Source organism: Amphiura filiformis, chromosome 10 (genome assembly GCF_039555335.1).
Source record: "Amphiura filiformis chromosome 10, Afil_fr2py, whole genome shotgun sequence".
Taxonomy (NCBI): domain Eukaryota; kingdom Metazoa; phylum Echinodermata; class Ophiuroidea; order Amphilepidida; family Amphiuridae; genus Amphiura; species Amphiura filiformis.
The window spans coordinates 62,876,015-62,948,103 of record NC_092637.1 but is presented as its reverse complement, the minus strand read 5'-3'; the positions used below and the strand labels follow the sequence as shown (position 1 = coordinate 62,948,103).

The window sequence follows — 72,089 nt, the reverse complement described above, 5'->3', positions numbered from 1 at the left end:
CGCCTTTTTGTCTTGTTGATAAAGCCGAACCGATATCGTAGCGAAGCAATACCCCATTACAAGACACGGAATAAAGAAATCCCACAAGAAGGTAAAAACACCTAATATTTCTCCTCTACGAAGCGTGATAAGAATGCACGTTTTATTTTCATTGTCGTAGAAAACCTGGGAAAAAACATAGGTCAATAGCATAATAGGTGCAATACACCAGGAGGACACACCCAAAAGGACTTCTTTAGTACGCGTAAAGTTTGAGCGATAGTACAGCGGGTATAAGACCAAGATATATCTTTCGATAGATATGGCGACTAAATTGTATGTCGATAGGGAAAACAGCACAAATACGGTGGCAAAGTAGTGCCACACGATACAGTAAATATAGCCGATGATTGGATGTTGTGGGACTGTTGGCGGGTATAAACCAGTAAATGCATCCGCTATGAAAGCCATAGATGTAAGCATATCGATGAATGCTTGTGAACGGATAAGGAATTTCCCTTTGTGCGTTTGGAGCTTCATGATGATCAGCACCATCATGTTGCCACATATGCCGATAATGCCGATGGTGATTTTGAAGACAGAGAGATACAATACGGCTTTATCAATGCTGCTACTACCGCCAGATGATTCAGAAGTGACCAAATCATCAGATTCAGTAGTGGGGTTGGTTTCTGATGACATGGCGATGATTAAATGTGCAGCTCCGGATGGAAACACGCTAGGACCCCGGTAGATGTTTGTAATGAAACAACTCGAGTGCCAGGTAACTGTGTAGCCTTCAAGAAACAAAATAAGAGACAGCAATATTACTGAAAAGAATATTTATGCGAAATGATAATTAATGAACCACGTAATCCGCAGCCTCATCCCCAAACGTTGTGGGCTGTGCAATAATTATAATATAATTCGTCGGCCGTATCATATACTGACGTATTTGCAAAATACGCATTTCGAGAAAATCGAACTTGAAAATCAGTTGCGCAAAATACGTCAGTATATGAAAAGGACAAAACAGCAATTCTGCCGTGCAATGACAGAGTCGCGCAAAAACGTATCGCGCAAATACGTCAGTATGTGAAACGGCAAATTCGTCAAATTGCAGATACGATATACTGGGCTTGCGCAGTATATGTGATCGGCAAAATACGTCGTTATGTGATGCAGACATTTCAAGGTTTTATAAATACGACATAATTAAATTATATATTTAATATACTGACGTATTTGCAAAATACGCATTTCGAGAAAATCGAACTTGAAAATCAGTTGCGCAAATACGTCAGTATGTGAAAAGGACAAAACAGCAATTCTGCCGTGCAATGACAGAGTCGCGCAAATACGTATCGGGCAAATACGTCAGTATGTGAAACGGCAAAGTCGTCAAATTGCAGATACGATATACTGGGTTTGCGCAGTATAGGTGATCGGCAAATACGTCGTTATGTGATGCAGACATTTCAAGGTTTTATAAATACGACATAATTAAATTAATTAATATCTTACTAATTAAGCCACTTTGAGGCATGGTTTTTGGTGAATATATAGAGTAGAACATAACAAACTAATATACTAATTTTCTCAAAAATGTTTAAAATGTCGAATACGTCAATTACTCGTAACTCACAAGTGCATCTCTTTTCTATCAGAAATTGATTCAAGCAACATTCTTTCTGATACTAACTTCTGATTGATTTTTATAGAGCTGAACTATGACATGTAACTAAAAATCTGCCAAAGTTACCCTAGTATGCCAAAGTATTGGATTGTGCAAATAAACAGTGCAATGATAATAACAAAATAAAAATAAAATAAAATAAAATAAAAAGACACCGAATTAAAAAATATATAAACTGGGCCTTATAAACTTACCAGTAAGAAATTTGTTTCACGTAATGAACCCGTAGCAGTTGGTTACCCACATTCCATGAGGCGATTGATATTCGGGATAGGCAAACCGGTTGATATGTTTCGGTGATCTTAGATAAGCCAGCTTAAGCGTCAAACGTGATCGTCCAATTCGTTATGGAAATGACAAGTCAAAGTAATGCAGTGATATACGTGTTATTCAGATTTACATCATCCGTTCCCATGGAAACCATTTCATTGGTACCTCGTGATTGGATTAAACTTCTCTTTATTCGTATAAATACATAACACGTATTTGCCTACTATCTTCAGAGCTTACATTTTGTTTGTGCTAAACTAAATGATTTAAGGGTGGGCCTATGGGAATAAAAAAAACAAAACAAACATATCCTTGTTCATGCCATTATATTGTAGTCTTTCAACCCTTTCACAACTTCAGCTGTGTAATTTACAAAATTCCCGCTAAAAAGTGGTTCGTTTAATTTTAGAAAATACATTAAAAATCGCTTTGGACTTTTCGTACTGATCGTACTATAAATGATCACCAGACTTTAGACGAATCCGATTTCACGCATTCCTGCACCTCAATGGCAGCTATAGCTGGGTCCCCTTTAGGTTTTGGGATGATAACGTTCTTGTTGCCCCTTAGATTGTATCCAGAATCTCTTATAGAAAATCTATTTGTCAGATAGGAAGGCACATGGTTATTCATTATTTTATATAGAGATATAGCTTTATGTTCAGTGTAAGCAAATAAAATACTATAGCTGGATATCAAAAAATCGTGATGCATTCCTTCTTGTTATGGATGACAAGTATTAATTTTGATATTATTATAACAAAATCCATTCCATTCTCAAATGATTAGGCTTTCTTTTCAAAAAATAAATCACGGGACCTAGAGTCCATGATATAGCCTAAACACATATTCGGAGGGTCCTCGCATTAAACAGACAAAGTTCGCTAAACTGACCCTGCTTTGTTAGCCAACCTTTGAGTTTGAGGTTTCATAGTCATATATTACCGATACCATTTTCACCCCGATGTGGTAATGACGTCAACGCGTTGAAGCAGCTGTTTCGCTCGCGCATTTATGCGGCGTCTTTAAGCGCGTGCGTGTGTACACCAGCGCATTGACCGAACGGTCGCGATTTAAGGCTGCGCTCAATGAGTACAGTCACATCAGGGTGGAAAATGGTATAACATATTGTGATATGCCCTAAGTAATTTAATTTGAATATTTATCTTTGTTTACAATTAAATGCTGTGTCATGATAAATAATAGAAAGGGGAAAACCATGAGTTTGTGTATTACAACATGTTTTAGGGGAAACCCCTTTGGTTACAGTAAACAAGCTCAATCAGAGTTATTATTAATCTCGGAGAGTCCCTACTATTCCAGAAAGTTCAGTGTATTGCATGAAATTGGGAAAACCCCTTAGATTGTGAAATGAATATATGATGACATCACTTTTAAAATCCCCCAAGAAGTGTTGTAATATGACAGAATAGTCTATTAATAGATCATGGGTGTTTGGGAGCATAAAAGATGATGCTTGGAATTTGCACTTTGCAGAATGTCATGAGAGACTGTAAACTCTCTACGTGTTCATGGTGTTGGTATAGTTGTGCTTCAAAAGGAGGTAACCAGTTTACACAATGTGCTATTTTAATACAGCAACGAAGGAGGTTTGAGAGACTTGCTGGAGTCTGGTTTATAAAACAACACATCTGTCAAGTGAAGCAGTGTTAAATAAGTCTGTTTCCTAGAGGAGTTAAGTGTTTGGAGATCTGCGCAAGGAGTTAAGTGTTAGGATAACGGCGCAAGGAGTTAAGTGTTTGGAGATCTGCGCAAGGAGTTAAGTGTTAGGATAACGGCGCAAGGAGTTAAGTGTTTGGAGAACGGCGCAATGAGTTAAGTCTTTGGAGAACTGCGTAAGGAGATAAATATTTGGAGAAAGAAGCAACATTTACGTGTAAGGATTTTATACACAACGATATATAAATGCAAGTGTACTATGGACTTCGCTTATTTTCACAGGACAAGTGAATAAGGACATAACATCAGCCGTCCAGAACATTGCAAGAACTCTATGATCACCTACAAGAAGACTGCTGGTTAAGTACTGAGTAGTTAACATATTATTGTGATTGTGTGATTATGTACACTTGCATTTGTTGTCATATATTAAACCAATCATATTTTACTTTCAATTGAAGACTTAGATTTTGTTAGCTTAATCAAACAGTGTATTTTTGTTGTGCATTGTTGTAAATATGTGTAAAAGGTGAATTTGGCCTTGAGTCAGTATGACTCGTAACAATATCGCAAACCAGCCAAAATTGTTATAGGTTTGTATTTCCGATAGAAAACCGTAAATGAGTATAATGTTGTCGTTTAATGTGATACCGAAGACATCGCCATTTTTGGAATATATTCGAACATTGCGTGGGAAAACATTGTGGCCAAATGTAAGTAAATGATGAAAATTGCGTACTTAATAATACCAACCAGTAACGAACATTGAGTCAAGACTACGTGAGAAGTTTGGGGTAAGTAAAGCATTTGCTTGTTATAAAAAAAAAAGGAAAAAGCAGTCCAAAATTAAACTTTTTATCACTCGATATTTTAAAAAAGTACATTTTGAGAAGGTCTACGCTGGTTCTTTTAATTCTAGTTTAAAATCTGATCATCACCTGCAGTCTGATTTGGTATCTATTGTGGGAAATAATGTGGATGATATTTTGGTTAAAATAACCGATACTGTTGAGAATATCGGTATTTATGAAAGCGACATATCTAGTGTGTAAAATGCATTGAAAACTGCATAAGTGTGCATACATTGAAATCTCGAACAGTAATAGCAACAATAACTATCTACATTCCAAGCGGAAACGCTTTTCAAAAACATACCACCTTTTTTCGAGCAATTGTTGAAACCGAAATATGAAATCCCAGGCATTGTAGAAATTGTAGTTTATTCATGTATTTTTACGTTTTGCAAGCAGGATCTCGGATACAATAATATAACATTTTGAAAAATGTTTGTTGTAGTGTTTTAACTTTTTTTAAATGTGTTCATCGCCTTTACAAGCCGACATTTATTTGTTATCAAAATGTTTCAAGCAAATCCAAAACATGTTAATAACCTGTTTATAACGTTTTATAACATTTTTGTGTTTATTGGGTAAATGTGTATGTATAAATGCATAACCATGATAACTGTATTTGGCTGAAGATGAGTTCTTATTGTATTGGGTCACTTATTCACCAGTATACATGGTATCGATCACTCCCGTAATCAGTCCTGTACAATGATTTTATATAGTCGATAATATATTATCGAGTAGAGCTCATGGAGGCAGCCATTAGCAGACCACCCATTGTCAGATGGCTGGATGATTTTCATCTGCACACACAAATGAATAGGAGAATTTTGAAAATGAATCATCATATCATGACTTTTTGATAAACCGCTTACGGCAAAAATTCTGAGCACTGGGTGAAACTGGGTCTAAATTTCACATACAATGCACAAAACAATATTGGTAAAATCTTTGTCGAGAGATTTAAAAAGTTATTGAGAGAATTTTCTGTAATATTGTTTTAAATTAGCACAAAATACAATTTTCTAAGCAGAAATATGGCCACAGTTCCTATCTTCCCATTGAAAACTACAGGAAGACCACCCACAGAGCTTTAAGCCACATGCCAGACAACCTGGCGCCAACTGCAAATGGCTGCGCCCATGTGATGTAAGTCGATAATATATTATCGATTTTATAAAATCATTGTACAGGACTTGTAATACCAAAGATTTTGTTATATACATTTTTGAGGAGTTGTCAGCCTGGCATAAACAAAGAATTAAAACCAGAGAACCGGGACTCGACCGCCATTTTGGCATGGAGCAAAAATTGGGGGTATTCGGTTTCCCTTGGAATGCGCGAGCTCGAGGCAATCGTTGTCATGCAAGAGCGACATGGATGATGAGCGCACTTGAGAGACGCACTTGATGCGACTATACTCGACTCCAGTGTGTGCACGCTGTGTGTACAGAGGCATTCAAGGTCAATGCACAATGCATACATTACCACACAACACACTAAGCAGGGCTGTACGGAAGAGGGCATGGTTTTTCCTACGGTACGACGGCATTTTGTAACCAATCAGATTCCTTTTTAGAGAGTAGAATCTGGCAAAGTATTTCTAGGAAATATCGTTTGAGCCAAGCCAATCGGACCTTCTATTATCAAGTGAGGGCCGTCTATAGCACGCTACTTTAATGACACGGGGTGCATGTCAGTGTATTTCGCCGTAAATCGAGTGAGATTTTGGGAATACCTTGCGGTGTTTAGTGCTCCTGTACGACGAGGTCTTTCATCAGTTTTACTTAAAAATCGGGGAAAGTAAAATTTAATATATACAGGAGACAATTCAGAGTGAGCCAAAAAATAAAAGACTTTCCCTTTATAATAATTGACGTTGAAAGTGAAAAAAGACAATTTTCTCCCATTGCTTAACTGTGAGACCCCTTTTATTTGAGCAAAAGAGACTACTTTTCCATATCTATCCCAAGACGCTAAAGATGAGACGCAGAATTGTTTTCGTTCGTCTCCGCGCACCGTCGGCAAGGACCCGAATACCCCAATGTTTCTCCCCATAGCTGACGGCGCGATTGTACGTGGCGGTATAGGGAGTCCCGGTTCTCCTTCTTCAATTCTGTGGGCATAAGCCTTGATTATACACATTACGAAAATCAAAACTTTTCAGAACACAAAGACTATTGCATTACACTACATATACAAGTACAACGAAATTAATTGATCAGTTTGGTACATTGCTAAGTATAAGTTCATGGCATATGAACCACAAAGTATAACGTCACAATGATAACGTTAGCACGGAGCGTTGCAATATCAAAACGGTTGTTGTTTCCGTGACGTTGTCTGTTTGGAATCTGTAGTGCAATCCTTGCTGCTCTTCTGCGTGCAACTATTGACATAATTAAATATCCGACTATTATAGTAACGAAGAGTGATAAAAACAGGCTGATGTTAATCAGTAGATGCTCTTCATTTTAATTTTGAAAACCAAAGCAAAAGTTCAATTTACTGAAGTAAACACGGAATACCGATACTTTTGGATGGCCCAACGATTTCTGTGTAATATGCATTTCGCACTTATGATAGCCATTTCTGCCATATTCAGCACGTTGTACCATTTGAATAAATTGATCGGAAACGAAGTAAGTTAACACCAAGAGGTCTGTAAAGAGTCATGTCTGAGGTGGTATCGGAATTAAAGAAGCTAAACCATTTCTGACGCATAAAGAAGACGCCAGAATGTTGAACGACGTATGTAACTCTCTGTAACAGAATCAGTCAATAGACAAAGTCCCAAAGATGAATATTAGGACTTGTGATAAGATACATGATGGTGAAAATTGCGCTTCAGTAATTGATAGCAGGCCCGTACGCAGGATTTTGTTTGGGGGGGGGGGGGTGCAGATTTTTCAATTCTGAAATTTTGGAACTTTTTGTACACTTTGGCAAATTTGGGGGGGGGGGGCCTGATTGATAGCGTGATTGAATGGGTTGAGTTTGCCCGGTTTTGCTCCATTTTGTTCTTATCTTAACTTATGATAAATAATATGAATCCACCTGCCCCAATGAAGTGCGTATATGTTAGTAGAGGTCAACACACGCTCAGTCAAATTAAATTTAAGTTTTATAATTAAAGAATCAACTCTCTTTCTTTGTAACAATCAGCTATTCCATTACCGTATTGAAAGACGAGGTGTCGCTTATGTTAGGAGCCTGGGGATATGCTATATCCTTGAGCCTACAAATCATAAAATGAATTCCGTGAATTAGCACTGATGTCTTCTTGTTAGATTATAATAGGATATAATATTATCATGACGCACAAATCATGACGCACACAAAAACTTTTATTTATCATTAACAGTTACCAAATCGATACTAATGACTCAATCTGATCTGGCCGAACATGCGCAAGCCTCCTTTCCGACCGCTGAATATGCATACTCAAATTACATGGATAACATTTCATTGATTAATAGCCAAATAATAAACTCCTCAACAAAAGTTTGGAAAGTTTTTTCAAGCATCAATATCTCAGATTATTTGTGACATATAGTGTTGCATATCAATGGATAGCTGCTTTATTCCCCTTTACAATGACAGGTGATTTGAAACAATCACCTTTTTACGCTTTGGAAGTACACTTCTTATGAATGTAGTGGGGTCTCAACCCGAATGTGCCAAATGTATCATTATTCTATATATTATTCCATATTATTTTCACAATCTGGGACCTAATGCAATTCTCCAAGATGACAACGCTCGCCCCCCATAGAGTCTACCGACGGCCTTACATGAGCCGCCCCATTGGCTACGCCGCTGCTACAGAATATGGGAGGAGAGAGAATGTAATGGCCTGCCATCTGCCCAGACCTCAACCCGATTGTGTACTTGGGAGACCAGCTTGGTCGTGCTGTACGTGCCAGAGTAGCCAGGGCAACCACATTGAATGACCTGCGACGAATCCTGGTTGAAGAATGGAATGCCATTCTACAGCAACGTGTGACCAGGTTGGTGAGCAGCATGCATGGAAGGAGGTGCCTGGCTGTTATTGCTGTGTATGGTGACTAGTGTTGTTTGAGCACAGAATAATGGTTAATTTGACACATTCTGTTTGAGGCCCCACTACATTCCCAAGACGTGTACTCAACCGTGAAAAAAGGTGATTGTTTTAAATGTGGTTTCATTGTAAAGGGAAATAATGTAGCTATCCATTGATATGAAACACGATATGAACACTTGGCCGCCATATTGGAGACGGAATAAAAACTATAATTGCTAACTGTGTGCGGAGCTTTATCATATTCAGAACTCTCTCAGGTACACGAAATGATTAAGATGCCAAATCACCAAAAACTCAGCATAAATTAACCTGAGACTTTTAACATCGTTAACCGTACATGCCTGACATGGTATTGCGTTTTCGAAGCTGAAAGTTGCAATTGATAAGGCGAATATTTATCAGGACACAACAAATATACTTGCATAACATTTTCAAAATAGCTTTGTGCTGAAAGTTTAGTAATTTTACTGGTTTTCAAAATAGGTTGTTTTGTCAAAACTTATTTGATATCAGAAGGATATTCCACGTATTCAGAATGCAATTTAATGTGTCTGAAATGATCTCAGGTCCCACAAAATATACTGTGCAAACGTCGCAAACATGATTTCTAACAACTTTACTGGAGGTAACGTCGACGCTTTCATATAAATTCAGTGCGTCAAAAAAGAAGGATGGAAGTGTGCAAGTCAAATAACAAATGGCGAGGGATTGGAGGAACACCATTCCACGTACAGTTATCTACCCAGTAAAAACAGAAATGTTTTTTAAAACGGCATAACGTGTTAAAAACGCGTTTTGGTTTTGGTCAGAACTTTTTTTGTCGGGTTATGAAAATATGTTGAACACGTTTTATATTAATAAAATCTACATTTTAAAAATGTTGACAAAATGTTTTCGCAAAACATAGTTTGGCAAAACTTTTTGCACAATATTTGAAGACCTGAGCGCAAGAAGACCGTAAGACCACTTGGCCCCTCAACATGTATACACTAAAGTTACGTATAGTTTCTTAGTGTTTTATAATGTTTAATACATGTTCCAGGGTGAAAACATCATGGAAGGTTGTGAAAGATTTGTTTTGGCCCCTGAACATGTATAAAACATTACCAAACTATAGGCAACTATACGCAACTTTAGTGTATACATGTTGAGGGGCCAAGCGGACTTACGGCCTTCTTGCGCTCAGGTCTTCATTTTGAATAATACTTTAATAATAACATTATGGTAGAACGTATTGCGGCAAATAATAAATAATAAAAGAATGTTTTCTGAATGTTATTAAAACATTTTATGCCATTTGTATAACCCAACATTTAAACGTTTTCTGTACAACGTTTTCTGTTTGCTGGGTAACGCATAGACGATTTCTCTAATTGACACGCTTCAGCTTTAGATGATGAAAAGCGAAACCGAGGTCCAAGAGGATATCACGTGATTATAATAGGGCTAAAGCTAAACATTCAATTTCGGCCATCATCGTAACATACAATTGCCCAGCGAGCTTCAAATATTCAAGAGAGCGTTTCTCACTATTCTCTGGTTGACCTGTCAATCAAACCCAAGAGATATCAGGATGCATTACAACGGCAAATATGGAAAGTGAGACTTTGGCTTTGCGGCAGCATGTGGTCATCTAACATGTCAAAATAAACACAGCCAAATTAAAAAGTCGCCACTAGTTCCATCCCCATTTAATCAGAGTTTGATGAGTTTATGGCAAAATAATTTATATAATAATTTTCTATACACTTTCCTTCGAAGGTTGATACCAAATTTGATATCAAAAGTTTAATCATCGTGAGCATAGGAACCGTTGTTTGGAAATTCGTATCAACCATTGATAATATTTTATTATCATATCATTTTCACGTTGCTCTAGTGTATTTCAATGGAAATACGCTATTCTGGCGGCCATTTTTGACGCCATCTTGAATTGAAAAGATGCGAATGAAACAAAAAGGACACACATTTATTTACCTTGATTAGAAACATAAATTGCATTGATATTTTTCCGTCACTATATCACTAATGTTGATATAGTGTGTTTGAATGGAAAATTCCGATTTGGCGGCCATTTTGGACGCCATATTTAACTATACTTGATCTGAATTTCCTACCCAAATTTTTTTCTGACTGTCTTGGTATATATAGCATGAAAATGCGAAGTAAATTTCTAAAAAAGTCATGTACAAGAAATCTCCCCTCAGAGCCTAGAGTAAAATGGGGAACTGTTTATATCCGAAAAGTAACGGGCAATATATTTGGCCCGATATTTGGATCCACATAAATGACTCGAGTTTATCGTTCTCCTCTTTAACCAGAAAGTTACCCCCAGCAGTATAGGATAGGGCACATGTAAGTACTAGAGATACTTGGCTCACCATGTGCATATCCTGGTACATGTGACGATAATGAAATTAACCCAGTGCAGCCCTAGGAGTGTATTATGCAATACCTATGTTGCATATCTGGCACTCTCCTGGACTAAATGGCAGTTTTCATTCCCGCACCTGTTATTTAAATTCCCTGTCGCAATCAATCTACAACGGGATGTATTCGGATTCGTGGTCGCATTCTCATCAGTAAACGCACATGTTTGCGGCACACTGATGACGTCAAGAGTAAAATAATTGGATCAGCTACAAATGTTATACAAAATAGTGTGCAAATAAATGATACAACGTAATACGTATCATCATTGGTTAATCCAAAATGAAGCAGTAACGTGTACGAAACATATGGCATATGAACCACAAAGTATAAAGTCACAATGATAATGCTAGCACGGAGCGTTACAATATCAAAACGGTTGATGTTTCCCCGACGTTGTCTGTTTGGAATCTGTGGAGTAATCCTTGCTGCTCTTTTACGTGCAACTATTGCAAGAATTAAATACCCGATTATGAGAGTAACGAAGAGTGATAAAAACAGACTGATGTTAATTAGTAGGTGCTCTTGATTTTCATTTCGAAAACAAATGTTCCGTTTACTGAAGTAAACTCGGAATACCGCAAACAAAACGATGATTAATATATTTCCTATTTCCATACAAATGATAGTTTGCTTGCGGATCCCCCGACGTCCTCTGTGTAATACGCATTTCGCTCTTATGACAGCCATTTCTGCCATAATGAGCACGGCGTGCCATTTGAACAGATTGATCAAGAATGAAGTAAGTTGACACCAAGGGGTCTCTAAAGAATCGTGTCTCAAATGGTATCTGGATAAGGCGTTTGCAACAGGCATTGCGATTAAAGAAGCTAGACCGTTTCCGACGCATAAAGCAGACGCCAGAATGTTGAACGACGTATGCAACCGTCTGTAACGCAGAACCGTTGCACAGAACAAGGCATTAGACAAAGTCCCAAAGATAAATATTAGGACTTGTAACGTCATGGTAAGATATACCATACCAAAATGGTATGGATATGGTGAAAATTGTGCTTCAGTTGTTGATAGCGTCGTTGAATGGGTCGAGTTTGTCCGATTTTGTTCCATTTCGTTCTTGTTTAGAATTAGATTCATCCACCTGCTCCGATGAAACCAGTAAATTAATTGGGATTATAAAACCAACTCTTCTTTCTTTGTAGAAATCAGTTATTCCATTACCGTGTTGAAGAGTGAGATACGTCTTGCGGTAGATTGGAGACTCGTGATGTATCTGTGTTTTCATTATTATGCTATTATCTTTAGGCAATCAATTTTTTTAATCTTACATCTCATTCCATTAATTAGCAAAAGTGTCGGCTTAAAAATTTCATTATCATGCTATTAATTTTTTAAATCTTACATCTCAGTCCATTAATTAGGAAAAGTGTCGTCTTATAATGTAATTGGATATATGTATTATCAATATAATATCCTGACGCAGTATTGGACTAATTAGACTAATTAACTAACAAAACGTACATTAAATACGAAGAAAGCAAGGACACTAGTCAGGTAATTATGCTAATTATATTGTTTGATTTCTGACATAATACTATCCATGGTCATTATATACTCATCGATATTCTACAAATCTATGATACAGGGTGTCCCAAAGGTAGCTTAACATTGTAAATTGGCCATTACTTGCGTTGGGTTAATAGTGTTGTTACAAAAAATGCACGTATGTAGATCATTCTTTTAGAAATGTTATGATACCAAACATGCCTATGTAGTCATGACCCTTTGGCATGAAATTAACGGATATCTGCCGTACCGTAAAACCCACTTTTATCAAACCAAAATAAGTCTCGTCATTTGAGACGTGATAACACGATATAACGTGTTATCGTTTTAAAATCTGTTTTGTTTAATTTTGCTATGTTTGTTTGATTGTTTGTTTGTTTTCAATGCGTAATCTTCATTTTCTGTTTTATCTGGATTTTATATGCAAACTGCTTAAAGCCATATTATAACATTTGCTGAGGAGGACGCCCTCACTGAATTTTGTTAATTCTTTTTTTTTTTACATGATTATATTGTACTTTATTAAACCAATATACCCTGCAAAAATCAAGACTCTAGGTGCTGTAGTTTGGTCAAAATCCGAGATTTTGAATAAAACGATGGAACTGGCGTTTTATTATTACGATGGAATTATTACTCGAACGCATACACGATGTTCATAACACACAGTACGTACACGGCGATATACACAACAAAGGGTCGTACCATAACATGACCGAAGGAGTGGTACGTATTGGCGACATGTGCGCTGGTAGTAAATTCCAATTTTCTTTGCTTTGCCGTAGTTGTTCGGCTCAAAAATAAAAGGGATATATCTGACAGTAAAGCTAACATTGTATGCCAAAGAAATGCTTATCTATTTTGTTTGAAAATGTTATAATATGGCTTTAAGATCTTTTCTGAGGATTCGATGAACAGTTGTACGCCATTGAAAGTCGACGTACTGATCGTCTTGGGCTATTTGCCACCGCTCTTTGTATGACATTGATGTCTGTAGCAGATCTTTCTGTTCTTCCACGTCCTGCCCGAGGTAGATCATGAACAGATCCAGTTGATAGGAATTTCTGCACCAGCTGCTGGATTGTATTTCGGCTGGGTGCATAATTTACATTAAAATGTTCCTTATACTTTGCTTGAGTGACTTTGTCCGACTTTGTATCGGCAAAGAACCATACGATCTGAATCCGTTGATCTATAGGAAATTCATCTTCACTTCAACTTCACTTCAACCTAAGTTTTATTTTATTTTATTTCACAATATCTTTAGGGTGAGAATGTTGACCTGTCAAGCCCTTTTCAGATTTCCCATTCGCACACTCATAGAAATTGTTCGTTAGCATTACCATGATTACTCAGTAAGTTGATGTAAGTCGTTGCGTCAACTTTCCGAGTAATGCCAACGCGTACAATTTTGAGTAACGCTGACTCGATATCATTATGTTGGTCGCACTCATTTGCACTTACTTTATTGAGTTGTTACAACTCAGAAAATGAAACCAGGTTAGCATAATTTTCTAGAGGTGTGCTATAGTATACAAAATTTTGCACTGATTACAAAAATAAATATTTGAATACTGCTAATTGTGCAGAAAATGATCAAATTACGTGAATTAAGTAACACAGTACCAAATTGGAATAACTCAAAACAATAAGTACCAGTAACTTAATATGAACGAGTTACATCAACTTACATGTTGAGTTACAATAACTCAACTAATTGGTTCTTTGAACCTTGTTTATTTTTCTAAGTTCCCTGAACTTGAATTCAGAAGTTGGCATTACTTAAAAAGTTGACGCAACGACTTACATCAACTTTTTAAGTAATGCCAACAAAGTTGACACATTATAAGGTCAACCAACTATGTCTTTATAATTCGAACAGCGTGTGACATATTTTCGCCAAGGCCCCCGGGCCAAGGCCAAATCGTCTTTTATAATTGAAGAGATCAGATATGCATAATTTCAGTCTGCAAGAAGACAAGAGGTCAAATTTTCTATGTTAAAAATAGAATCATGGAGGTATATAAATATATGCTAGGCATGTTTGTTCCTTTTTGTTGTTTGTATATTAATTTTCATCATCATCATCATTATCATTATCATCATCATCATCATCATCATCATCATCATCATCATCATCATCATCATCATCATTTATCATCATCATCATCATCGTCGTCGTCGTACTACTAGCCACACCAAAACAGCAACGAAAACGAAAATAAAATCAAACCAATTAATCAATTTTGCTGCAAGTCCTCAGAGAAAATGTATATACAAATATTTAAATTCGTGTTTTACATGTATTTAAACGTATCTAATTGTAATTTAAACACAACCATGACAACTGCTACATTAAGCTGAATTAAAAAAAAGACTATTAAAGTCTATTTCAATTTATTGGATTGGCGCCAATGTCCGTAGCAATGGAGGGTGATAATTCCCCCCCCCCAAGACGCTCCTGGATCCCCCGGCATTGCCACTGAATTTTAGCATGTTATGGTTATTTAAAAGGTGCCCTGTAAAAAAATTGCTTGTGTCCCTTTTCGACCTGCCAAAATTGCTTGCACCATGCTTGCACCCACCCTGTTTTATAAAAATAAATGTCCCCGACGCAAATTTGACCCTCCACCACGCCACGGGGGCGGAGGTGGCCCGACCCTGATGATGTTGAAGGCTGTGTTGGTCGTGTTATTTCGTCAACCACCTCTATAACCTGGGGCGGCGATTTGCCATTCTGCCGGATTATAATGGCACTTCTATTCGAAACTTATTCCTATAGATAAACTGAACTGAACCAGAGATGACGGAACTGATTATCCCGTGGTACTTTCGATCTCTGCGCAAGGTATCTGTAATACGAGCTGCTAGTAGTCTTCCAAGGTGCTTTTAAGAGCTATCACATTGGTGATACCGTCCATCACTAAAATATCAATCTTAAAGTGTAAGAATTCTTAGGCATGTAAAATCTCTAAGATTTCATTGGTCAATAATTGAATACGCCTAAGATGATTGGTTGTTTGGGATTTCTGGCCCTGTGATTCGTTAAGTCTACCGCGAAATTCTTAGACGTCTAAGATTGCATCTTAGACGTCTAAGATTGCATCTTAGACGTCTAAGGTTAGGCGTATTATCTCAGGCGTATTTTGAAGGTTTCCGCCATCTGTAGCACTGCGAGTATTGCGCGGAGTTCTCGCCTGTGCATTATTTATAGGTTAATAAATGCGCAACACTTGTTAAGAGTGAAATTGTACAAAATAATGCACGCGTACTGAGATGGTCACGTAAGATGTTTGTTAGCTTTTCCGACAAACCCTTGACATATGGAAGGAGGACACGGATCTTTCTCAATTAGCCTGCAGCTGCGCCAAGTTTCATATATGTGACCATCCACATCGAAACGCCCGTAAAGTCGGCCCCTAGCCCATAAGCTTTAAAATGATATATCATTTGACTTCAAACAATATCCAGAAACGGGGTTATGGCTTGTTAAACTTTGCTACTTCAGTAAAAAGGTACATTATTTTGGTGTTACAATATATCTCTTTTCTACATTGCTGGTATTAAATATCAAATGGTCATAATTGGCGGTCACTTCAAATCATCCCCAAGTCAACGAGGTTCAGGAATGTCCTCTCATTGTTAATTGTTGGTTAACTCACCACTTAACAGGATTTAGCCAAAGCAAACAAAGACTAAAGCTATTTACTATAAGTATAAGCTTATTATCCTCTTCAACAATAGGATTAAAGATTGGTATTTAACTGGACTGAAATGAGACACTTGTAGGACAATTATTAGGTATATTATGAATACAAGATTTATGCACATTTTGGACTGTAACTCGAAATACAATTTGCCGACTTTACGAGCGGTTTGAGATGGATGGTCACATTTTAAGCATGTAGATCGATATTCTATTATCCCCTATCGAAGTTACATAATAATCGGATTAACTAACATAGCAATAGATGATTAGATCGCCCTGCACTACAAGCAGGCTGAACTCATCACCTGTGTATGTCTGCAATCAAAGATTGATTACAACACCGCTCTTTTCAAAGATGCTAATCTTACAGGTGCGAGATTGAGCAACCACATCAATGATGTAGTAATGAATATCCTCTATTGTTATCGGATTAATTTTTACGACCTTCCATTACATGGGAGTAGCAACGAGCGTGTTTATAGTGAGACAATCTTTCCGTTATTTAGCTAAACTACCGCGTAGTCTAGATTTGCAATGGTTAGTAAAACATAAACAAATATAGACTGCGTGGCAGTCCAGCTAAGTACCGCATAATCTGGCTCACTATAAACACGCTCAACGAGAACACGGTGTTTGATTTCACTCACATAATAGATCACTATTGACCTTCATCCAGCAAGGATCAGCCAAGCACTACAGTGGCCAAGCACGAAAGGTTTCTTGTTATCTCTTCAGGTATTTTTTACCTTAGATCTATAATCATAATGCAGGCCTAAATTCCGGGCCTAAATTAAGTGTACTGTTCGAGTAGGAGGATTTGTTTGATATTATTCTTGATTTTGAATAATATTATAGTACTTGTTTGTTTCCATATATCGGTTATTAAAATTACAATTCACCACATACACATTCCAGTTTGCGAGAGGTTTATAATGAATAAATGAATAGGTGTTATTATTTCGAATTATAATTATTTAGGGAGAGTGTTTTAGGATTTTGTTAGAAAAGGGATGATTGTTGATCATGTTTATTTTATTGTTGTGTGTATTTTCCTGTCATTTCCTGCAAACCTAATAAAGATATTTTGATAATTGAAAATAGTCTGTATCATAAATCGTAGAGGTTGAAAGAGTCAACAAACGTCAGAAATTATAATTTGCCATGGAACTTCGGTCATATTTTATTTGAAATATAACTGGATGTTAGGGTCTGCATGCATGGTATGCATAGTATGATGATATACAGACACTGACCTTTCCCTAAAACTATTAAGCAGCAAGTTGTGTATCACACCCATCATGGGTTCGAACCCCTTTATTGTATTTTATTGTTAAACGTGAATAGCGTGGTTACTTTTGAATGAGCGGCAGCACACATATTTTGTTTGAGGATAGTTGGATCTATCTCCTTTTCCTCACATCTTCTCTGTAGTACAAAACTGTCTTTTTATCTAGTGTTTAGACAATGTTTACTCAACCATTGCTATCAATGGATGTTGCCATTTTTGACGACTTCTAACTTTTGAAATGCCCAAAATTAACCAATAAAACCGTGTATAAGATATTTGCGGGGATATTTGGGCGCGATTACAAAAAATTAGAAAATAAATGGGCACTTCTGGGTTGGGTATCTATAGAGGCGCTAGAGTAATGAACCACGATCGAAATGATCACCACATAAAGTATATGGCACTCGAAGGCATACCAAAGTAGCGTGATCCGGTAACCAAGAGAATTACGTAACCACTTCGATGCTGAATAGAGGCCCTGCATGAAATTATTGATTGGCTCCAAACAAAGAATTTGATCCGGTGTCCTTCACCGTAGTTATGGCGGAGTACAGTCCATTCAACCAAATGTTGTCATCAACCTATTTGATCGTAGTGCAGGGTTATGTGTGTGAGACGAACTGTCACGGTAGATTGCAATCATGCTTTTGTTGAATGCATTTGAGTAGTCTGCCATATTTACGGGATGATACGTCACATGCAATGCTTCTATAGATTCTATAGAATTTAAAGCAGTATACAGACTTTTTATTGTACGTACAATATTGTATGTACAATATGTACGTTATTTAATCTATTGCCATTCTATTTCCAGTAATGTTTAAGTTCTAACGAATGTTTGATGACGTAAAATCGATAATATAATTCTGCTAGATATTGTATGTAACATATTATCGATTTTTCGTCATCAAACATTCGTTAGAACTTAAACATTACTGGAAATAGAATGGCAATAGATTAATAACGTACATATTGTACATACAATATTGTACGTACAATACTCGGAGTCTGAAGCCCGCTTAAGTATGATATATTTTCGATGGTAATATATTTTCACTTTCAAAGTTTGTAGTTTTCATAATTGCAATTTCTGAATATTATATAAAAAGCGGGAATAAGTCTATTAATGTAAGAGTATCGGATCATTTTGAATGTTAATAAATACGAAACGCCGGTGGTAGACACCAGCGATATCAGGGATTGCCGCGATTCTTACAGTAGCTTTTATGAATAGAATACAATAGTGGATACAATAGCGGATACAATAGCGGAACAATAGAGCTCTCTTAGGCTGAGTTCACATAGAAGTATACGGTATACGGTATTCGCTATACGAAATACGCTCATTCGATCAGGCTGAGTTCATATAGGAGTATACTATGTGAACTCAGCCTGGTCGAATGAGCGTATTTCGTATAGCGAATACAATTTACCAATTTTCTTTGTCTAATCAAATGCTTGTAACTTTACTTCTTGAGGTCACATTGCATTCAATGAGGTGTCATAATGTGCAGAATTAGATAGTGCATCTATTACAAAAACATTAATTTACCCACATATGGTTTAGTTTTAAAATTAGGACGGTATACGCTGCACTAAAATCGAGCACGCTCGATTCCCACTATACTATACTATACGCAGGTATACGGCCTTTTCGAATAGTGCCTTATGTGACTCGGTACTATGAAATTACCTGCGGCTCGATTTAATCTATACGCGTGCACCTGCAAAACGTGCACCGTATACCCGAATAGTATACTTCTATGTGATCGTAGCCTTATGTGACCCGGTACTATGGAATTGCCTTGCTCGATTTAAACTATACGCGTGCACCTGCAAAACGTGCACCGTATACCCGAATAGTATACTTCTATGTGAACGCAGCCTTACGGGTAAATAAACCTCGTCGCGTTTTGCTAAATTTCACTTCTTCTTTTTCATGAACTAACCGTTATTTCATTAAGTAATCGTTATTTTTAAAACTTGGCAAAACCTCGACGCGAGGTTTTTAATCATCAATGCGGGAAGTATAAAACCATAGTCGCCACTCGTGCACTTGTTTGAGTCCACGGGTATTCCGAAAACAGCCTTCAACCCTGAAATCAGAGGTTGATTTTTGGTTGTTACATGCAAATACAAACTAATTATATCATGAAAAAACCCACCAAGAGGACTACGATACTTATTCAGAGCTAATCTACATCCTGTTATTTGCAAAAGCCGACGATCAAAGTAAAATTATAAAAGGAGCAAGACCAGATATCAACGTTAAATCACGATAAGCCTAAAATCGCATCGAAAACGCCTAAATGCAGTCACAAAATTTATAATATTACTAAATCACCAAAACGAATTGTAACGTAGGTATGCAGAAAAGAAGCATGTCGCTTTTTAGAAATATCACCAAAAATATCAAATTTTGGAAAAACGCCCCAAAATTTAAAACAAACACGAACCTTCCAAAATAAATATATTAGCACTCGGCGGTCCAGCACTACCTGTCGCTGTGATTTGGGGTAACTCGTTGCCTCCCTTCTCCAGATACCTGTACTTCAAGCTCGCTCATACCCCATGCCTAAGGTACCACAAGTCATATTGATTAAGTTGTTTAGTTGAATATTGAAACAGCAATAGCAATACAAAAATGTCCTGAAGCAATTTTCAATTCCAAATGCCTAACAATAACTTTGTAAATAATTCTGGTAACGGAATTTAATTTTCGATCAAAATCCGCGTCGTAAAATAAAAACTACTGATCAATTTGCCTACAAATATTAGGACAAAATTTCTACAATGGTCACCGAACTGTTTAAAAAAAATTAAGATTTCGGGTAATTCCAAATTTTCCCCTGAAAACCCCAATTATTGACCCCTTCACTGAGAAGAGGGTCAAAGAGGGTGAGGTGGTCGAGTGGTTAAGGCGTTGCGCTGTCGGCCGGCAGAATGCGACCTGCAAGAGTTCGAGCATTGGGCTTGTAATAATTCTCTTTCTTTTTCAAAATGTTCCCATAAGGTCGAAGACCCTACAATTATGTTCAGTTACTTTGTAGAATATAATATGGGATTTTTCCTCACTTCCATACAATGCTTAGTACGTGCAGATATAAGTGTTGTGTGTGCGACGTGTCGTGGTTCGGAAGTCACGTAAAGCAGTTGGTCACATGTACAGGAAGAGTCATCACTGCGCACATTAAATGTCAGACATCTGTATTAAGGTTACACGAAGAAACGTATAAAAACGTATAAAAGACGTATAAAGTTGTTCTCTAAAACCGCGTTTTCTCAGCAATCAAATATCGCAGTGAGTCAAATGTTGGTGCATGGATGTATCTTAACATTATTTTTGTGTGTTTATACAAATTTTTAGAATCCGTTTGAAAATCCTTCGTTTAAATCATTTTTACGCACCATGTTCACAAGATCAAAAACACGTTCCATGCAGTTTTTTTCAAATATTCGCTCCGTATAAAACCACGCCGAGTGATTGTTTTCTCCATTTTTGTATTGTACTACAAATCGACCAAAGAAATAATGTTGCCATGGGGAAGAACCAAATACAGTACCGATTAAATTTTATTAGCCCGTTTTTGGGAACAATTTTCGAGAATCTTGTACCACAAAACACCGTTATGTTACATTATCGATATCTGGATTGTGGAACGTTAATTTTGAATTCTAACTGCCTACATTATTTCTCAAAAGTATGTCAATTCTTATACCATTTGAATTTCACTCCAAATTTAAGCTACTTTTGCAAAAATCGAGGTTTTTCGCCATCGATACCTCCGACATTTACAGCGGTGATGAGATTGTTTACCATAAGAGCCTGGTATGCACTATTCCATAATAGTCAGTTTGAGATCAATCGATTTCACAGGTCACTCAGTAGCTCAATCGGTTAGCGCGCCGAACTCACGTTGATTCGACTATATAATACTATAGTTTTGAGCTGGAAAACTTTGGTACGTGTTCGAGTCCCTATGTGGTCCATTCCATCTATTTTATTTTATTTTTCTCTCACTTTTTTCTTTTTTCTTGTTCGTTTCTTTCTTTCTGACTGCAGCAATTGATTGTTTTTGCCCGGTATTTTTTTCATTATATAATTCAGGAATTTTTAGGCTATACTATAGTCTAATAGGCGCGGCCTATGAATATATTTTTACAAATTAGATTAACAAAATATTGGTTGTTGGTTTTGTTACTGTTGTTGTAGGCCTATATATTGCATAATCAGGGTATAAATAGGCATACTAGGCCTATTATAACCTACAGAAGCATTGATTTATTTCACGACAGATATCATCCAGGATAATCTTAAAAATTGAAAATTTAGAAAATCCAAAGGAAAATTGCCGAAAACGGCTGCCCACAATCACCCCCCATCAGCCCATATGGTCCTATCATGGTCGCCCCTTCCATATCCCTGCAACATATAGGATGACTCACGAGCCGCGGTTTGTCCGTGGCCCTAGTTCAGATTGATACACTATTGTACGCGTGAATTCATTCTTTTCTGCATGGCTGTTTCCATTATTAACTTACGCCCCTCTGGAATCAAGCCTTGAAAATCAATTGTATTTAACCTTAAATCAATCCTAGGTTCAAGGATCGTGAATAGGTAAACTGTGCACATAAAAATTGAGGTACAGCATGTATATAGAAGAAGAAAAAGAAGAGTAGGTCATAATCATTGATCATGTTGACTGAACTAGCAGCTCATGTAAGCTATTCAAAATTGGATAAGAAGGTTTGGCTCACGATTACAAGTCAAGACCGAAAAGGCTAGTGTTTATGGCACATATACAATGCAGGGTTAACTACTCGTAGTGCTCGTAGTGCTGACGGAAACATGAATGCGATGAAGGCGAAATATGTTCTGCTCATTTTTATCGTCTTATTATACGAGACAAAAGGTAATAGCAAGTTCTACTTTTTTATGGTTGATACCAAGGAGGTTATATAAAGAAAGGAGAGGAAATAGATTACGTAACGCCTATTGTTCCTTTGTGAGTTTCCGAAACGCTATTCATCGAGAGGTACCTTTTGTTCGAGACAAAGGGCTTCCGCCATTAAATCGGTAACTGACCTGACAGCGTATTAACGCTATAATAGGCATGCTACTGTCAATAAGTGATGAAACGAAAGTCACGTGAAAGCGCCAACACGAGCGAGAGGTATCCTTTGTTCTAATCCAACCCAAGGGTGTGCTTGAGTTGTCGTATGCACACAAAACATAGGTTCGCCTGCAATACAAACCTATTGCAGCGCCCAAATTGGTTTGGGCGCTCATTTAATTATACTTAGTGAACACGCTTTGCTCTACCATTTCGCTACGGACAGTTCAGCAGCATGGGCAAAGTGTGCGCTCTCCAGACACGAGCCCAATTCTACCTAAAAGCGGGCAGCCTTAATTCTGCTGCGCATTCAAATTGCATTGTATTGCATCGTAATTTCATTTGTGTCCATGCTAATTATGTTTACACAACCTGAACTTGTTTTCAAGCAAATTCGCCGATAATAGGTGATCAAAAGCGATCGGAATGTTACAAAAGTACAGATCGCATTCAGCTTACTTCATATGAGATGATCTTTGGAAAATACGGCATAATTTGTCATGGTGCTTGCGGAATGCCATGCAGTAAAATACTAAAACGTTGCGGCAAGTCATGATTGACAACTAAAAATCGGCGTGTCTTCGTATCCTCCGCTGTCAGTTTCTTATCCACTCACTACGTCCTCACAAATGCTTTGTGTTGATTACGTAATGAGTTATAGCAAATTGCAATAAGTACAATGAAATAATGAGCAGGGCGGGTTCAGGGCGGGTTTCTTCTTCGTCTTACGTAACAGTATTGTTCTCCAAAAAAACCCGGTTTCTCTACCTATGGCGCTCTAGCTGAAATAGAGCAAGATTATGCAAGATAGTAAATGTAAACCTGTATTTTAGCTAGAGTATCTCGAGCTAGCGCTCTCAGATGTGGTAAGTGAATTTTGCGTACATCGCCAAAACCGTTATTACGGTTCTACCAAATTGGTATATGACATGCATGTGCTGCCAAAAAGAAGTTTGGTATTCTTGAAGCAATTCTTTAAGGGATATCTAAAATTGGAAAGTGAGAAATAAAACATAGGTAGTATAATATACTCCATATTAAATCATGTATATTTTGTTCATTTCGCTCCTAGCATTTTTAAGGTCGCGGTCCACATCGTGTTTTATTATGTATAAGCCTACCATATAATAATTTTGCAAGCCAACCGATGCAGCTCGATACGCCCAATGTATGAATAAAAACACCTAACATCAAAAGTCGCCCAATTGAACAGCTGTTGGTGTCGATCGCACGACTTCATGAATATTGATTGGCAACATTTTTCAATATGTCAGCGCTCAGATCGGACACAATAGAACAATATACCCTTCAGTGCGTTGGTTGATACTCGATACCGTACTTTTATAGTGTGGTTGTGATTTTGTAAATATCGTAAGGAGTGGGTTTGAAAGACAATTTCTTGCAGAGTCGGCAATTAAGTCGCCTTTCTATTGTTCTTAACTATAGAACGCGTTTAATTTAATTTTGGTCCCTGTAAAACCTGAAAACGGAACTCTTTTATCACATAACTCTTCGAAGATCGTATGTGCGCAAGCATTATATACATTAACTGGTAGACGTTGGGTAACTTTGAGGCATAGGATCGAAACAAAAAGCTACAGGCCTAACAGAACCAGCAAAAGTTGAACAGGATGGTTCTTCTAATCCTGTTATAGTATGCACGATAATAATAATTGACTTGGTTGTTATGACGTTTCTCTTCTTTTTAATTCAAAAGGCATTACCGGAAATGATGATTAGACGATCTGATGTGGCTGTTATTGTAAGTGCGACTGACGTCGTTTCTGTTTATGGATATTATGGAGGACTCGAATTTTGCGACGGATTTTTCGTTCTCCCAACTACAGCTTTGGGCAAAGAATACGTTGGAGTGGGACATTCGCATTTTACCAATCTTTATTCAGAATTTGAGGTAACTGCTATCGAAGAAAACACAACAGTGGTGATCACGGGAAAATTGTCGGTATCTTTACAGCAATTTGAATCGTACCAATACCGTAATAACAATCTGGATATTACTGGTTTGTTAATTACTGCTGATAAGCCGGTATCAATCATATCTGGACATCAGTGTGCCGGCATTGGTACACGTTTCAGTTGTGACTATGTTATGGAAAATATTCCTCCAGTCAGCACATGGGGCGACCACTACCTACTCACTCCCTTCCTTGGACGGACTTCAGGCTATGTATACCGCATAGTAACCGCGTCAACCGATGTAACTAATGTAACTATATCTGGGAGGAATCGAACTGTCGTCTCTCTGTCGGCTGGGCAGTTTTATGAAGGCAATGTAGCATCTGATGAATTGTTAATTGTAACGGCTGATCAATCTATCATGGTTGCTCAATACGCTAAAGGATACAATACTGATAGTCTTGGTGATCCATTTATGGTGGTGGTTCCACCAACAGGAAGGTTTACTAACAACGTTACATTCCCAGTTGTAACTTTGTCGGAAGACGATCCACAATATTTCATTTCAATAATTTCAGGATGTGATAACATGGACCAATTTTACCTAGATGGAATGCCTTTGGATGATGTCCAAAACGCCAACTTATTACAATCACCTGATGGCGAATTTTGCGTCGTTCGTACTCCAGTCACCCCAGTTGTCCATTCCGTCAATCATCCTACGGCATCGTTCCTAGTTCTCGTCTACGGGTTTGCTAAGTCGCCTTTCAAAAAAGGTTATGGATATGTAGCTGGATACAATGTGTACTCTGAAGTTGCAGTGGTTCCTACCAGTGCTTTGCCTAAATACACGGGTTAGTTTTGTATGTTAATAGCAGTATATGAGACAGATGTCGGCAAATGCAAATTTCTAGCAGTTTATATGTAAACCAGCTACATAACCTAACCGATCACAGGCTTTAAAAGGACGCAAACGAGATAATTTCTTATTATGTCAATCAGTTCTTTCCTGTTTCGGCAACTATATAAATGTTAGCAAATTTATAATGTATTATAATACTAATATAATATTAATATACATTGTTTACTTGAGGTTAAAGACCACCAATAGGCCTGGGAGATACATTGAAATACGACGAGGAACTATTTGTTTTCATGGCATTCTAAAAGACTGCATTAAAATCGCTGAATTTGATCAACTTATATAGCCAAAAAAGTACTTTTTAGAGTTTGATGCTTCAAAATGGTACATTTTCTCTCATTATATGACATTTTTGATGTAATAGTACCAAAATTCATACGCACGGCTTCGGTTTTTAGTAAATAGTCGCCCTATCATATTGTAACTTTCAGCTTCGAGGGCGCACTGTCATTTTAAGGTGTTTACGGTTCAGTGCGTTAAAACAAGAAAAGTCTCAGGTCAACCTATGTTGAATTTTTTGATCATTTGGCATCTAAATCATATAGTTTCACCTGATATTGGTGACATTGAACTGTGAGAGTTCTGAATATGAGAAAATTCCACCCGAAATTAGGCATTTTCCCATTGAAACACGTGTAATACATAATTAGTGGTATTTAACCTATAGTTTGCAAGTTGATCACTTCTTGCCGTATCTGTTGCTGTTGTTGCTGGCGCTGAAACGAAAACCACAAAATAATTATATCGAAGTGCCTGCTCTTGTAAAGAAACATCTTCAATGGGCTATTTGTGGAGGAGGGGAGGCTAAAACCAAAGTGTAATCATAAAGTTCCTGGAGCACTAAACCCTAAACCTAACCCTTGTGTGATTGACGAGTCTCATGTGTTCTGTTAAATGGGATTACCTGTGATCCCATTTGAAATTCACACACCATGTTTAGAAGATTACATCCATGTCTTCTATAGGAACTGTATGGATTTAAACGTCAACTTGCAAACTCAAGTAAACAACGTATATTTATATTTTATGAGTATTATAATCAATTATAAATTATTTATTATTATAAACATTTATATAGTTGCTGAAACCGGAAAGAATTGATTGACATAATAAGAAATTATCTCGTTTGCGACCTTGTAAAGCCTGTGATCGGTTAGGTTACATATAGCTTGTTTACATATATTAAAATTATTCTTAGGTTTACTTATTGTCAAGTTATTGGACCGCCGAGCCCCAGTAAACCCTTTGGAATCTTTACAGGATATGAACTTTACATACTAACACTGAAATTGGCTAGCCCTTGTTCACGTGGGAACCAAAGGAGAACAGTGCAGTGCATTGACTGGTCACTCCAGGTTAAATAAGAACATCAATAAGTACATCATATAAAACGAAGTTCTATTCGTAGGTTCTTTTGATACTTTTATATCTTTAAGCCCACTTAAAATCATTTTCCCTTCTACTGGGACAAATACATATTGCATTCACCTTAATCTCTTGAAGTATATTTGACCTTATTTAACTAGACCTTCCTACAACGCAATCACCTAATACCACACCAGTCAAGCAAAAGTTAACTTCATCACCAAGCACCAACGTGGCCAATGAATCGGTATTAGACATCGTAAAGATAATAGCCATTGCAGTCGGTGGTCTAATAGCTATTCTCATCGTTGTAGTGGTGATTGCGATAACGTTGAAAAAGAAAAGAGGACACAATGGTGATCACGAGGACACACAGATTCCAACATCAACGATTTTGCGTGGTAAGTCCATATTAAACATGTACCAAAAAGTAATTACCTCCCCTTAATGAATGGCTATTATTCACAAACGGTTAATTGTATGCCAAATTTATTTCTGCGCAATATGACACCTCCTTTGTTGCAATATTGATGTCGCATCGTACATTTGTCAGCGTAAATGTGAATACATAGCAAAATTACGCGTTAATTGCATTCTGGGCAGGCAAACAACAACATGTACCGTCGGATTGAACCAGGACTTGGCGTTTAATACCAGAGCACACTTATCCACTGCACCAAGGAAACAACTGTGAATATATCGGGAATTTAAAAAAAAATATATAATACCATCTTGGAGCCGAGTCTCTTCGACATTTAATATGATTCGCTCTTTCCACACACACAATGTTTGTGTGAATGACGCGAAACCGAACTAGCTGTAAAGAAGACTGCATGATTTATAGCGATTCCATTCATAAATGCCTGCCGGTGATATTTTTTGTGTCAACGAACAGAAAATCAAAAGGAGCAAGAAGTTGAACCAGTTTTTGCTAACCTCGAAATGGATCGTTCCATGTTGAAGATAGAAGATGAGTTAGGTGTTGGTCAGTTTGGGGTCGTATACAAAGGATTTGCTCTCGGTGTTGGTGACAACAAGATGGAATACGTACCAGTTGCTGTAAAAGGATTGAAGAGTAAGTTATATTGGCTTAACATGTTTAAAAGAAATCCTCAAATTTCAATTCAGTGATCTTGTTTCTCAAATGGGTACGTAAATGGATTCGTGTAATAACATTTGTTAATTATTATAAAGAAATGTGAATCAATTATATTGTTTTACGGTGGTACTACACCCTCTGATAAATGTTGTGACTAATTTTGCATTTTTCTTAAAATAATTACACACTGGTAACAAAGGTTATGCATATTATAGGGGACAAGCAATTCAATTACTTCACTGAAATTTCAAGACCTACCGTTTGTCTTGAGTCACTAAAATTCCAATATAGTAACTGGATTCCTTGCCCCTATAATATATATAACTTTTGTTACCAGTGTGCTATTATTTGTTGAGAAAAATGCAAAAATAGTCACAAATTTATCGAGGAGGGTAGTACCACCTTATGTGAGGTGTCGCCAAACTGGAAACTGTTTTTGTTGCAACGGAAACACGCATGTAAAAACGTCACGCTCCCCTTATGCTTTATATACCTCCATAATTGTGGTGGATAAGGCAATAAAAACAAATTTCTTCGATCTTTCGATCGACTGTCGATGCTTGGTAATAGTAACAAATTATTTGTACCTGTAGTAATATTGGCCAATATAAATTTAGCGTTAATTCTGATTAATTAGTTGATAGTTCATTAATAACAAGCATCGAAGCAGCATTGACGGTCAATCCAATGATCGAACAAATTTGTTTCTGGTGCCTTCATGTCTCATTTTACTTGTAAAGAAAACGCTAACCGGTCAATGAAAGAAGACTTCCTGGATGAAATCAAGCTGATAATTGAAATAGGATCTCATCCTAACATCTTGTCAATATTTGGCTGCATTACTGTAAACGAACCGTATTACTTAGTGACAGAATTTATGGAATATGGAGATCTGCAGCACTTTTTATGGAGATGTAAAGAGGTAGGTAGGGAAAAACATTATTGTGTAGGCCAAGATTCCAAATCTTATTTGTCTTCGTCATATCATTATACCTCTATTAAAATACTTGACCATCCTTAGAAGCGAATTCGAAGGAAAGAAATCTTGGGGAAACTTTAAATTAATATTATAATTTAATATTGTCCATGTAGTAAAGTTATTTTTTTCGATGTCTAATGATATATGGTTGATTTCTAGGAGAAATACATCTTAGAGGATCCTATTTATGCCATAACAGATGTTACTAAGCTTCAGATTGCACATCAAATAGCACGCGGAATGGTACGTAAGTTCAGATGACGCGACATATGTCTTATGATATAACTTGAAATATTAGGGATATTGATAGTTCGTATAAGCCGCCGGTCCTGTGTAGACGTTAAGCCGCCGTGTAAACGTTATGCCGCCGGTCCCGTGTACATGGGGTATATAGAGAATCATATAATGCCTATTACATGTATATCACAGTCAGTTTCAAAAGAGTCGGGTGAAAGCCCTAACTCCCCCACCCTAACCCGATTACATCAAAAAGATGGCCATCAAGCAATGCTTTAACAATGGCTACATTCTATAAATATACACCTACCAAAAAGTAATACCCCCTTAATGAGTAACCATTATTACATAACGGTTGATCGTATGCCAAATGTGGGTCATATGAAAAAGTTTGACTACAAAAACGATTTTAAATGCACACACGCACAGTTTCCACCTCGATATAATCGAGCACACAGATATTTCCAAGCACAGCTAATCTAGTCTTTACGCAGTCTATGTTTATACTACACGGTTGAGTGCATAGCATCATAAGAGTTGTGAAAGATTTAGTGTAAAATAGATATGTGATTGGTTTTTGTGAAAATCCTCAAGTGTATCAACAGATAACGCAATTCAATGTTAATAGCAAGGCGAATGCGGTAAATCTGTTGAATACTACCTATCCCAGCACAATTTTTGACCAATATGTATAATTTAAAAGTCTGCTATAAATGTAAATTTGGTATACAATCAATCGTTTTGGAATAATGGTCATTCGATAAGGAGGAGGGGGTAATTACGTTTTGATATGTGTTTATGTCATAATGGCTACCCTCTATAAAGACGTTGCCACTCCTGTACGTCTGATCGTTATTGCTTTAAAAAATCAGTCGACGCACTTTGACAATTTCAAGTAAATTCATAACTAAAACAAAACGGAATTAAACAAGAAACACGGTAGTCGTAGACTATGAACACAGTCGTGCTGACCCCAAATCTGTGAACACCCCACAGTCAATGCATAATGCGCAAGTGGCGTAAATCTGCTATGTTATTTATAGGAGAACATATATGTTTAAGATATATGTTACCAGAACTACTTTATGAGCTTTGACCCCAAATCAGTGACAACCCTATATACACTCTGCAATAACAATGTACGTGTGCAAGTGGTGTCACTCTTCATGACCTTTCACCTCAAATATGTGAACACCTAAAATACTGGATAATAACACACGGTGTCTCTCCGCTATGTTATTTGTGGCACAAAGGTTGTTTTGAAGGTATTTGGAGTCAGACCGGAAGTGACCTTTTAATAACCTATCACGCATATATATGTGAACACCTCATAAATACTGGATAATAACAATGCATTGTACATGTGGCGTCACTCTGCTATGTTATTTGTGGCAGAAATGGTATTTGGTTTCAGGCCAACTGCGACCCCTTAATGACCTTTGATCCAAATATGTGAACACCCCACAGATAATAACAATGCATGTGTGCAAGTGGCGTCACTGACCTACGTAATTTGTAGGTGAAAACTAAAGACATTTTGAGCTGAAATGTAACGTTTTGACCTTATGACCCATACGTGACCTTATTGGCTCTAACATGCTTTGACCAGCTGAAGAAAATGTATGCTATTTTTTTACTTAGGAGTATTTATCACAAACACGGTACTATCATGGCGATTTGGCTGCAAGGAATATTCTAGTCGGTAAAGAGTTAGTTGTGAAGATGTCTGATTTCGGTATGGCAGAGGACATCTACATGAGAGAGTATAAACGAATGGCACCGGAGAGAAAGAGACCCGTGAAATGGGTTAGTCTGGAGACTAATACTACCGGACGATGCTCCATTAAAAGTGATGTGTAAGTGTGAAAAAAAACCCCAACAGATTTATGACAGCGAACAGGTGGTTCAACTTAAAAATCCTTCCATTGATAATGCAGCCTGCTCTTTCTAATATTCAGTCAATATCGAACTAAATATGCGACATAAATAGCATCCTCTGTTGTTATTCATTTACTTAAGTATGTATTTTAAACTTTTGTGAATAAATCTTTAACACCATAAAATATAAATAATATGGGACACAGTATCAACAAAAAACATCAAGGCCGCATGGCAGGCGACTCATATATGCCAATTAAACACTCCAAGTGGACCCCAATATAAGGGCCCCGCAGGACAAGAAACCAAGAGTAACCTTAAGGATGACGGGCTGCCTGTACTTTTCAATAGCTCATAGGTAGAGACAGTCCGTCGCCCATTTCTTTCTTTTTTCTTTCTTTCCTTCCTTCTTTCTTTCTTTCTTTCTTTCTTTCTTTCTTTCTTTTTCTTTCTTTAAAGATACAGTTTAATAGTTTGAATCTTATACTTTAATTAATGGAATCGGGCCACTGAGAGATAACAGTGGAGGGGTATCGACTCCGTTGCTAGTAGCATATCCTTCAAAAATGTTTTGATCGGAAACGTATTTTGTCCTTCACGTACGCCACTATGTGTTGCGTTATAATTGTAAAAGGCCCATTCAGTGCAGGGGCTATTTTAACGTGCCTCCTGGCACGTTTGTGCAGTGAGATTAAAATTCCGTGCAGTGAGAATTAAAAATCCGTGCTTAAAATATTTTGATGCAATTCGACAAACTCAATAGGGATGCTTTAAATATAGCACCTACCGTATGGTCACTTTCAGGTAAAGTTTCAAAATTTTCGCGCTGCGCGGACTTAACACTTCATCACCCCTTTCCTTATGTTTCTTGAAAATTCCAATTTTCAAAGAGCCTTATGAATATCATACGCATAGCTGGCGTACCGCTACTTAGTATCATCAACTCCCCCACGCTTTGCTCACAATCTAAACAAGGTCTGGCAGCTTTCCATTTGCTAACGTGCGTGCTATATGGGGTGGGGTGCGGCAACGCTTGGAGATCGCAACAAAAATACACAGGCCTAGATACCGGGGGTGATCCACCATTTTTTTTAAATGGGGGATGGTCCATGCAATCATCCTCCCCATGTTGACGCCCGTATGTGAGTTTCTCACAAAATTAACCTCATATTTGGTCATTTTATCATACCTGAAATATACGCCCATGCAAAACAGGAGAGTGAGATTAACCCAATTTTAGCTCATTTTAGCATTAAAATGCTAATTTTTTTTCGCGCTTCGCGCAGGTCAGCGGACCGGCTTCGTAATTTGTATCCCTTTGAAAATTTATTTTTTCATCTCGAACTTCTTCAAAAAGCAGAGATTATAGTTCCATCCTTTCTAAATTATATAAATCATCAATATGAGTGCTGGGGAAGCTCTACGGTCCGATGCCTTGAAAAGGCCTAAATGTAAAAACTAGTGAGCTTGGGGCGCTACACCCTGGGCCCCCGCCAGAGGGCCAGGGGCTTTAATACACGACTCCACCAGGGGATCTAAGGACCCACCAACCCGTTTGAGCTCGCAACATTGATAACCTGCCAATAAACAATAGTCCTATAATCCCTACAAGTGAGCAAAGTGTTGGGCTGCAGAAATTCCCCCCCCCTAAAATCATTTTGTTGGGCCTTCAGCCAAGTTGCTTTAAAAAAAAATTCAATGTTAGGGTGATTTTTTTGTGAAAGTGAAAGAGTATTTTGTACTCATTTCGTGGATGTTCTTTCTGTTTTCAAAAAGTAACAAAATAAGAGCAAACAAGATTATTTTGCAGGTTTGTTTGTAGATATGGCTTAACGTTGCTTTATAACTCAAGCGTGGCAAGTGTCCAATCTGGTAACTAATACGGTCAAAAATGAGTCGCTTAAATGAGTGATGCTGTAAAAATCTCCAAAACTCGAAGGAGGAAACTCTCCTATATCCAGGGGCGTAGCCAGGTTTTATTTTTGGAGGTTGATTTTGAAAATGGGACCTTTTTGGACCCTTTCTCAAATTTTGGATTTTTTTGACCAAGAAAGTATAAAGAACCTGAATTTTTCAATCGATACGCTCGCAAATGGGCAAATTTGGATCTTGTTTGACAGAAAAAGCATAAAAAACATGTTTTTTTGCTAGCTACGCTCGCAAATTGGACCTTTTGGTCTTTGGTGATTTTTTTTTTCGGGGGGCTATCTCTGTCAACACTCCTGCTACGCTCGCAAATTCGACCTTTTGCCCTTTGGTGATTTTTTTTTTTGGGGGGCTATCCTGCCAACACTCCTGCCTCCAATACCCCCTCCCCGCAAGCCCCCTCTTGCCGCTGGTTGATCACCAAGACTTTACATCGCCAACGTGCAGTGACTTTTTTCATCTAAAATAGCCCCTGATTCAGTGATCCCAGCGAAAGTGTGAAAAAAGTAAAATTGTGTATACGTGTATACGTGTATACAGGCAAGTCCAATATTTTTAGTAGCTGTTCCCACTATATAATCGTTCCCCATTGTGTTTATATATTTCTTGTACAGGATGCGTAGCCCAGTTAGCTACTTAACTTGTATAATGCTGGGGAAACGATTAAGCTTCAGTAATGATATCCTGTACTTGTGTACTTGCGTAATATTTGTTTGTATGTATTGTATACCACGACTGCCTGCATTTGTACCAAGTTCCAACCACAGTTTTTTAGTAGGAGCTGGTAGCCTAATGATAGGACATCCTTCTAAAGATGGGAATGTCGTGGGTTCGAATCCCATGCCGGCACATTCACTTGCTTTTTTCAAGTTGGGCGTGTGCCGGTGGGAATTTTTGTTTATTTGTTGCCTTGTTTAATAACAATTTGGGTTGGTAAAATGTCCTTTCTTTCCATTAGGCGGAGGCGCCGTATTTAGCGTTAGGTTTGGATATTTAATCATTTTCTTTTTTCCACCCGGCTTAATGCTCTTTAACCCTAGAACTATGAAGGGTGTGGGGGGATTGCTGACCTTTTACTTGTTAGTTAGGTTGGAATAGTATTTTTCTTTTATATTGAGGAGAAAATTTGGTGAAAATCGCATTTTTGTAGAATTTTCAAACGAAAATCAATTTTGCCTATACTTTTGTACATAGCCAGAATTCCCCAAATTTGCATGGGCGCCCTCACATTATGGCGTCATAGCAACATTATGTGGTAAATGTTAGTACTTATTTTGGTATCACTGGATAGAGGAGACCAATAGCTATGCATTAGTACAACATATAACGTTTACACTCGAAAATTGGCAACCCCTCCCCTCCGTAGTCCGTGTTACAAAATATGGCTCAGTACATCTAGGGTTAAATGTTAGTCAATTTTGTTTGTTTTGTTTCGCAGATGGTCCTTTGGAATTGTGCTCTATGAAATTTACACCCTTGGCGGAGTCCCATATCCTACCATGGATGCTAAAACAGTCTTAGACAAGTTACTAACAGGGTATCGCATGGAAAAACCGACAAACTGCCCCAATGATGTGTAAGATACTTTGATTTTTCTCAAAATGAGCAGCCAATTTCAGGCCTATCGCTAGACAGACTTTTACGATGGGTATTCATACTTATCCGACGTCGACCCTGTAAACAAAACCCCGTCAATCAGGACTTTTTACAATTAAGATGGCCTTCACCGGTCATACAGTTAATTTTCTTTCGGTGGTTGAATGTTGGCATCTGACAGCATTACCACTGAGATTTATTCGGGACAGTTGAATGATAAATATCAGTTTATTTGATGTAAGAATGTATACAAGTTTGTTTTGCTAATATTTAAAATAATACAGTGTATTTCTGTGTGGAAATACATTGATCTGATAGGAAATGAGTCAAGGAAGCCATTTATATTTCTATATGTATGGCAGTTATTACGTTATCAAAAATAATAGGTTAAACAAAGATTTGTCCTATTTTATCTTTGCCTCTCCCTATGATTGTGGGGTTTATTTTTATTTTTCTCAATATTAGAGCACAAACACTGCTATCTCATGCACCGCTCACATCCACCTTTAGAGTCTTAAATAAACATCTCAAAAAAGTAACTAACCCCTCTTGAAAAATGGCCATTATTCAAATCTGTCAAATGCGTTGGAAGCAGAATTTATTTCTGCGCATTCTGACACCTCATTTGATACGATAAAACAATAAAACACCGGTCAATGTAATGTAGTGAGGTCCAGATTTGAAAGTTGCTCTTACATACAATTATTAACAATAGAAAAACACTCAGATATTCATAACCTCATTAATATACTCAGCAAGTGCGACCCAATCACAGGTAATAAGTTTTAAATACGCGGACGCAAATGCAGGTCATTGAAAAAGCATAATGACCACGTCTCGTGACGTAGCTAAAAGTACGATCTACAATGACCGCGTTACGTGACGTGTTACGCGTTCGAACAATTTACGTGGACGCTGGCCGCTGTATTTGGACATCGCATGATTGCGTGCTAGTGTGATTGGTCGCTAGCGGTATTTCCTTAATGGGCTATTCGATTTTTTACAGGAAAAACTTTGCATCAGTTATTTTTCGGGTATTGTGAAATATCTAAACATTGTGCGTTGGACCTCGGAATATCCTCGGTTCCATAGCACAATGTTTAGATATTTCACAATACTCTCAAAACAACTGATGCGCAGTCATTAAACTCTAATCATTACACAGATTTCCTTCCATTATACTGAATACAAAATCAATACAATTTACTGCAACTTTCAAATCTTGGATTACATTGATTTAAACGTGTGACGTCAATATTTAGTCAATTGTTACAAATGAGGTGTCAAAATGTGCGGAAATAAATTCTGCTTCCAACGCATTTTACAGAATTGTAATACAATGGTTTTTGAAAAATGGTCATTATTTAAGGGGTTAGTTACTTATTTTGAGATGTTTATATAAATCCTTCTCTATTAACGTGCACTTTGAAAATATAGACGAATCCAACGAGCCAAGTGATGGTCAGAATTTAGTCGGCCATGACTGAGTCCTCGTCGCACCAAACTGGTGTTGTGACCGCCCAATTGGGTGGATAAAAGCCGCTTAAAAATCGATGTTATGTTGTATTGTATTGTAAACTTTCATCATTCTATTGTCTACGTGTAACATGGGGATGGAATGCAGTTTAAAATCCCCACCAATGACGCATCATTTCATATTTTAGGTGGGATATACCCGACGGGGACCCAGCTATGGCTGCCATTGAGGTGTAGGAATGCGTGAAATTGGATTCGTCTATAGAATCCTGTTCAATAAACATCGATATCGATATCTATTAGCGTGTTTATAGTGAATGTACCGCATTTTGAGTATACCGTATACGATAATCCTTGTATATGTACCAATACTCTTGCTGTTTATAGTGAGACACAGTTACCGCACAAATTATATACCAACTAACATTATCGTACATTTCCAATGACCCGATGTCACACGGGGAATGTCTAAATATTGTGGCGCGAGCTATAAACACCCCATTCAACAATTATGATCATGGCGGCAAACACGTAGCTTCTGTTTTGATAACTCTTGGGAGTGGGAATCGTTCCGAATGTCCTGCGCGCATTCTAGGCATCATGAAGAAGCTCATATTTCCGGTAATACCGCACACAATTTATACTAGTGTGTTTATAGTGCAAATATCTCGCGACAATATCTTTCGGTTGAGAAGGGTATCGATGTACCGTACACACATATACTGCTAGTGTTTATAGTAAGCAAGTATCCGGATAATTTCTGACCGGATAGAAATTATACAGCAATGTACCGCACATCTGCACCCACTATAAACAGGGCTTATGATAGGTACCTTCCATTCATTTAAGGGTTGACGAGGTATTGTTGGTCGAAGCAATCAAAAAATTGATTTTTATTATATAGATCAATATATTATTGAAATTAACACCTTGATGTTTTGCAAAAGTTCAGTTTACAAATCGTATACTTTGCAAACTTGCTTAATTTATTGCTGTTAATGAGTTATGTACGTTTTACAAAAGTGTTGTTGTTTCAGCCCTCTTCACAACGTAACTCAAGAACCGCAGCACCTATAAAAGTATATCTGTGATATTTTAACTCTCCTACACGCTCGCTATGAATTGAGCAATGCAGTTTTTGCCAAAGCTCACTACCATTCGTAAGATACTGTGAACTACCAAATCACAACAGTTTAAAATATTGAATAACCTTAAATACAGATTGCACATCAGTTTTTAAGATCTATACACTCTACACTCGACTACTATTTTATTCAACTTATTTCGATTTACTTGAATTATTATTATGATTTAACATTGCGATTTAGTAAATTTACACTAAAAAAAATCTTAAAATCTATCTCCTATATCATTCTCTTTTAGATATGACGTCATGCTCAAGTGCTGGTCAGAGAAACCAGACGATCGACCACTTTTCCGTGAGTTATACCTTACGTTTGACAAGATGCTTGCGAGTCACTCAGATTACATGGGCGGGTTTGATGTTATGGATGATATCTTCGACGAGACGACTCCTGACGATGGATATGAGAAGCCTAATGTTGTGATAACTTCACATGCATACGCGAATCAGATCACCAATATGGAAGACTATCCTAAATCTCGTATGAATTCATATATTGATATGAAACCAAAGGTATGTATAAATTGTTTGGATGCGGTCTTATTAAAGGAGGTCTCCGGCAATCACAAAATTATGCCTATGTTAAAAAATAATTACCAAGCACGAATAACATGGTTTTATTTAAAAGTAACTCATATTGATCATACAAACTAATAAAAACAACCGTTTCTAAACACGTGATATATTCATAATTACCGGGCGCCAATTGTCAGGAGAAATGACGTCATGGTTATGGCAAGGGGGATATGGGCTGGGAGAGAGAGAAACAGATGAGAGAGAGCATTGGAAGTGAAAGAGAAGGAGGAGGAGAGCTCGAGATGAAGATATCAAATGTAGGGGGAGGGGTAATTTAGGAAAGAGGTGGTTATATAGGGAGGGGAGCCCCTCTTAAAGAGGGTTGTGCTTCCCGGGGATAATAAACTAATTCATTAAACTGCATTCCATCACCCGTTTTATACCTTAATACATAATAATCGAATTAACTACACTACACACGGCGCGCGGTATCTATGCATTGATGTACTTGCGAACAAAAGGACTATGTATGAATAGATGCGATGGGATTACCTGCGGAATTATCTCTATTATATATATTATTCTATTAACCCTCCTCGTCCTTGCATCTTCTCTAGGTGTTAGGCGGCTTTTATTTGCACAATTGGACGCTCAAAACACCAGATTGGTCCGACCGAATCCTGACCATGACTTGGCTCGTTGGATTCGTCTATACTGCACAGTGTCAACACCCCCCCCCCCATGTACAAACATAACTAATTTGTATTTATTTATTTATTTTGCTCAGAGCGCAAATTATTTACAGATTTTGGTGATTTTTTGGGTTATTTCAACAAAACAAAACCTGTCCGACCGGCCCTACTTGAAAAGGTCCGTCCGCCCGTAGAACAGGGTTTCTTTTTTTCTTAGCCTTACTTATATTATAAATATTATTTTTTTTCCCTTTCGGCTAGGCAAAACCATCCCTCCCCCTTTTTTTTAACACTCATAAATTTACTTGTTTTTTGCTAAGTTTCCCCTTCCGTGTAAAGTAAAACTTTATAAGCCGTTTGAACCAAACTGAACAAAATTGACGTATACAATTACAATATATTATACCATGACAATAATGTGTATGACGACCGTACTACAATAATGATGGCGCTATGCTGAGACAAATAATCTAAAGGTAATAGGAAGCACCCATTGATTCACCTTGGGTGCATCGAACCAGAGAAGATTATCTTCTTTCATCGAACTACTTTCCTCGGTATTGATATGCAAATACGACTGGATGTATCTATAATGCTCTAAGCATTCAGTCCAGATTAGCGATATTTGAGTTTTGCGGGCTATTGGAAAATGAGTATAGGCCTATGTTCACACGTGTATGCTATTTGTCTAAATAATCTAGGCAGAGTTTGGTGTTGGATGCCTAGGAAGTCTTGGTGTATATTATTCGAATAACAAGAAACAAACTCCATTATCATATAAATAATAACCTGTTTACTTTCAAAAGCAAAATGAAAACAGATACTCTAATATGCCTAGTTCTACCCAGCAAACACAAATATATTACAGAAAATGTTAAATGTCGGGTTAAAGGTTATGTGAGGGTCAAGGACATTAAAAGTTTTAATAAAATTCAAAAAACCTTTTGTTCAAAACTTGCCAAATGATATTTTACTATAGCATTTCGAATTTTGGCTTAAAATGTTGTTGTATTATTTTTTCAGTATAACACGAGTTTTCATGATTAAACATACATCGATATGTTGTCAAAATGTTTTAACTAAAACCAAAAACACATGCATTATCATGTTTTAAAAACATTGTGGAGTTTGCTGAATAGTATCCATAAGCAAAACACTTTGATAACTGTTTAATGTACAACGAAAAAGCAAGGCGAAAAATAGCGTTGCACGAACTTCTGCTCCCCGTCCCAAACAGACAATTATACCGCATTTATGCCGTAACACGCCTCTTCGCAAGTTAATTTTTGGACGGCATTTTCCACACTCAAATGAATAGGCAATCTACCTGTTCGAATTCGCGTCGATAAAAATCGAAATTTGTTCACTTCTTCTTGTCTATACGAGATCAAATTTTAACCCCCAAAATGGATTTTATAACATGTCGGACTCTACTTGTTCTATTAGGATACTTTGATTAGCTTCATAACATGATAAACATAACATTTTTTGCATTTTATAATGCGTTTTTTTGTCATTTTGGAACGTCATTTTTTGCTACCAACCGCAACGTAATCGCCTTACGGTAATTCCACGATTGACCAATTCACAATAGATTTCACCCTCTAGAGGGCATAATAACCGATTTTCGATTAATGTAGCTTGCCGTTGGCGTTCCCGTGTCACGTTTCACGTAAATTTCGCAATCTCTCTATTAAACCATGCATAACATCCGTCATTGTACGTCAAATTTTCATATAACGTATGAGCGTGATGTATAGTATACGAGTCTTCCTCAACATCTTCCAGCCGGGATGATTAGATCATGTACACTCATCTACGTGTTTATACTCTAAATTGTACGTCAAAGGGTGTACAGGTCACCGATTTAGCATGGAGGACACAAAAAGGTGCTTAAAAACACGTTTTGAATTTCTGTAGAGATTCATCAGGTTTGTTATTGTTCAAATGATTACAGATTGTTTTTACAAAAACCAATAGATTGTGGTGAATAGATGTTAATAACTCACCAGCTGACGTTTCATCCGTCTTGTTCAGTCGGATTTCTTCAGAGTTGTGATGAAGCTCTGCTACTGTACGACCTGGTGTTGCCAGTTCTTGAGTCGCTTTGTAGCAGAGGGTTGTAGAGATTGCTCAGGTTGTATGTGCCCTCGTCTCGGTTCATGGTGTTGCTCATTCCTCTCCTCCTGATCCATATGGATTCCTTTATCCATCGCTTTATACGTACCTCCTCCTTATCAATAACTCTCGACTCCTCCCAGTTAATTAAATGATTGCTTCTTGCTGCATGGTCAGCAACAGCTGACTTATTTTGTTCGCTCTCAGAAACTTTGCGTTCTGATCTGGTGTATTTTCTAGAACAAGCTCTGTCCACGTCCTTTTTATGTTCAGACAGTCTAATGCCAAATTGTCTACCTGTTTCACCTATATAAGTTGACTTACAGCCACTACAAGGAATTTCGTACACACAATTGGCTGTATCCACAACTTCCCTTTTATCTTTTGGGTGTACCAATAGACGTCTCAGAGTTGTGTGTGGTTTCATGGCCGTGGTAATGTCATATTTCTTGTAGATTCTTTGAATTCTTTCTGACAGACCCTGCACGTATGGTATGACTGCAAGGTTTCTTTTCTTTGGAGTGTCGGTGTTGTTGTGTTTCTTAGTTGGTTTCTTGTTGGTTGGTTTCTTTTCCATCTGAACCGAGACGAGGGCACATACAACCTGAGCAATCTCTACAACCCTCTGCTACAAAGCGACTCAAGAACTGGCAACACCAGGTCGTACAGTAGCAGAGCTTCATCACAACTCTGAAGAAATCCGACTGAACAAGACGGATGAAACGTCAGCTGGTGAGTTATTAACATCTATTCACCACAATCTATTGGTTTTTGTAAAACAATCTGTAAACGTTTTGAATTTTTTTTTTTTCTCCAAAATTTTTTTGTACTTAATTGAATGTGAGCGAGCGAATGAGTAAGTTGAGGTTGAGGAGGTCGGGCGGGGACATCTAGCCTATTAAGTTCGAGAGGGTCATTATTCCGAAAAGGGCTAAAGTTATAATTTTGTCAATTTACGTTAAAATTAGAGTTAAAATTAGGGTCAGGGTTATGTTCAGTGGCGGCACTACGGGGGGGGGGGTGGAAATACTTATCTTGACTCCCAAATAATTAAATCCATGACCCATTCCTCCCGAAAGAATCACAGCCCCCTAAGTTCCCTATCATCACGTGCAAAAATTATCAAATAACATCATCGGCAGCTACTCAGTTCTGACCTTAATGCCAGTAACAATCACATTTCGTCATCAATATGGCCAATTGCCACGCCCATTTAGCACGGAAATACTGAAATACAAGTTATTAAATCAGCTATATCTAGCCTTTCCGTCATTAATTGTTTTTGTCCGTAATGGAAAATCCAAATAAAGAGTGTATGTTTTGGGTGAAATTATTTTGCCCTTTGCAATCAATGCCACTATTTTGCAAAAGCAATTTTCCTTGTAACCTGTCATTTTCGCCTATACTTTTGCGTGTGGAATTTGTATACATTCGGGTACCTTACATCGTTGAACGACTTATGGTGACTTGTAGATGTCACGTGCGCATTTATAAAAGCGCATTTATATATATACCCGAAGTCCACTGGTTGAGAGACGGCATTTTTGTGTTCGTTTTTATGGTCAGTATCAGTTTGTTTTAAATAAAACCATGTGATTCGTGCTTGGTAAATATTTTTCATACATATAAGGCATAATGTTGTGATTGCCGGAGACTTCCTTTAACCTTAACAGCCCAAGGGCGGTTTAGTCAGATGTACCCTATTTACCCGCCCACCCCTCTGAAGTGGAGGCACGCAGGCAGTATTTGTTTGTAGTACTATAGTAATTGCAATTTGAAAAAATGCAAATATGAATTGTTTAGCCTTCACTTTTAAACTTTTCCTAAGAAATTCAAAATATTCCATAATATTCTATGCTATTGACTACACTTGTTTGATTATCTTTTCTGGATTCCAGGAGCAACCTCCGATGAGTGGACACACTTCGTTAGATGGGGATAACAAGACCTTTGGGGAAGGCGAGGTGTCAACCATGGATACTTCCGTGTAACAAAAACCATGCGATAAAGATTAATATTTGACATTAATACTCTGATTTAACATGTTTAAACCCGAAATGGGAGGTTATTTCAGAAATTACTATATACCGTAAAACCCCGTCTACAAGCATATAGTGTGCTTCTGATGAAAGCTACATTAATCCAGTCGCCATTATGGAGTTTAAGCAAATAAATTATGGATCAAAGCATATACAAACAAGTATTATTTTAAGACCGATCTATTGTATTGGTATATTAACGCTTGCTTTGAATTAATTATGCTTTTATAAAAAAAACAGTATATATGCTTGTAGACGGGGTTTTACGGTATGTTGTTAATATAATCATGAAGCTCTGTATTGTGATACCAAAAAACGTATAGATTTTGGTGCTCGGTTAGGCGCGCTGTGAACTGTACTTTTCGACGAGCTCATACCCTACACAACAATGCAAAATTGTGATTTCGTCAGCGAATAAGCGCATGACTTTCGGTTACGGTTAGGGGTGCTAAATTTAGAGTTATATCTTATGTTCCATGAGCTGCTATGTGTTAATGATAACACAATATTGCAAGTTACAGCGGGCCTGAAATTTCTGAAAAGATTTTATAGATTGAGATTGCTAAATTCCAAATAATTCTAAAAATTATTAACTGCCCGATCTGAAAACACTATTAATATATAGTCAAGTGGAATTGAATACATGAATACAAAAGCCACCTAAGTCCATGCGAAGTTATTTTGAGAGAAAAACCCGTGTATCATTTTAATTCCTTCAGTTAGATTTACCTGGTCAATATGGTAAGTTTTACGTGCAAATGAGTGGATTAACCTGTATTAGGTATGACGATTAGCATTTCAGGGACTTCGTGGGGTTCATTTTAAATTTTGGACTTTTTGAATCATATACAAAGACAACAATGTTAGAATGAGATTACCACTAGTAAGATAATACAAAATAAAGCACACAGGTATGTATAATGTTGATAAGCATTCTGCCATGTAATATAAACCACACACTTTCCTTTATTAAACCCATTTTTTGTTCAAAAGTCATTCTCTAGCAATGAATGTGTTACAAGTGGACTTTTATACATACTGGATTTCAATCAATGTGTTACAAGACTCAAATCATGGAATTGGGTGATTCTTTCATACATGCTATTTTTCACATGCCCAATAGACACAGAGAATGAATTTGAGTTGTTCTTTCATGCATATGACAGGCCTATGTATAGCAACAATTTTTTCATGCTTAACTCAATTTGGCCAAAGTATGGACTTAGGTGGCTTTTGTATTCATATATTCAATTACTAATACGATCTGAGCAAAATAATTAAAGCAATTTTGTTAGTAGTTTGCATGGAGTTTATACATAGATAATCCTATGTAAAACGTATTGGTATCAAAGAGTAAAATAAATTCCAGGCATTGCGCTATTCCAGGAAATAGATGCACACCCCCATACAGGAGTTCGTCCAGATTGTCCAGTCATGATTGATGGAAATCCAAACTTTTAAAGGCGAAACAATCCAGCTGAAAAATAGTTTATTTATTTGCATTTCCAAGCTTTTTCCATAAACATTGAAAACTGGAATTCTACTCCTTTTAAGAAAGTAAACTTGGAAATCCAGACTTTATTTAATTGAAAATTTACTCCTCTATAGGGGGCGTGCAATAGCTCATTATGTGGCCCAGTTAGAGAGCTATTACCAGAATAATGTTTGTTATGGTACGTTTTATAAATTTTAGACGCATTTGCTTGCGGTTATTACCCTATGTAAGAATGATAACCGTAGATTGGACATATATGGTACAGGGGCGTAGCCAGCTTTTTTTTGGTCGGGGGGCAAAATAAAATTTCGGGGCACAGACGAAAAATATTACAGTTGCATCATACAATAAATAGAGACAAAAGGCTTTATTGGGACGATGTGCGCGCGTAGCGCGCAAAAATTGGTATTTTACACTATTTATTATAATAATAATAATAATAATAATAATGTACACTTAATAAAGCGCCGGTATCCGTCGAGAGACGCTCATGGCGCTTTGCAATAAACAACCAATGTACAATGATACAAACATATTATAACAATTAATAACAAAAACAGTTCATCATTGTTGTATAGTTCATGATATGCAAAGAGTCAATTAAAAGCATTTTGGAACAAATGTGTTTTCAAATTTGTTTTGAAACTACACAAGCTCTTGGCAGAGCGAACCGAAAATGGCAGATTGTTCCAAATGTTTGCAGCTGAAACATGAAATGATCTGCTGCCCCACTGGTTTCTGGCAACTGTTTCTTGAAGAAGTCCTTTTGTAGTAGAACGGAGGTTACGAGTTGGTGAATACATTTCTACAAGTTCATTTAAATATGCTGGAGCTGATATATACAAGATCTTGTAGACAAACAAGGCTATTTTAAATGTGATTCTTTGTTCAACTGGTAGCCAATGCAAGTCATGTAAAACAGGTGTAATGTGCTCACGTGGTTTTGTGTATGTTATAAGTCTGGCAGCAATGTTTTGAATTCTCTGTAGTCTGTGCAGTTGGGTCTTTGTGATGCCATGCAACAGAGAGTTGCCAATGTCTATCTTGGATGTTATGAAGGCATGTACCATCATTTCGGCAGTCTCCTGTTTACATGTCTACGAATACGACCTATGTTTCTAATGGACGCATATGCGGCTCTACACACTGTTGTGATATGGTATTCCATAGAAAGGGATGAGTCAAAAATAACACCCAGGTTTCGAACCTCTGATGATGGGATAACATTAGCATTTCCTACCCTGATATGTGCAACATGGACTTTTGCAGTTTGATATTTTGAACCAATAACCATGAACTCTGTTTTGTCATCATTCAGTTTCAAGTAGTTATGGGACATCCACAATTTTACCTCATCAATACATGTTTCCAAGCGATTGATAGCAGCATCAACGCTACATTGGTCAGGGTCTACAGAAATATATATCTGGGTATAGGAGGGAACGGGCTTTATCTTTACAATGTGCGCGCGTAGTGCGCAAAATTTTTGTATTTTCGGGCTGAATTTTGTTAGAAAAGGGCTCCTTGCCCTTTTTCTTTTCCTTTGCCCTCCTGATTTTCTCTTTTATTTTTTGTCAGAGGGGCACTTTTTTCTTTCATTTTTTGTCAGGGGGGCACTCTGCCCCCCCTGCCCCCCGCTGGCTACGCTACTGATATGGTAGGATTAAGGTACGATAGTAAAGAATACAATGTAATAATGTAACAATCCCTCATTTCAAATATTTAGTTTTGGTTTCTCTTTTGTTCAGAAACCAAAAATCAAGGGATTAAAAAGTAGAGCTGATCTGGTCTGCAATCATAACACTATTCTGCTGGGAGGACACAGTATAGGGTATATAACCAGAAGTATACAATAGCCTATTGTGCTAACATAATTATTATCATGATTGATATCGGAAATCTATCCTGCGGACGACAGTTGATGCTCTCTGTCGAAGGTAGGTGGCATATTACACTCACGAGTTCTAGGCCTAGAAATCATATACATGCGCGTATATTGAAGGATGGGGCGGGGTGGGGGATTTGTTTGTTTGTATGAAACATAAACGATGCATGGAGATGATCTGATTATGAATTAGTTTATTATCCCCGGTAAGCACAACTCATACCTCTTTAAGAGGGGGCTCCCCCCCCTATATAACCACCTCTTCCCTAAATTACCCCTTTCCCCTCCTCCTCCCCTACATTCGATATCTTCATCTCGAGCTCTCCTCCCCTTCTCTTTCACTTTCAATGCTCTCTCTCATCTGTTTCTCTCTCTCCCGGCCCATATCCCCTTGCCCTCCAACCACCCCCCCACACACCCCCACACAATCTCTTTTCCCTCTATCTTCTACTTTTGCAGTAAAATTGCTTCAGTAAAAGTCATTAGGTTATTAGAGGTCATATAATGGCCTTCCATCGATTCTGGTACATGGGATTAAGGACATGAATCGATTTTGTTTATAGCACCTATACAATTACAATAGTGGCCCCTTTGTAATGTCGAATGCAAATATTTCGATGGTCTATATTTTTCACAGGTGAATTAGCCTAGGCTTATTCGGTTTTGTAAACCACGTCTTTCAATGTAGATTACCATGCTCGATTTCTCTCCTCGTGAATATTGCACTGCGAAATTTAAACATTTCTTTTGTATACTAATTAGAGTAGGTAACTTCAAATCAAATAATTTTACGATTCACACCACTTATAAGAAACTGAAACCAAAACCGAAACTGACTGACACAAATGTTCGGTTTTAAACAAAAGGTAGAAACAATGAGTTCGATATCTTATGATTCAAGTGGTTAGGCAGGACAATAGGAAACCACGTGACCAAAACCAAAACCAAAACTAAAACTAAATATTTGAAATGAGGCACTGTAATAAGTTTAGGTAACTTAAGCAGGTTTACTAGATAAAACTGATCAAAGCCTCATTGTAATACAGTATTTTAAAAATAGATATTATTTCCTTTCCATAAAATGTTAGCTTTTAATGTCATGTCAGATATGTCCCCTTTTAATTTTGAGCCGAACAACTGAGGTCAAGCAAAGAAAATTGGAATTTACTACGCCACTGCGTGTTACTCCGTCGGTCGTGTGTGTAAATGATCGTCCCGCATGGTACGTACCGGAGTACGTACTGTGTTATGAACATCGCATATCTGTTCGACTAACATTTCCATCGTAATAATAAACCGTTTTATTAAGACGGTTTATTCAAAATCTCGAATTTTGACAAAAATACAGCAGCTAAAGTATTGATTTTTGCAGGGTATCTTAGTTTACTGAAGTGTATTATAATCGCGTAAAAACAGAATAATGAGTCAAAATATATCAGCAAATGTAACAATATGGCTTTAATCAATATCCATAGTCTGTAGAGGCAAATTCTTTTTGGACTGTGTGCTTCTAAAATTAACACAACCTGTGTGCACAAAATCAAACTAAGCCAGATAATTATATCCATGAATATTAAATAACCATATAAATTGGTATAGTGCAGGAAAGTGATAGCTAAAGATGAAGGGCATTTATTTGCAACACCACTCAACAGTACGTGCATTATCACAAGAAAGATCCGTGAAAATTTAGGATTTTATAAGCATACACAATATATACAGCGGTACCACAAACATTTCTATAAGCATGATAATGTTATCCACATTGACAAATATTATGCTTATTCGACGTAGAAGTAGTGTTGTATCCGAATTATTTTTTGAATATATTGCCCTGCACTATAAATAGGCTGCACTCACCCCCTGTTTTTGAATACAATAACGCTCCTTTCGAAGGCACTAATCGTACAGGTATGAATAATAATCAATGGTGCGATGCAGAGTTACAGCGTACCTCTAGTGCAGAGCAATATTTTCAAAATTGTTTTCACCAATCGCTATGGTGATTAACTACGTCACTACCTCTACAGCGAATACCATGACCAAAGATGAGTCAAACTTGCTCAAATTTCATGCTTTCTCTTTTCATTATATTGGTTCATCTTATCGAAATATTGAATGCTTGGAGCACAAAGATGGTATGTGTAATAATTTGTCCAATGTACTATTTCAAATTTGGGAGACTATTTCAGAATTAAGAACTATACTTACAACATGTACAATGCCGATTAAATACTGTTTCACCCGAGTCTGTCTTTTTCAAGGTTTCAGACTGTTGTTGTACTCTGAACATTTGAAAATATACGCCTATTAATGACAACAACATGTTTATTGGTCATAGAATACACCATTTAATGAGAAGAGCGGGTGGGATTGGATACTTGGGAAATGTCATACACCCTTTAATGAAATCAACGGGTAGAATTGCTAACGTACAAGGGCGACATATCCTGGGCAAGTAGGGAGTAAACCATAAACACCCAATAGGTGTAATAAACTTCTTGATCACATGACACATCACATGACATATTACAGTAGACGTTAGCTAGAATCAGCGCACGAATTTAGGAGAACGTAGCAAAAAGGATACGTTGTCAAATATATACATTCATAGCTTCATTGACAGCAAACTTTAGATAACCCTCACACGTCTGTAAGTATGATAGGGATTTCAAGTTTGCTCCTTCTGGTACTGATGACTGGATATGTTGAAGCTGGTAAGTAATGGACGAACCATTTGATTTTCAGGGGGAGCATGAGAATTTGAGTCAGACGGATATTTTTTTAGGTTAGTGATTTTTTACAATTATTGACAGATCGGTTCTTGAAATATAAGATTTTTACGAAACTACCTCATTTTTAAGTATCAAATATCAATCAATAGAAAGTTTGTGAAATGACGTTTGAACATTTACTTGAACTTCAATAGTAACTTTCCATATCGATTGGATTTCTTGCCCAGTTTTATTTAAACGCGAACGTCTGATTGGTTACTGCACCAATAACTAGATACATATTTATCAATGGTCGATCAAAAGAAGGGCATGTACACGACAAAATAAAGTGGTTTTCGTTACCATCCCCATAAACACACACGCACATCACTAATTTATTTCCAATTTATAGCCAATGGCTGTGCTTCTTCTCCTTGTCAAAATGGCGGGAAATGTAAAGCTGAAGTCAATGGATACACGTGTGCCTGTGTGGATGGATATGAAGGTGTCAACTGTGAAATAGGTAAGATCAAATTAGCTTCAATACCGTGGCTTAAATTAATTAATATTGAAGCGACACCGTATATTCAGTGATATTCTGTTCTCAGCCAACGGTTAACAAATTACAATCCACTCAGAAAAAATGGTTAGGTTTATTGGGCCCTGGTTACATACTGGTAAAGAAGAACCTTTATTTAAAGTATTTAACTTTCTGAAGATAACGGAGCATCTCAGTTTCTAATAATTCTGTCATACACAATATTTCTACATGAATATACTGGTTATAGTGCCCTATAACCCTATGAGAACTACCTGCGGATTGGCCAAAAAGAAGTTTTCATTATCAATTGGAAAAATCAGCAATATTGTCAGAATAATTTCACCACGCAAAAAAAATTGGAGTGAATTTTTGCAAAGATCCATTCTGATTGGTGATTAAAGTGAAGATATAATGTAATTGACCAATCAGAGGCAATGTTAGATCGGCAGGGAGTGATTTTGTTAAATTCAGTGCAATACATGACTGGAATATGCTTTCCATTAGAATTAAAAGTTCAACGAGCTCAAAATTTTGTTGATGTTTTTTGTGTTACATGTAGGTTTGTGTGTGGGAAGAGTGACCAGTGGCGTATTAGGTTTTCAGTTGTTAGAGAGTCAAAGACACAAACCCTGTGTGAATCATTATCGTCCGGTATGTTCACTGGCGTGTACGTTTGGGTAACATTTTAAAAGTGAGATGCGCCATTGATGATAGAGAAATGCTCGTACTTTTCTTGACATCAGGTCATATCACAATATCAAGAGTGACATCGCTTTATATGATATCACAACATAATGATACTTATGACCAAGAATAACCCAGGTGAATAATGGGTCTAAAGATGGTTATATTATTATTATGAATTTTACGGTAAACTTGAAATAAAATACATTTCACGATCATCTCTGTTTGTTTACAGATACATCTCCAGTTACTACTACGGGCACCGAGTTCATCTTTACCTTTCCGACATCTTACAGAAACGATCTTATTTCTCTCTCCGTGGCCATATCAACACAGTCAGTCAGTCCAGTACAAGTAACCGTCAGTGTTCCAGGAATAGGATTCAACACTGTAAGAACGACAACTCGCGATGAATTCACACAAATTGCATTGCCAAGGTCAACGTATCTTGAAGGTACAGGATTACAAGACAAAACAGTAATTGTGCGCTCCAACGAAGACGTGTCCGTTTACGGATTGTATGATGACACTTATAATGACGGCTTAAGGGAAGGATTTCAGGCGATTCCAGTCAATGGATTAGGAAAAGAATATTACATAGCGTCCTACCCCTCTTTGAGTATTGGTTCTGGCCTATCTGTTGGTTGGCTTTCAGAGTTTGCTGTGTCAGCTGGTCATCAAGAAACAACAATTCAAATAATCACGTCCACAGGACAGGAATCTATTACGCTTCCCCCATACCAATCATATCAAATGCAAAGCGCCTCTGACCTAACTGGCACTCGTATAGTTGCTGATAATCCAGTAGCGGTAATGTCCGGACATGCAGGAACACATATCGGTTCGCCTACTTCTCTTGGTATGCTGATGGAGCAGCTACCTCCAGTCAAAAGTTACGGTCGCAACTTCATTGTTGGTCCTTTTAAAGATTTCAATAATGGATATTTGTGCAGAATAATCTCACCCACAGACAACCAACTTAATATATCTGGTATTGGTAACAACATCAGATTGGGCGCAGGCGACTTTTATGAGCTTGATGTAATGATAGACACGGTGACGTCAATTATTGCTGACCAGCCTGTTTTTGTCATACAATATGCCAAGGGAGAAGAAACATCACCCGGCAATTACCTGTCTGGCTGTGCGATGGTCATTATACCACCCATAGCATTGTATGCTGGAAACGTTACCTTCCCCGTGATTGATAACTATCTTGCCGTAAAAACGTATATTAATATACAATGCGAATGCTCTCAAACACAAGGGCTTGTTTACGACAACTCCCCGGTGTCAGATTGGCAGATTTTATCTATAGGTGACATGTGTGTTTTACGGAGTCCGGAAATTATAGATGGAACTACACATTTTGTTGGACATTCTGATGCTGAGGCAACATTCTTTGTTTTCATCTACGGTATTTTCAGGAGCATTAGCTTTGTATATCCAATAGGATTTCAACTCAGTTCAGGTAAGAAAAGAAACGAAAGATTCATCAACTAGGTTAGAATTATATTAAAGGGTTTGTGCTATAATTGTATGTCCTTGTGAACTATACATGTGTCGAAAGAAAAATACCGCTTGCTCCCCGTGATGAAAATCAAAATAGATAAAATTCAATGTCAATATCACTTATTACATTGCTACCAACATGTCTATTACAAATTAAGAAGTTTGGTGGATTTGTGAGGCAACGATCTACATTATTTTGGGAAAAGGAATTTTGCGATGCGAAGAATAGGGTTGTCCGCAAAAACATCAAATTTTATTTTTGTTTACGTTAACTTAATTAGTTCCAGAGCACTGAAAGCACCCTGCGGACTAATTGACCACCTATTGGGTTGCTGTTTAACATAACACTCACAGATCCTCTGATTTGTCTGATATTGGGCCGGATATGGGGTTGCTCACGTTTCTGACCGTATGTCTCCGAGAGGGAGAACGTTGACAGAGGGAGAACGGTGACTGAAAAAATCAGAAATATCTGCCAATTGTACACAAATGAATATAAATTGGAGGCCTTATTATGTGTAAATGTATGCGCAATGGCAAGTGGACTAATATAGTGATGAGCATGATGATGACATAGGTGAAAAAATATGTTTGATTGCCCTCCACCGACCGACCCAAAATTGGCCAAATACAAGGTCGGCCCTTAAAAAAAATATTGGTTTTTAGTTTATAATTTTAATGGTTTTTATTACTTTTTCTGTGTCTAAATTTCATTTCAAAGCTAAATTTGACCAACAACATTTTTCTAAATAAGAAAATCATTACTGTAAACTCATTATAACATTTATAACTGTCCATTCCTGCATCAATGGTTCTAATAAACCTGGGGTCTTGAAATTGTTCTAATTGAAGCCATTTTCTGGTGTATCTTGCGTATTGATGGTCGGATGGGAAATATTGATGTATCTTTTACATGACCAATGTTCATTGCCTACAGGCCTATACAGTAGTGGGTCATCATTAGGAAAAAATTCCGTACCGACCGACCCACCTCAAAAATTATTATCATTATTACCAAAATTTAAAATTTATTTATTTATTATTATAGGTGGCGTATGTGCATTTAATCCTTGTGAGAATGGAGGCCGATGTACAGCAGAAGTCAGTGGATACACGTGTGTCTGTGTGGATGGATATGAAGGTGTCAACTGTACAATAGGTACATTTTCCTGAATACTGTGACTTTTAAAATTATAGAAATGGGACCGGGGGACGCTCAACTTTTGAAGTGACGGGTATGTCCATTTTTCTGGAGTCGAATATACCCGATGACCCACCCTTTTTAAAGTCCTAACCCTTGACCCTTTTAAATTTCGACAGCAAAATATTATCCTCCTTTTGTTCTATACTTTCATCGTCAAAATCCGATAGAAAATAATACAAAAACTTTCACATTTTCTTATTGCAGCAAATTTGTATCGTAAATTTGGCAAATTTGCCAAAATATAGGATTTTGCTATTTTTTATCAATTCTTTTCTCCCTATGACCCTTTTTTCAAATTTTTATACGAAATGCAAAAGATTCTCTTTTACAAAATTGTATACCGAAAGTCTCCGTTGTTTAACACTTCTTCCCGAAGCCAATAGGCACATACCAGTCACTTCTTCTAAAGTTGAGTGCCCCTCCATCGGACCAGGTGAATTTTAGTTTGGCATATCCCAGTGTTACGATATCCCTTTCAAGTAAAAAAAAAAGTCAAAAAATAATTAAGATAGTAATATTCTTGGATATACTGTGTAGAGAATGCATGGATTTAAAAATGAAATGTGATTTTCAAATTGTTATAATTCATGAACAAGGCTGTCAATTGTCAACATTCTGAACATAAAGTATGCACAAAAAGTAACGCAGCTGTTATAAATACACCTATAGCTTCAGAACTAATAATTGTTTTCACAATATTTTAACATAAGAAGAAGGATGATCTATTTACGCTTATTTTGATACCAATTTGTCCAATTTTCAATATTATCAATACAGCATTATTGTGAAAGAAAAATACCCGAATTTACAAGTTGTAGCTATTTGTATTGATTTGAAGTAAGCGGGAAGATAATGGAGGGGCGTTACGTGCTACAGTGCTGGCATAATAATTTTAAATTCGGGTATTTTTGTTTCAAAGCACTACTGTGTTGTTAATATTGAACGACGTTTGACAAATAGGGTATCAAAATGCGCGTAAATAAATCATCCTTATCTCTATGCAGAAATATTGTGGAAACAATTATTAGTGCTGAAGCTAAAGGCGTATTTATAACAGCTGCGTTACTCTTTGTGCAGACTATGTTAAAGCTGTTGTATTCCTCAACAACATCAGTTGTTTAGTTTTGTTTTGGTACAGGCATTAAAGTATACCCACAAAAAGTTTCCGATAGCTTCCGATGGTACAGTTCCTTTAGTGTCTCATTTTCAGGTATTCGCATTTTGATAGTTACTATAATTATCTTGAATTTATACTTTTCTATCTCAATGATTCACAATATTCAACACTATTCAATGAATTTATACAAGTAAAATAATAGTTATAAGCTAGCATTAAAGGAGCGTATTAAAGGAACGTATAGGATGGGATTTAAACCTTTTCTTAGAGCTAAAATTGGTCACTTACGGGGCTTTTGATACCCCGACTCTGCAAGACAATTTTAATTAATTGATTAAAATCCATATTTATTTTTCTGTTGTTTGTAGTACCACCTGATCAGTCGTGGTCGGGTGATAACATTCGTAAGTATGGGTAACATTAGACATTTTAAAACTATGCATACACATCTACGAACACCCCACCACACGCCACACGCACTCACCCCAACACATGCACTCAATTCAAATTTATCACTAATTTATATCTTTTCACCTTGTGTAGCCAATGGCTGTGCTTATGACCCTTGTCAAAATGCAGGAAGATGTGCAGCTGAAGTCAATGGATACAGGTGTGGCTGTGTGGATGGATATGAAGGTATCAACTGTACAATAGGTAAGATCAAGATTTTCAAGTAATCTATCTATCTATCTTGCGGACGCATCCGAGAAAGAGTTTACAATTCTTTTCCAGGAATCTCTATCAGCCATCAGATTTGGGAGGTCATTAATTTCTTGATTGACGTCCCTTGCCGCACAGTCAATGTAGTTGAATGGTCTTCTTCCTCTACATGTTCGTGGAAGCCTCATACAGATGACATCTGAAATTATTTGGTCTTTTGCTCGGTAGCAGTGGCCTGTAAATCTAAGCTTTCAACGGTACAGTTCTTTCAGGGACACTCCGTGTTTTTTTTATCAATATGTGTCACAGACCGCATGCTCGTTTTCAGGTATTCGCATTTTCCATAATGATAACTACTATATCGTAATGTACACCACAAAGTAAATTAGATCACTATCTACAGGGGTGATTCACGATATTCACAAATATATGAATTTACACAAGTCAAGTAATAGTTATAAACTAACGGGAAAACGTATTGGATATGATTGAAACATTTTCTTGCAGCTAAAATCAAGATCACTTACGTGGCTCTCGATACGACGACCCTGTAATGGAATTACTGGCCATTATGGTCATGGTCTTGGCAACGTCAAAAACAATTTTAAAATCGGCATTTTTTTTTCTGTCGTTTGCAGTACCACCTGATTAGTCGTGGTCGCCGGTCGGGTGATAATATTCATATATTAAAGTATATGGGCAACACTAGGCATTTTAAAACCATACTATAAAAATTGCACTTTATAGGGATTCAATCATATTTCACCGTTGTTCATCACCGTCAAACAAAGGTGCGCGCACGTTGTCTGCGGGATTTGCTTCGCGAAGGCAGCTTTAACTGCTCGAGCAACGTATAGATGAGTTGACCGCAATGTTTATCAACAAAGGCAAGGGACTGGAATATCGATATGCTTGGGAACGCGGAAGGCGTTTAGTTGTCTTTGCAAGTCGGCTTTATCCTGACTACAGCACTGCTATGTCTGGAATCAAAGCAATATATATACGGTATCTTCTTTAGTGACAAGGTTGCATTCACTTTACGACGAAAATAAGTTTTACTATACTCTTTAGATCGGCCAAAATGCTTTCTTTCTTTCTTTGACACCAATAGACTGCGAATCAGCTCAATCAGTCTGGTCTTGTTCTCGATGTTGGCAATAAAACACACACACACACACACACACACACACACACACACACTCCCACCCGCACCCCCACACACCCCACGTACACCCCCACAACACACCCACTTCACACATACGCACATAATATATCACGTATTATAATGCATCACTAATTCATTGTCATCTTGTAGCCAATGACTGTGTGTCTGCCCCTTGTCAAAATGGCGGGAAATGTACAGCTGAAGTCAATGGATACACGTGTGCCTGTGTAGATGGATATGGAGGTGTCAACTGTAAAATAGGTAAGGTCAAAGTTAGCTTCACGCTGTTTTTTTAAAATCGACGTCGTACATTTAATTTTTTGTAACGGGCGACGAAGGCATTTGCTGCTCTTTAAAGTGCTAACTCGTAGATGAAGTCTTTGTACCCCAATGCTAATTGTTTTAATCAACATTGTCAGCAACTTAACGTTTCAATGTTACCTTATGTCACTTCGATTAATACCTGTTACTCATGGAATCCTGTTCTCAGCCAACGGATAAAAAACAAATTACAAATCACTCAAGTTTATTTCGAATCTTGGATCTGGTTACACATTGGTAAAGAAGAACTGGCAAGATTTATCTTTCTACGTGTCTAAACATGTGTCATTTACATTTGATAATGAATCTAGTGCCCTTATTCAAGGGTTTAGTTCAAAAAAATTGAAATCCACAATTAGAGTATTAGAGGTCGCCTTTTCAATTTTAATGTACCAAAAATCAAGCGTTCTACTGCTACAACTTTATTTTGTTATTTCAGTGCAATACATGACATTGGTTCAAAAATTTGTCAATCAATCTGAGAGTAGAAATAAGTAAATGAAGCTACTGACTTTTTGTATGGTGCGTGTGTAGGTGTGGCGTGATGGCGTATACATTTGGGCAACATTTGAAATTGTGCCATGAATGATACAGAACTGCTGGTACTTATCTTGACATCAGCTAGGTGATCACCATCTCAAGAGTATTATCGCCTAAAATATATGATGTCACCCACTTATGACCAAGAATAACCTCAGTGAATATTTTGATTTGATATTATGGCTGTTTTATTATTATCTATTCCCCAGTAAAATTGACATAAAACACATTTCCTCATCTTCGTTTGTTTACCAGATACATCTCCAGTAACAACCACGGGCACCGAGTTCATTTTCTCCTTTCCGACATCTTACAGAAATGATCTTATTTCTCTCTCCGTGGCCATATCAACACAATCAGTCAATCCAGCACTAGTAACCGTCAGTGTTCCAGGAACAGGATTCAACACTGTAAGAACGACAACTCGCAATGAGTTCACACAAATTGCATTGCCAAGGTCAACGTATCTTGAAGGTACAGGATTACAAGACAAAACAGTAATAGTACGCTCCGACGAAGGTGTATTCGTTTACGGATTGTATGATGACACAAATAACAACGCATTAGAGGAAGGATTTCAGGCGATTCCAATAAATGGATTGGGAAAAGAATATTACGTAGCATCCTACAATTCCGCGTATGTTGATGGGTCTGGCGCATCTGTTGACTGGCTTTCACTGTTTTCTGTGTCCGCTGGTCATGATGAAACAATAATTCAAATAATCACATCTACAGGACAGGAAAATATTACACTGTCCCCATATCAATCGTATCAAATGAGAAGTGTCTCCGACTTAACGGGAACTCGTATAGTTGCAGATAATCCTGTGACGGTAATGTCAGGACATGCAGGAACACATATCGCATCGCCAACTAGTGTTAGTATGCTGATTGAGCAGCTTCCTCCAGTCAAAAGTTACGGTCGCAACTTCATTGTTGGTCCATTGAAAGATTTCAATAATGGATATTTGTGCAGAATAATCTCACCCGCAGACAACCAACTTAATATATCTGGTATTGGTAACAACATCAGATTGGGCGCAGGCGACTTTTATGAGCTTGACGTTGTGGATGACACAGTGAAGTCAATCTCGTCTGAGCACCCGGTTTTTGTCATACAATATGCCAAGGGAGAAGAACTTCCATCTGGCACACGAAGATACCTGTCTGGTTGTACAATGGTCATTATACCACCCATAGGATTGTATGCTGGAAATGTTACCTTCCCTGTCATTGATAACGCTCTTGCCATGAAAACGTACATCAATATACAATGCAAATGCTCTCAAACACTAGGGCTCACTTACGATAACTCCCCGGTGTCAGATTGGCAGATTTTATCCGTAGGTGACATGTGTGTTTTACGGAGTCCGGAAGTGGTAGATGGAACTACGCATTTTGTTGGACATGCCGATCATGAAGCGAAATTCTATGCTATTATCTACGGTAATTACTACGGCACCAGCTTTGCATATCCAATTGGATTTCAACTCAATTCAGGTATGAAAAGAAACAGTCAAGAAAAAGTCATCAACTAACTTACAGTTTAAATTAATAATGGGGCTGAGCTATAATTGTATGTCATTGGGGAGTGTACATGTGTCCAAAATACTTTGTCAAAATATCGCTTGCTCCCTGCGCACCTCTTGTAATATATTAAACGCGACGTAGGGCAGTGTTTCAGAGGAAATATGCCCCCTCAGATTATTGAGAAACTTGTGCAAAATGAAGACATAATTATTGAAGCCATATAGTGGACCATTTTGGCACTCTTATTGTGTACAATTTTAGTTTGAAAAGCCAAACGTGTGTAAAATGACTGCACAAATGAAGCCCTCCGTTGTTTTCCTATTATTGTAGGCCTATAAACTGTGCTAAACATAAAGTACCGGGTGTCAAAAGTAAATTAAAGGCGAAATGTTTATCCATACACAGTGTGGGTGGGGTCTAAGGGAGATCTTCCCCTTCAGAAGTTGGACAATTGTGCAAAACGGAGGTCAATTGAAGCTATATATTTGGTGCATCATTTTAAGACTATCTATATCATTGCTTTAAACAAAAAAATCAGGGCCCCTAGTAGCCAGGAGCCGGGATCAATTTCGCGCTGGGATCAATTCCATGCGCAAATGATTGCTGCTACCGTATACCGTTCATGTCATGGACTGAATAAACATGATCGAATAACAAATTAAATAACTTGTTTGTGACATTCCCTATTCTTGATTCATTTTAAAATATCTGATTTTTAAAAATATCGTCTTGTAGTAATCAAAAAATTAATAAAAAAACCGCCGATTTCATCAAATCCAGCCCATAAAAGGTTTTCATATATTTAGCGCATTGCGGTAATACATTTCTCCCGGTACATTCTTTCCACACAATCCCCGACACAATCACGATTGAAAGAAACAGATACTTTATTATAAGATAAATACAATTTAGGCTTAGTAGACCGTTATTTGATGGAATTCTGAAATCTGAATAAAATTAAAATATTGTCACTTGTGTCACGATTCTTTTAATGATACTACAATCAGTGTACTGAAAAAGTGAAACATTCATGTTTTATGGATTACCGAACACGATGCGTAAATTGCTGCTTTTATGCTGAAGAAATTACAGGCAGCCGCGCCGATCAAGGTGGGCAAACACAGCGACTCGCTTCGTCTCTCCAAATCACCCCGGCCAGCACTTTTCCCATTTTTTAATCCACACACTTTATTCAGGAACTTCATTCTTGATTTGATCATGATGTTTCCTTCATGTTATTCTTATTTTATTGAAGATATTTTTCATGTAAAGTAAGTTGACAATGACTGAGTTCGTGCATTGGCCCGATGCATGCCACAGTAATGCATGGACATTGTGTTTACAATCAAACCCGGAAGTAACTGTGTGTCCCCGTGCTGACGTCATCATCATCGAAGCGCCCAATTTGAACGATTTCGTTTTGTAATTTAGGGGGGTGCCAATATCCAATCTTTGCATGGAGATTATGTCTATCCTGGTGCGTTAGGCAAATAAAAAATATTCTTTTCTGCTTCCTGGCATCATAAGCTTTCCATTGATATATAACTTTATTTTCAATGAGGTTCACCTTTAATCAAAATGCTTTACTTTCGTTCGAATAACTCTCCTTAAAATTACCTTCGTATTGTTATTATTATTATTAGGCGGCGTATGTGAGTCTCATCCTTGTGCGAATGGAGGGAGTTGTAAAGCTGAAGAGAGAGGATACACGTGTGGCTGTGTGGATGGATATGAAGGTGTCAACTGTGAAATAGGTATGAATTTTTCCTAAATACTGAGGCTTTATATTTGTGGCTTATTTATTTAAGCTCAGGTAAGAGATCTTACATCTCTATTTTTGTACTGGTGAACTCTACATCTATACAATAACGAAGAAATGTATAAATAAAAACAAAATGAATAATATTAGTCGAGGGAAATAGCCGTATGACCGTGAATTCTCGTACTAATGCAATATTTTTGCTACAAGTAACAACTAGGGTTCTGTAGATTCAGAATGAGCCGATCAAAGGTCATTTAATGGGATTAAATTATAAAATATCACAAGTTCTTCCTCGTGTCCAAACGAGTATAGAAGTCAATTGTTACATCCCTCTAGAATGCCTAATTATTGAGATATAGGTCAAAATAGGTCACTCCTCGATTAATATTGGCATTAGTACGCAGCTTCACGGTCATACTGGGTCGTTGATAATCTCTATCCTCGACTATAATGGCATATGGATATAACACAAGAATTTTGTTCTGTTTATACAGATTTTGTTATCTATTTTTTTCTTCATGTTTTATAAAAACCTACCCGGATTCGGATTCTTCTCTCCTATTATTTAGATCCTGTTCAAATCCGTCTTGTTGGTGGCCAGAATACAAACGAAGGCAGAGTGGAAATATTTTACAGTGACACATGGGGTACAGTGTGTGATGACTTATGGGATGATAATGATGCATTTGTAGTCTGTCGTCAACTAGGATTGCCATCTGGTGGCGCACAAGCTATTAGCAGTTCTCAGTTTGGACAAGGTACTGGACCAGTATGGGTTGACGATGTAAGCTGTTCAGGATCAGAAAACAGATTAGATGAATGCAGACATAATGGATGGGGAATCAACAACTGTGACCATCAAGAAGACGCAGGCGTCATTTGCAACAATGGTATGTATGGTACGACCAATAACAAAAGTGCGTATCACAATCTGTGCAAATATGGTAGCGCGCATTCCAAATACCTTGGCAAACGCGGGTGCAGTTTGTTCGATGCACAATACGGCGCGCGTGGAGGTTACTAATACATGGAACAATTACGCATTTTGTGGTCAATTGTGAGATATTAATGACCTCGATTGGCATTCGGGTTATTACAAGTTCCTCTGACTAATGCGTTTAGCTCCCTCTAGGGGGTTGTGTAGCCCCAATTAGCGTAGTAAGTAACGCGGGTATATCTCCGTTTGCAGCCTATCCAGTTGATCCAGTATAGGGACAGAAATGTATCCCCCGTTTTACGCACGCACCCCCACCTCACGTACCACCACAAAACACCCCACCTCACACATACACACAATATATCACATTATTTTAATCTATCACTAAATTCATTGTCATCTTGTAGCCAATGAATGTGCTTCTGCCCCTTGTCAACACGGAGGGAGATGCATAGCTGAAGTCAGTGGATACACGTGTGCCTGTCTAGATGGATATAAAGGTGTTAACTGTGAAATAGGTAAGCTTGAATACTATGGCTTATTTCAAATTAATTGAAATATTTAATATCTTTGTACAGAGCGACGAATTAGAGAATAAACGATAGAATTTTATTTTGCCTATCCTCTACCGTGTGATAGACGACAGGCAGGTCCAATATTTTGAGTAGTGGATGCCGGCGCAGCCGGTATCCACTACGATAAAAATATTGGACCTGCCTGTCGTCTATCATAGGTAGAGGATAGGCAAAATAAAAATTCCTATCGTTTATTCTCATTCTTAGTCAGTTCAATATTATTTTAATAACTGTAAACAATTTTTTTAAGCAAAAACTAAGTTACCGTCATAAAAACTCCCCTCATTATAAAATGAACGAAACTTGTTTACAACTTCGCGTATTCTGTTGCGCGTATTGCTAGCGCGTTCGCGTATTCCGCACTAGTCTACGCATCCAACGCGATACATACGCGCACCTCTACACGCGTGTTACACATTATCGAGACGCATGATGACGTGGGGTCGTCTACGGCCTGATAAACGGCACCCGAAATCATGCGATTGTCCAATCAGAAATGTGTCTACGAACTAGACCACTCCCACTGACTAAGAATGTGTATTCAGCTCTATAAAAGGCCAACTCCAAGCAACAGCAATGGTAGTTGTCTATGCCAATAATATAACACTGTTGTTTGCTCCACTCAAACTAATTTTCAGTAATTTATGTTTATCTTATAGCCAATGGCTGTGCTTTTGCCCCTTGCCAAAATGGAGGGAGATGCATAGTTGAAGTTCATGGATACACATGTACCTGTGTGGGTGGATATGATGGTGTCAACTGCGAAATAGGTAGGATTGAAAATATCTTGAATGCTTTGTTTTTTTGGTTAAAAATAATTAATATTGAAGCGACGTCGTACATATGATATTTTCGTACTGGGCGACGAGTGTGTTTCTAGATCTGTAAAAGGCCAATGGTAGTTGTCATAACCAACATTGTCGGAAAGTTTTCTAGTCGTATCCTAGGTCGTAACGACTGAGTACCAGGAGGGTGAAAGTGCATAGGAACAATGCCTGAAACTACGTCACGCTATTGTTCGACCTGGGGTACATATTTTTTTAACGCATGCGTGTTCGTCAATACAGTCTCCTCCACCTTCGCAACACGGTACGTGGAGTGTCTGGAATCACACTGACGGCGGAGGAGAATACTAGCTGGTCAGACAGTTTAATTCTATCAAGCATATAATACCTGAACAATCACCGTCTTTTGATCGATTTACTACAGAATATATTGTATATTCAAAATATAATTTTAATATTGTAAACCTGTTAACTTATATATTTGTGTACTAAAGTATAAGGATACGTGAATAAAATCATGTCGAAGACAAAATGGCCGCTAATCCGCCTATTGTCTAGACCTAGGATACATATTCCGAATGAGGGCAGCAGTCTAGGATGCTTAATATCCCTTCATTTACCCAATCTAAATACAACATATTGGGAGAACCGAAGTCTGGATTGTTCCCAAGTCAATACCACATCAAGTCGATTGAATCCCATGATTTACCACGCTCTCCTCAAAATCGTGATTACCAGTAGGGGATGCGAACGTTTTTGTACGATTATCTTTTTCTCTGATATTGAAAAGTGCCGTTAAATAATGTGACATAAAGTATTGCTTGGTTTGCCCTCTTGACTCGCCAAAATTAATAAACCCCATCTTTTAGTCCACCTAAAATAAAAATTGCTTCCCCTTCTGATGGGGTAAATACGTATTACATTCACCGTAATCTTTCTAAGTGATTTGACTTTATTTTAACTAGACCCTCCTACAACGCAACCAACACCCATCAAGCAGAAGCCATCTTCAGCATCAAGCACCAACGTGGCCAATGAATCCGTATTAGCCATCGGAGAGATAATAGCAATTGGAGCCTGTGGTCTAATAGCTATTATCGTCGCTGTAGTGGTGATTGTGATAGTTTTGACTAAGAAAAGGGGACAAAAAAAAAAAAGAAAAGAAAAGGGGACATAACAGAAATCATGACGACGCAATGATTCCGTTATCAACGCTCTTTCATGGTAAGTCCATAGCTAATAGTACTAGTGTCCAGCACGTGTGGCCCTGTTTATCCCGCATAAAGAACCGGGTCACGATTAAATCACGCGCTGGTTACAGATTGTTAACGAATGATTTGTCGACGTTTCATAGCTTTTCATGACGTATTCAATCAGCTAATCAAAACCCCACTTACTTGTTTACGCACTGAAAAGGTAATAAACAAATGTATTATAACATGCGTCGTGTGCATCCTCTTCAAAAGCTTCTTTATAAAGTTGATACTTTCAACGAAATGTAATTAAATTTGACTTTCTAACATTTAACATTAAGACTAATGACCAAGATCATGATGTAATGATCAGTGGCAATCCTTATTTGAAAACGGAAGAAGCCTTTGTCATGTTTGTGAAGTAAGATTTTTCTTGACCTGAGTTGTTATAAAACACTATAAGTTCCTTATGCTTACATGTGTAATGCAGTCTCTTCTATTCAGCTTAAATTTAGTGTTTGTTTGGCTGCTGTAATTGCTATGTTTTACAGAACAAAGGAAAGGAGTGTCCTCATCCACATATTATGATGCTTCTTCTAAAACACAATTTGAATAAGCCAAATCGGCATTGGAAGTTTGCAATGCATTGTAGGACAGTTTTTACAGTTTTGGGACACTTTGTCCTTTGACCTTTCAGAAAATTCAGAAATATTGGGTTTTTGTACGTACAAAATATAATCTAAAATATAAAAAATATTAGTATGTTCTAAATTAATTATTTAGTATTTTTAATGATCAACATTATGACAATAATAAGGAAATTAATAATAATTACGTCAATTTTCCCGATATGTCAGAGGTCAAAGTGTCCCAAAACTGCTCTCAAAAACTGGAAGTTAGAATGGCGATTGGGCTTATTCACTGATTGATATTTTTGTGTCAACAAATAGAAGAGGAAAAGGAGGAAAAGGTTGAACCCGTTTTTGCCCAACTCGAAATGGATCGTTCCATGTTGACTATAGAAGATGAGTTAGGGAGTGGTCAGTTTGGGGTCGTATACAAAGGATTTGCTCTCGGTGTTGGTGGCAACAAGACGAAATACATACCAGTTGCTGTAAAAGGATTGAAGAGTAAGTTATATATCGTTAAAAGCCCTCAAAGTTCAATTTTGTGATCTTGTGTCAAACTTACGTTCCTGCAGCTAAGTTAAGATTGAGATTAAGTAATAGAGGCCGTCAGGCTTTTCCGCGGGATCCGCCATCTTGTGGGTACTGCCGTTCTGCATGTCATGCGTTAGATCACGCCCCCGATTACGCGGAAGTCGCAGCACGTGACGCACCTCTTCAGCCAAGCGTCAAACGCGGTGATCTTAGCAACAAGATGGCGGCGTTGACGTCACAATGAATAACCCCTATACAATTGATATGAATTTGTGAAGAACATTTTGAGCTACGATATGATACCGGCAATTGAATAGAATATGATGTGATTCAAAACGGTGTAAAATATCATGCATAATGCTCTCCAAATTCAATAGACTGCCGTCATAGATGGCGTCACTCACTTCTGGATAATGTTAGTTACCCCCTGTTTGTTCTCACGAAGTACGGGAAAATATCTACGGTCTGGTACCGTATTCCATGAAGCCGAAGGTGTTAGGACAACGCTTGTGATACGGGAAATATTACTTGCCTGTTTATTAATGAGAGGTACGCGCAGGTAATACAGATTTTTATCCAAGTGGTGTTTGACAATGCGATTGTAAAATTCTTACCAACTAAAGGATAACAAACAGTATTACCTGCGTACCTCCTAACACCCGCGGGTATGCGTAACATAACTCGCGCGATATCCTAAGCCTCACACACTTCATACTTCACACACGGCATCAAACTAAATTCCTTCAATAAGTCGGAAGATTAATAAAATTTATGTTCATTAAAGCATAACATCGCTACCCCCTGTTTGTTCTCACGAAATACGTGCAAATATCTATGGTCTGGTGCTGTATTTCATACAACCTTCGGCATCATTTTATACGGCACCAGACCGTAGATGTTTACCCGTATTTCGTGAACAAACGGGGTGAGAGGGGGGGGCTTGGTAACTTATAATATTCCTCAATTGTGTCTCATTTTTACTTGTAAAGAAAACGCTAACCAGTCAATTAAGGAAGACTTCCTGGATGAAATCAAGCTGATAATTGAAATAGGATCTCATCCTAACATCTTGTCAATATTTGGCTGCATTACTGTAGACGAACCGTATTACTTAGTGACAGAGTTTATGGAATATGGAGATCTGCTGCACTTTTTATGGAGATGTAGAGAGGTAGGTAGGGACAGAATATTTTTTGCCCAACATTTAAAATCTTATTTACATTCTTCGAATATTCGAGGAAATGAATAATTTTGGATCATATCATTTAACCTCTTAATACTTGTCCATCCTTAATAAATATTATCGTCGCTTTTATCTATGAGATATTTAGATATAATTGTATTGAGAGGCTATCATTTTCTTCGGAAGGGGGTGGGGTCCCAAGTCGGCGTTAATAAAATTGCGATCACCCCTATTTCGGCAACAAAACGTTTTTGCTCCCCACCACCACCGATACACATAAACAGGCTAAAATTGTATTGAAATCAAGCTTTTTGAATAAAATAAACACACTAAATGTGGTCATTTTGTGACTCCCTACATTCATTAAAACGTTTATGACCCCCTATTTTTCTTTACAAAAATATATGGCCCCCAATATAGTTGGACCCCCCTACCAAAGAAAAAATTATGATAGCCCCTAATATTGTATGCCAGTTCAAGGGCGGCGGTTCAGTCCGGCTGGAGCCGGTTTCTATAGTTCTAAACAATGGAACGTGGTTCAACCGTCGGCAACCGCCTGTCAAACGGCGGTCGAGTTTTAATTTCATCCCTTAATATTTTAAGTTAATATTGTCTATAATGATTTATGGTTGATTTCTAGGAGGAGTATATGTCAGCGGATCCTATTTATAACATGACTGATGTTGCCAAGCTTCAGATTGCACATCAAATAACACGCGGAATGGTAAGTCCAGATGTTGCTCCATGTGGTATTATATTTCTCCCAAAATTCAACTTGATATATCAGGGATATTCATAGTACCAGGAAGCCCAAATTTCTCCATGGTACATGAGGTAGAGATCGAATCATACCTATAACATGTATCACAGTCAGTTTTAAAAAGAGTCGGGTGTAAACCCCTGACTGTCCACGGTTGTTTGATATGATCATTTATTAGTTTTTCAAACAAAACATCATGTATAACCAAATTTTAGGCTTAAACAGCTAAAAGTGATATCGTGCTAATGTATACAGATGCTTTTGAGTCGTTCTCAACTTTAATTTCCCCTCTTTTACAAAATTATTCACTTTTATATGAAATGAAATGCATAATGTGCATGCGGCCGGTGTCGCTCTGCTGTATTATTTCTGACAGAATAATTTATAACAAGCTGAAGAAAATATATGCGATTTTTTTTACTTAGGAGTATTTATCACAAACACGGTACTATCATGGCGATTTGGCTGCAAGGAATATACTAGTCGGTAAAGATTTGGTTGTGAAGATTTCAGATTTTGGTATGGCAGAGGACATCTACATGAGAGAGTATAAACGAATGGCACCGGAGAGAAAGAGAGCAGTGAAATGGGTCAGTCTGGAGACGAATACTACCGGAAGATGCACCATTAAAAGTGATGTGTAAGTGAGGAAAAGGAAAGGGATATGGCAGTAAACTTGAAACACGTGGTGTTCATCAATGATCACGTGGTTCAACTTAAAAAATCATTCCATTGCTTATTACACGAACGATTTTACCCAACTGTATTGAACAATGTTGTTATCAAGCTGAAATATGACAATTAAGTTGGATGCGCGCCAACAAAAAAATGCTTTTATGAGCTCAGAAATATATGTATTTGCATATGCATATGCATTTGCATATATCGTCGAATAGTGGGAGGTGATTGTCGCTTTTTAGGTGCTCTTAAAAGTAACACGTATTAGACCAAAAAAAAAAAAAAAAAAGTATGTCTCAGACACATTTGTTAAAAAAAGCTAAGTGCTATGCGATTTTTTATTTTTTTAAAGAAAATGAGCTATGCGATATGCGATATTTATTTATTTATTTATTTATTTTGTTAAAGTTAAGGCACAATATTTATGTACTTTTTGATATTCAAATACAGAAACATAGTAATATAAATTACATACACAATGAATAGTTTTCTTTATCTCTTTTACAATCATGGCGAAATGTGAACAAAAACAACAACCAAACTGCAAAAAAGACAAAATTGAATCGCTATACGATACTGAAAAATATCAAAAATGAACATATGGGGAACAAATTACGGCCAACGCGTAGCGCTAAGCGCTAAATTGGATTCCACATAGCAATGCGCGCAGATGTCTGAGACCATGGAAATAGTAGATGAGAAGGAATCACAGCGAAATCGATCGCATGTCTAATACCACTTATCTATTCTTCATTACAAAGGATGAGGACTCAACAAATTCCCTTTTGAGGACACTCATATTGCCGCCATTAGCGTGATTTGGTAGCATAACTGGAAATTCATAGCGATAAATCTTTGCGAACAAACACATTTTGAACCGGTTGTTGTGACCTTGGTTGATAAAGCGCACTTTTAACGTTCATTTAGACTGGATTCTATAAACATTTGCAGCAAGTCAAAACGATACAAATATTGGGAAATTTAATCAAAATACATTGTATTTTCGACTAAAGGCACTTTAAAAAAGTTTTACATTTTGTAAGGATAATCGTATTTTCGCTGACCCCAAATTTAATTAAAATGTAAAGGTATAAAACAAGTTGTTCCGGTTGTTTCCGATCTGTCCCATAATGCATTCATATTTCCCGCCCTTTCCTGCTCACAAGGCCGCATTTAGTTCATAAGCAATACGCTGGCGAAGTTATGTAATATTCGGATTAACTACCATAGCAATAGGTGAAAACAATTTTTGAATATACCGCGCTGCACTGGTACGTTCACGTGGTACCTCTGCATAGAACCATGTCATGCTGAAACTCGCACCTTGTAAGATTAGTATCTTTGAAAAGACCGGTATTGTATTCATTCTACGATTGCAGACATCCACAGGTGATGAGTTCAACCTGCTTGTAGTGCAGCGCGATATATTCAAAATTGTTTTCACCTATTGCTATGGTAGTTAATCCGATTTATTACGTAGCTTCGCCAAGCGCACTGAATGGTCTATTGTTCTATTGTGTCCGATTTGAGTACATTTGTGTACATATTGGAAAATGTTGCCAATCAATATTCATGAGAGTGTACATTCAACGTCCAATTTTCGAAATTGGGTGACTTGTGCTTGGCAGGTGTAAAATACATCTGACTGGGCGTTTTAAATACGTAACGCATAAAGGCATTGACATCTTCGAATGGCTGCCTATAGTGCTGTTAGTGTTAGGCTTATGGGGGGGGGGGGGGGCTGTGTTTAGTTTCTATAATAATTATTATAAGGCCTACATTTAGTTGTTATTCCTTTCTTTTCCTTTCTCTGTACTTATTCTTTCCTTGCTAAAGTATCACTCCCTCTTCTTATCTCCCTTCCTTCTCCATCCCCTCATACTTTTTGTCCCCTCTCATTCCTATCATTTTCCTTACCTTTCTATTCATTTACTTCTACTTACTTATTTCTCTTCATTTCTTCCTCTTTCTCCCTTCCTCCAGCCCCCTCTCATTCTTCATGTCCCCTCCTCCACCTCTTCCTCCCTCATCCCCCCTAAGACCTCTCACAAAAGAGCTGCCCCCCTTCAGTACGCCACTGTTTATGACATTCTCCTTCTTAAAATAAAATAAAATGTCAATTTGTGAAACAACTTTTATATAGGCCTATACCGGTATACTTATTATATGTTACATGTATACATACGTAGCTATTACCATTATACAGTACTAGACATGCAGACATGGCAGCTATTCAGCAAGCGCATTCAATTTATTTAAATGAAGCACCTACAGTCAGTGGGGTGACAACGAACTGCATCAGCGGCTAATGTGTGCCTTTTGTGCTTACTGCTACTCAATCACACCCTTGGGTGGTATGACAACAAAGGGTACTTTTCATTCTAGTAAGCGCTTTCACGCGACTTTCGTTTGATCGGTTATTGACAGTAGCCTGCTAGGTAAAGCGTTAATACACTGTCTGGTCAGCTTACCGATTTAATTGCGGAAGCCCTTTGTCCCAAACAAAAGGTACCTTTCGATGAATATAACTTGTCAGATTTCAAATCGGCACAAGTAAACAATGCGTTACATAATCTATTGCCTCTCCATCTTTAATAGCTCCATGGCTTCGCCAGCGTATGGTCGCTTGATTGCAGCCTTAGAATTGAAAATGTCATGTCATATATAGAAATGTTACGTCACCGATGACCATCGTGTTGGGATATAATCCCGTGGATTATGATATAACAATAGCGGTTGAAGTGTGTAGAAACGTGAATGTACATGTCGGCAATGTGTTTGGAACTTTGATGATGGTTCGTTGTGGTTCCGTCTCATCTACTATTTCCATGCTGAGACATACATTCTTTTTTGTTTCTTGGCCTTATAATGGTAAAAGGTCCATTTAGTGATTCCAGAGAAGGTGTAAAAAGTAAAATTGTGTATAAACTGCTTAACAGTGTAGGATAAGTCATTGTCAGGTGTTTTTAAAATTAATAAAAAAGAGAAAAACAGCAGTATTGACAGAGTTGGAGCCCCATTCAAATACATGTAGCTAATACCTCTACTTATAAGTAGAGATATGACTACTAGCAGGATATGTTAGCACATTTAAAATATTTTTATGACTTTTACGATTTTCCTAATAAGGAAATCGCTGAATTGACCTTATGTTTGTATTTTCGCAGATGGTCTTTTGGAATTGTTCTGTTTGAAATTTACACCCTCGGCGGAGTTCCATATCCTACCATGGATGCTCAAACAGTCTTAGACAAGTTACTAACAGGGTATCGCATGGAAAAACCGACAAACTGCCCCAATGATGTGTAAGATACTTTAATTTTTCATTTGTTTGACTATATCTCAAAATCAATATTTCCGACTTCCGACTGATTACGCTTGGCCATATCGCATATAGCAGCCTGTTCAATCGACATCGAGATCTGCGGTATTTACCATTCATTTAAATTCTGGTTACCAGGTTTCAAGTTCTACAACCGAGTTTAATTTAAGCATGTAACCTAATTAATAGTTTACACCTTATTCAAATTCATCTCATACATCATTCTCTTTCAGATATGACGTCATGCTCAAGTGTTGGTCAGAGAAACCAGACGATCGGCCGCATTTCCGTGAGTTATACCTTACGTTTGACAAAATGCTTGCAAGTCACTCAGTTTACATGGGCGGATTTGAAGTTATGGATGATGTCTTCGATAAGAAGAAAACTCCTGATGATGTATATGTCATGTAAGTATGAATCGCTGTTATGATCTTTATTTAATATTTGCTTGAATTGTAGGTTTACTACAATGATCTGGCATGATTATACACCAGGATCCCAGGTTCATCAGTACTTCATTTACCAGCAAAACAGTAGATTATTTGCATATTCATTCCAGCTTTACGCCGCTATGAAGCTCTTTACGAGACTGATATTCTAGCTTCTACTTTCCTTAAGTATTCCGCCGTTGGTAGTGTTAGAAACTGAAGCTGATAGTCATATTACCATATGTGTGATGAGACACAGTTTCCCCCATCTCTGTTAACAGAGTACCCTGCTCTCGGCTTCAATGATTGGTATGGAAAGAAGAATTAACCTAAGCAGAGATGAGGGACACCAATTGTTAACCTGTGCAGATGATGAAGAGATCCGTAACATTAATTAATATTTACTTGAATTACTTGTTTGCTGAAATGATCATGAATAAAACACACTTTAATCCTAGCTTGGATTCTAATTGCTGTTGATGCTAAATGAGAGATTGGTGATCAATTCGCAGTTAAATGGAATGTCACAATAATATAAACTATCCTTCACTTTTTAACTATTCCTAACAAATTTCAAATATTCCATAATATCCTATGCTATTTACTTCACATGTTTATCTTTTTTGGATTCCAGGAGCAACTTGCAAAAAGAGGACACAACTCGCTAGAGGGCGATAACAAGACCTTTGCGGAAGGCGAGAAGTCAAGCATGGATCACACCACAACCGATAGCATAGGTCCTACAGTAATAATCTTTCTTTATTTGGAATGACGCCCTCTATATCTAATATCCCAGGAACAACCGATGGCGCTAAGTTTATACTTAGTGGTCGTTTAAGGGAGGTGTAATGAGCGAACCGTGGTTTGGATTCCAGAGGGAGGGTGTCTGTAAGAGGCACAGCCATCAGAAAATGAATAACTGAGATCGCGCGCCAAATAAACTTACTGCAAACATTTTCCAAGTCTTTAAAAAAATAGGCATAGGTGGGAATCGAACCCGGCACCTTCCGGTTCTGAATCACCAAGCCAACTTTCTATCTGCCCTAAAACCTGTGATATTAATTCTTGATAATGCTTAACGGAAAAAATCAATACTAATGTACGATGTCATTCAAAATCAAATAAAAATCCCACAACTAATGTAGCAATCGATAAATCTGCTCACTCAATCATCAAATAATCAATCGAAAAATAATTAATTAAATAAATAAATAAATAAATAAATAAATAAATGTGTCCGTTCTCTCGAGCCCCAAAACGTCATTAAATAAATAAATAAAATGAATAAATAAATAAATAAATAAATAAATAAATAAATAAATAAATAAATAAATAAATAATACAAAAAGAAATATTATTATAAATAAGTTTTTCTAGGCCCTAACGTTGGGAAAATAAAGCAGCATAAGAAAAGTGACAGACGCACGGTTTCG

At 37.4% G+C, this 72,089-nt stretch overlaps 3 protein-coding genes across 3 annotated transcripts; all 3 read left to right on the top strand.

Annotated features, from left to right (window-relative positions):
* The first annotated feature begins 24,359 nt into the window (after positions 1-24,359).
* Positions 24,360-44,196, top strand: LOC140163141 (uncharacterized). Its single transcript, XM_072186518.1, has 9 exons — positions 24,360-25,372; positions 26,967-27,206; positions 27,701-27,880; positions 28,645-28,826; positions 29,043-29,126; positions 30,762-30,976; positions 34,363-34,500; positions 37,380-37,653; positions 42,365-44,196. The coding sequence occupies exons 1-9, from the start codon at positions 24,712-24,714 to the stop codon at positions 42,455-42,457; spliced, it is 2,067 nt and encodes a 688-aa protein (XP_072042619.1). The 5' UTR covers positions 24,360-24,711; the 3' UTR covers positions 42,458-44,196.
* A 4,015-nt stretch (positions 44,197-48,211) lies between these two features.
* On the top strand, positions 48,212-61,128 carry LOC140162027 (uncharacterized). Its single transcript, XM_072185317.1, has 11 exons — positions 48,212-48,602; positions 49,012-49,122; positions 50,060-51,295; positions 52,385-52,495; positions 54,026-54,061; positions 54,201-54,311; positions 55,633-55,743; positions 56,599-57,843; positions 59,517-59,627; positions 60,205-60,525; positions 60,980-61,128. Exons 1-11 carry the CDS (start codon positions 48,545-48,547, stop codon positions 61,126-61,128), a joined length of 3,600 nt encoding a protein of 1,199 aa, XP_072041418.1. The 5' UTR covers positions 48,212-48,544.
* A 1,963-nt stretch (positions 61,129-63,091) lies between these two features.
* On the top strand, positions 63,092-71,818 carry LOC140162352 (fibroblast growth factor receptor 3-like). Its single transcript, XM_072185567.1, has 8 exons — positions 63,092-63,156; positions 64,076-64,255; positions 65,275-65,456; positions 66,109-66,192; positions 66,654-66,868; positions 70,074-70,211; positions 70,462-70,635; positions 71,291-71,818. The coding sequence occupies exons 1-8, from the start codon at positions 63,129-63,131 to the stop codon at positions 71,322-71,324; spliced, it is 1,035 nt and encodes a 344-aa protein (XP_072041668.1). The 5' UTR covers positions 63,092-63,128; the 3' UTR covers positions 71,325-71,818.
* Positions 71,819-72,089: the final 271 nt, after the last annotated feature.

Excerpts from the sequence above, each read along its gene's own strand:
- LOC140162352 (XM_072185567.1), top strand. The coding sequence starts at position 63,129 with ATGATTCCGTTATCAACGCTCTTTCATG. Across the intron at positions 64,256-65,274 it reads TGCTGTAAAAGGATTGAAGA|AAAACGCTAACCAGTCAATT; the intron begins GTAAGTTATATA and ends TTACTTGTAAAG. Across the intron at positions 66,193-66,653 it reads ATCAAATAACACGCGGAATG|GAGTATTTATCACAAACACG; the intron begins GTAAGTCCAGAT and ends TTTTTTACTTAG.
- LOC140162027 (XM_072185317.1), top strand. The coding sequence starts at position 48,545 with ATGATAGGGATTTCAAGTTTGCTCCTTCTGGTACTGATGACTGGATAT. Across the intron at positions 49,123-50,059 it reads AGGTGTCAACTGTGAAATAG|ATACATCTCCAGTTACTACT; the intron begins GTAAGATCAAAT and ends GTTTGTTTACAG. Across the intron at positions 57,844-59,516 it reads TGGATTTCAACTCAATTCAG|GCGGCGTATGTGAGTCTCAT; the intron begins GTATGAAAAGAA and ends TATTATTATTAG.
- LOC140163141 (XM_072186518.1), top strand. The coding sequence starts at position 24,712 with ATGGAAAATATTCCTCCAGTCAGCACATGGGGCGACCACTACCTACTC. Across the intron at positions 27,881-28,644 it reads TGCTGTAAAAGGATTGAAGA|AAAACGCTAACCGGTCAATG; the intron begins GTAAGTTATATT and ends TTACTTGTAAAG. Across the intron at positions 28,827-29,042 it reads TTTTATGGAGATGTAAAGAG|GAGAAATACATCTTAGAGGA; the intron begins GTAGGTAGGGAA and ends GTTGATTTCTAG.